The sequence below is a fragment of the Gymnoscopelus braueri genome (assembly GCF_963280865.1).
Source record: "Gymnoscopelus braueri genome assembly, chromosome: 4".
Classification (NCBI taxonomy): Eukaryota; Metazoa; Chordata; class Actinopteri; order Myctophiformes; family Myctophidae; genus Gymnoscopelus; species Gymnoscopelus braueri.
The window spans coordinates 7,457,163-7,529,251 of NC_137605.1; the positions used below are offsets into that span (position 1 = coordinate 7,457,163).

General features: G+C 40.1%; 1 protein-coding gene across 1 annotated transcript; it reads left to right on the forward strand.

Annotated features, from left to right (window-relative positions):
* Positions 1-7,588: 7,588 nt before the first annotated feature.
* Positions 7,589-38,888, forward strand: LOC308084468 (serine/threonine-protein phosphatase 6 regulatory ankyrin repeat subunit A-like; the record flags this gene model as incomplete). The annotated part of the gene is made up of 18 exons (XM_080427133.1): positions 7,589-7,616; positions 11,468-11,576; positions 13,303-13,371; positions 14,794-14,934; positions 19,028-19,139; positions 20,920-20,946; positions 21,310-21,384; positions 24,780-24,981; positions 25,702-25,789; positions 26,806-26,923; positions 28,795-29,014; positions 30,180-30,267; positions 31,667-31,750; positions 32,618-32,763; positions 34,773-34,855; positions 35,633-35,715; positions 37,122-37,213; positions 38,428-38,888. 18 exons carry the CDS (start codon positions 7,589-7,591, stop codon positions 38,736-38,738), a joined length of 2,076 nt encoding a protein of 691 aa, XP_080283259.1. The 3' UTR covers positions 38,739-38,888.
* Between the last annotated feature and the right edge of the window lie 33,201 nt (positions 38,889-72,089).

Sequence of the window (72,089 nt, forward strand, 5' to 3'; positions counted from 1 at the left end):
TGTTCAACTTTGTGTGTGTGCGCGCGTGCACACACACACAAACACACACACACACACACACACACACACACACACACACACACACACACACACACACACACACACACGTGTGTGTTTCCAGCCACCATATTTATCAACACCCATCCATTCTTACGCTGCGTTTGGCTGATACTGTACAGCACAGTTACATTTAAAATACTTTGTCTAAAAGGTCCGTTCATAAAAGTCCTTGCGGTCTTGTTTCCAACGAGGTCCTTGATATTCAATTCATAGACATAACAGTATATTACTACAGTATATATACAAGTAAGACGCGCGAACGCGGGAAGCGAACGCAAACAAATTTAAATAAATATGAAAAAAAATATTTAAAAAAAAGTAACCAATAAAGAAATAAATAAAAAATACAAAAAAAAATCTGCGTTAAAATGAGCATCTTAGAAAAATAGAAATTCACCAAAAAAAAACTTTTAATGTTTTTGAACAATTCAAAAAAGTGTTTGAAGTGCCTGTTTCACCCACTTCCGGGGGGCGGAGCCAAAATCCAAGCCCGAAGTATTTGTTCGTAGACCCCTACTTAGGGGGGGTAGAAAAAGTTTCGGAGCGATTCGGGCACTTTTCATTTAACATGGGGTTTCAATGAAAAGTTTTTAGGAGCCTTCTCCGGGGCGTGGCTTCCGGGGGAAGGGGCGGGCTTAAACGCAACCTTGACAGGTGTGTTCAGTTTTCAAAGACCTTTCATTTGATGTATGGTACGTGTAAATTGGACATTTACTTATCTCAGAGGAGCTGCACGCAGGCAGTGCACACAGAGACACAGACAGAGACACAGTGCACACAGAGCCACAACCCGAGCACGGTTTCATAGTAAGCTCCACTTGCGCGGAGGCGCGCCTTCGGCGCGCCTCCTTCCGCTGCGTTCGCAATTAGTGGTGTCTGGAGAAGAGGGTGAACTCCAATTGTATCCAAACATTTGTATATCATAAAGATGATAACATAAGACGATCAAGATGTTTATTGTCAATGTATTCAAAATACAACTAAATTTCGCTTTAGTGCACCCACTTCAAATCAAATAGCAGCATCAACATAGCAATACAGATACAGCAACATTATGCCATAAACTCTTAGGTCTGTCGTAACTCAAGCCATCATAGTCTGTTGTCAAAAATAAAAACATCCAGATAAAGGACCAAAGACTAGGACTCCAAGCATCCTAGACCCTTCTACCTCCTGCCTCCCAAGCCATGGAATGACCTCTGACCTCCCCGTCAGTCAGGACAGCAGACCGATTCTCCATCTTCTACCACAGTCTGAAAACTCACATCTTTAGAATTGACCTCACCCCCCAAGCACTCCTTATTCATTGTATCACTTTGTTTACCTCACTTATTCCTTTCATCATTTATTGTTGCCTGTTTTTGATAGATGAAGTACAATATGAATATGTATGTTGTCTTTTTGTTCACATGTCAATTTAGATAGAGATACACTGTACATACTTGAACACTAATTCTAAGACTGTTATTTAGATAGCATGTTGTTTAGACACATGCTAGGTTTGATGTTTACCTGCATCCTAGTTACTTTCATTTCATTGTTTTCTATGTACATTTACATGGCACTTTCTGTATATGAGCGTCTTATACAAATGCCTGAATTGTAGGCTAAAATGTAGGTTTAACTTTAACTGACTTTTTTTTTTTGAAATGTATGAAGCCTTGGAATCTCAACAGACTAGGAATGTACAGTTATTTATTCTGGTAGTTTGTGTGTAACTATTTGTGATAAGTATATCTTTACTGGATCCTTGGATCCCTTTTACATTAAAAGTATGTTACATACTGCAAGCATGCAACTCTAAGTAAACATGCATACTTATGTAAAAATACAGAAGTATGCATGATCCATTTGTACTGCAGGAGTCTAAATCTGGTGTAAATACTTTGAAGCTGGACTTCAAGGCTTACCTGCTGCCATTCATCTTGTGTTATCTTTGTTTTCCACAGCAACACCAAGCAAGTGTCCTATTGTCTGAGGACACCTTTTTAGGGTTACAGCTTTGAATACCTCTGCAGAGAGGAAGTGGATGGTTTCAAACTGATGCAGTACTGTTGTTCCTGTAATATGTTTAGACCTAAAATATATGTTAACATATAGACATACATAATTCAAACTTATGCTTTTGCTTAGCTAGCAAAAGTGTGAGCTACAACACGCCACAATGTGACATGTTGTGAGCATCTCTAGAATAAAGAAACAATGCACTGTGCATTTCCTTAGCTGTGGATGAGTCCACTGACACCACTGATAAAGTTCAAGGTTAAAGGTTCAGGTACACTACATACGAGTAAAACCTATTTTGGTTTGGCTTCTTCAGACATAACAGCATAAGTAATAATAGTAATTAAAAATAATCACACCCTGTGTGAAGTGGGCGGTGTCTTGCTAGCTAATCACAATACTGAATGGAGTCAACCAATCATGTACAAAAGATAAATACATTTATTGAAACACTCTTTATGATGGACGAAACCATAACTTTAAAAAAACTTATCTTATATAGGGCTATGCACATGTGTCATGTGACACTGGCCAATCACAGTCCTGAATAGATTGTGATTGGCCAATCACAGCGCAGGATAATTGTACAAATTTCCAAACCTCACTTATAGGGGCGGTTTCACTGCCCAAGATAATTGTACAAATTTCCAAACCTCACTTATAGGGGCGGTTTCACCGCCCAAAAAAGACAGTACTCTAATCAAATGAAGCTGTCTGTCAAAAGAAGTGAAGAATATGCACCTGATATGGTTTCATGTGTCATCAGGATGAAGCACTTCACACCAAGTTCAACAGTGGACACTGCTGTATGCCATCTTAGCCAGTAGATGGCGCCCAGACACAGAAAACAGGTTACAAGACCCCCTTATGTACAGTGGTTCTCAGCCTGTGGGTCGGGACTCAGAACCCCCAGGGGGTCTCCACATGATTGTTTGGGGCGGGGACAATTTAAGGACTTTTAAGACCCTTTCAATACCTAAAAAAGCATCAAAAGTAATCCACAAACTATACTACAAAAACTGGTCAAACATTGGCCAAATTGTCAAATAATATAAGAAAGAGGCAAAACATTTGAAAATAGCAGATCTACAATGCCTCACGTTGCAAGGCGTTGTGAGCTTGTAGATCTGCTATTTTCACAATATTTATCTGGGGGGTCCCCAGTGCAAATATGATTATTTTGGGGGGCACAGCCTGAAAAGGTTGAGAACCACTGATGTACCAAACAGGTTTCTGTAATGAGGCGCCCTCTACTGGCCAAGATGGCAGATAGCAGTGTCCGCTGTTTTCGATTTTCCGGAGGGAGGGGCTTTACCAGGCTACTGTACACTAACATACAAAGATAGAGCTTTATTGATTCCCAAGTTTATGAGTAATTTTTAGCAACCAGGTCACAAAATAATTCAACAATAAAACAGATAAGACACATTGCAGGCCAGGCAGTGGAATTATTGTACTCTTGAGTTTACCTCCTCAACGGTGTGGAAAAAAGATGGTTAATATGTTAAAACAACATGTAGCCTAAACATGCTGCAGATCTCTGCTAAATTAAGAATGTGTGCAAATGTGGATCATGGAAACATTTTGGAATTGTGTTCATGAAAAAGGAGTTAGTTACAGCCGTTATAAATTGTATGTGAAAGTGAAATGTAAATTTCACTTTCAGAAAATATTAACAGTTTGATGTTAAGTTAAAAGGGACAGTTTTTAAGTTGCTTGATTCAGTATTTAGTTATTTGATATTGATTTTATCAGACACGGCTCCTTCCTATACAAGCCCATTGTAATTTGTAACTTCAAACTCCATTTTAACCATGTTACTCATTGAAAACACGTCCTGATGACTTACATTGTCCTTCCGTGTTTTACTTTTTTCATTTAAGTGTCTGATAAAAGTGAATATCAAATATCTAAATACCGAATCAAGCAACTTGAAAACTTGTCTGGGGTGTTCACAAAAGCCTGAGACGTCAAAATGACCCCCAAACATGTTTGAAAGTGAAATATCCCTTCAAGTGCTATGATCATTGTTGTGTCCGGAACATTATTTATATTATGATAGACCACAATCTGGTCTAAATGTATTGTGCTACACTCGAGTATCAACCATGGCAATTCACATTATACTGTCAGAAATCAGTAAAGTAATCTGTAATGCTGAAATTATATAACATTTTTCAATGTTTTTAATAAATCTTCATCAGTTAGATTTGGCAAGTGACTAATACTAGGAGTGTATAAAATGTGTCTGAACACAAGTCTCTTGTTGGGATTCCATTTAGTGATGGCGTTTACCATTAACTTTAAATTAATTTTTAAAGAGCGTATACTACATCTCATAGTGAATTCATAACAAGTTTCACAGCTATATCTCCCTGAAAACAATTGAAATAACTCACCATTAACCAGAGGGTTTCTTTAAACCAAATAAAAACAACAGTCTGGAATGTAAATACCAATCATGGTGCTTTATTTTTAAAAAAGAAAATCCTGTGTCAATTTCTTTTGTCATGATTCTTACAATGAGAAAATAACTGGTAACAAAAGGCTTTAACTCGGCCATATTGAGGGCAAGCTTCCAGTTAAAAACATGTTTTCCATGCCATACATTTTTACTTTATTTCATAGGGTTCATTATGCGGACAAAAAAAAAAGTTAAATCATCCATCCTGATAAAGAGGCGGGTCTCCCTTCTCCATATTTGCCCGTCATTGGCCCCACGGCCTGTCCGTTTTGGCAGTGGAATGTGTTGATGTGATTGGCTGATCACTCCCCTCTCCCCTACACCCTGATCCCACATCACCTCATAAAAAAAGACTGAATAAAATCACTGGCAAACCAAGAAAAAAAACAAAAACAAAACATGACTACAATGATGGTGATTGGTCAATACATCTGTGGTTAACTTCCAGTTGCAGATATGACATTCAGTCTCATCTAAACACATCAGACGACTAAATTCGATTCCCCCGTGTTAAGAGTTGAGAAGAACAAACAAACCGTTCTACGTACAGTCATGCGATGGTGAGCCTTAACCACTTGCACCATATTTTATACATCATCGTGCGGGCGAAAAAAGCCGACGGGCAAGCTCGCAAGAGCTTGCCCGGCTCTATGCACAGCAGCCATTTTGGAGAGAAATGGGCCTCTTCTTACTTCCTTCACAGGTGTTACCAATGATACTAATGAAGGCTCTGTTCCATTCTGGTCAAACAGAGTCAGAGTGCCGATATTGTGCATGTTGGCTCACTGGAAACACTCTGCTACACCAGTGGGTCTTCATTAGTATCAACCAAATGGACCCGTAAGGGTCCATTTGGTTGATACTAAAGGGTCCATTTGTACACTCTCAGAGTTATGAGGAGAAAAGGGAGGGGCAGGGGGTTGGCACAGTCAGCTGACAGGAAGAGAAGAGTGCGGTTTTGGTGGCGTCTCTGAGAGGGAGGCTAGGATGGGGTGAGGATTTAGGACAACTTGTGTGTTTTTGTGGGAAAAGAGAAAGATGATTCAGCTTGGCAAGGGACGTGAACAAAAAACACATTAGTTCTCGTCACCAAAACATGTCTCCTGTGTTCAAAAAAAAAGAAAAGAAAAGAGGTGTGACATTCAGGCTCCTCCAGAGATGTGTGCATACAGAAGAGCACTAGTAGCCCTGTTAACAGGCCAGACGTGGGACATTTAAGGCCAGACAAGACAGGAGGAAGGTAAAGCATGGAATCCTCTTAGAAAAACAACAACAATTGCACGCTCAAAGCAGGAATGTATAGAAAGCAATGGAGAAAAGGTTTGAACTTGGCTAAATCAGGGAATATGGAGATGGACAAGTCCTCTTGTAGAACAGAGGAGAGGAGATAGTGGCCTAGTGCGTAAAAGGAGCTAACATTTTGGCTAGGTATGGCATGGCCAAGAGAGCTCCCTTCACCCAAACAAACAAGGACAGAGGACATACATGGGTGGAGGAGGATAAGGGAGGGTTCTAATGAGGAAAGAAGGAATGCCATGGTGACAGATTGCTACCTCCACCAAAACAAAAACAAAACGACTCAAATGACATCTCATCCCGACCCCCATAAGATCTCAGAGAGAGAGAGAGACTCGGGTGGAGGCGGAGGGTAGGGGGAGAATAAGGGTACATGGATAGAGAGAGGACAGGAGGTGCCGGGGTAGGAGGTGGTGGCAGGAGCAAGCAGCTCAGCAGGAGTTGAGCTCCTCCAGGGTCTGGTTGAGTGTGGCGTTGAGCTTCACGTTGGCTTCCTTGGCCGACTCCAGGGAATCTGCGGAGGACAAGAAACGCCATTTAGTGATTGATGCTACATTCATGCTCCCGTCGTGTGAGGGTGTTGCATGCCGAAAAAAAGGCTCATCTAGAAGCTCACAGCTGTTTTCGGCGAGCGACACAGTCATACGACAAAGCATAAAACCGGGCTGAAAAGTTCCTCGCACGCCGTGTGTGTCTTTTCATGCGATTAAGTCACCCAGAAAGAGAAAATCCACATGGTAATGTCGTCATGAGTACATCCACACAGAACACACAGGGGTTGACACTAACGGTTGCCCAACTGCCCGTGGCAAGTAATTAAACGTTCGGGCAAGTGCAATTTGCTTTCAGGTTACTTTGAAGTTTTCTGAAAAACTTCAAATATTTATTAAAAAATTACAACAAATGCATGTTGCTATATACTGTACAAAGCAACAAGAACCCCAAAAGGGATTCCCGTCCTGAAAGGTATAGTTACAAATCGGGGTTCCCGCCCAAAATGGGTTAAATATTATTGGTTATTCATGAAAGAACAAATAATGCTCACCACCACTCTGCAGTTATTAATTGAATTTCACATTAATTTGATTTACTTTTCGGGCAAGTGGGCATGACCTTGGGGCAAGTAAAACTTGACCTGTACTTGCCCGACAGACAAGTGCCTCTGAGACCTTAGTGTCAACCCCTGCACAGAGATAAAACTTAAGTTTTGGTTTTTTTTTTTGATTTCTTTGGTTTTTGATGTATTTTTTCAACAGGTCAATCTTTCAGCATGAATAAAAGCCTATATGAATGAGTCATCAACTGATATAAATATTTGACAGTCACATTTATCATAGTTTATTTGTCACGCTGCCCGTGTCACTCACAGAGCACTTTTAACCCATTAACTGACAGAGGTATTTTCATATTTTTTTAGCCAGTGCCAGAGTTTTTCATTGAAAAAAAAAAAGTACTCAGGAGCCGAGATACAGAATATTTAAGTTTAAAAAAAAAAATCTCCTTGGTCTTTGGGTCAAATAAAAAAATAAAAATAAAATAAAATAATCAGTTCACGTAGATCTACGCGATTGGCACGTGGCGGCTTTAAATAGGTTCGCGTAGATCTACGTGATTGGCAGTGAATCAGTTAATCACCATATGTTTGGCAGAGAAAAACGCACAAATAAACAACCTCTTCATGCGACACATTAGTCTTAATAAGTCACTGCCTCGTTAATACTTTGTTGTTCGCTGGATGAAACCGAGCGTGCTCCAAGTGTACGCATGTATCCAGTGCAGCCTGAGTGTGCAGGTATGTGAGCTGTGGGAATACGGCGAGGTTGGACTAGAAGAGGACGAGTCTATTTTTAACTGCCGAGCGTCACCTTGGCAGCAGCATCTCCTTGGCCTTGTTTCTTACCTCCAGCAGCGTTCAGGACACTGACTGGAAACAGCCTGACACACGTCTTTGCTCGAACCGTTTGCGTTGTTTACCAGCAGAGTATAGGGACTGTGCTTCTGTCAATTGGAGCATTTCCCAGAACTTGGTATGAATGACAAGCACATTCCGGCAGCGTTATGGGCCGACCCGATAGCCAAATGGCTAGATCCACTGTTACCACAGGGGGCACAAGATGCCCCGATCACCAAGTTCCCAGTTCGATTCCCTGTTACCATTTGCTGCATGTCATTCCCCTTACTCCCACTCCACAATTCCTGTCTCTCTACGGTCTATCAAATGAAGACTTAAAAACTACTACTTATTATAAACAAACACATTGTTAAACAACACACATTTGCCTAAAAAATTACAAACTACTACTTATTATAAATAACAAACACATTATTAAACAACAAACACATTTGCCTCAGGCAACCACCCAAAACTAGCTTCATATTTTTAGGTGTCCTGAATTCACTGGTGTTCCCTTAATTCCTGTCCCAACATTTTAGAGTCAACCCTCCCATTCTATTTTTGTTAGCGGTCCTTCTACCCCTTTAAAGCACTCTGCAGGCCCACCTCGTTGCTGTCTACTCTACCGATAGGCCGTATGATATGTGAATCTAATACAACAATATGACTGACGGGCAGATCTGTCAAAAATATTTAGGGTTTAAGGAGTTAACCTGAAACCCTCTGTGATTGATTGCTGTACTGTACATCAAAATAGCAGATCTATAAGCTCACAACACCACACTGTGACATGTTGTAAGCTTGTAGATCTGTTTTTTTTCCCTGCTCATTTTTGCCTATTTTGGCAGAATATTCTCCCATGACGACATGACCAGAATAGGGACACTGGGGTTCATGTGGTTAATGTACAGCACCTGTATGGTGATGTAGCAAGGCGTAATGAACAACATCTCCTCCTTTCTAAAATCAGAAAATGGACCGATTCCACTACACTGCCGTCCAATAAAAGCTGGGTTAGAAGGCAGAAGTGGCTCACTCACAGTGACATCTCTGACCGCAGTCCATGCAGTGAGAGGTTCAGCTGGGGACATTTAGGGACAGTCTGTCACAAACACAACTCTGGACACAAAAACTCTCCCTTATTCCAGATAAACCAACAGGTTTTATATACCAGTCTGGCCTCTCATGTCAGTAGCACTGACCCCAGCCATTCCAACCAATGGTTGGAATTTGTTCAGCATTTAAAATCACTTAAATAATTATTATTAATTATAAGGCATATTTCTATGGTAGGTGGACTTCAAAATCTGTGTTGGCACTCTTATTTTGAAGTCAACCTATTATCTACAGGAAGTCTTTATTGAAGCCGTTTCGACACGGCGGGGGGAAAAACACAATGCTGGATTGAAAAAAAGATTTTGTATAAACCTTAGCATCGTTTAGAAATACTAGCATTCGGGCAGTATTTCTGCAGTGTGCGCGCACACAGAACTGGGACAGAGAGACAAACACAAGACAGGATGAGACGGAGGGGACAGATGTGTTTAAATGAATCACAACTAGAGAGCAGGATACAGAGACAACAGACAGACAGAGCAAGAGAGAGACCATCTCTCCGCAACCAGTCCTGAACCAGTACTCCCAATGCTGTCCAGTTAAGTTAATCTCAAATACACCAGCGGAACACACCACTTTATGAGCATGACTGCAGTGACGTCATTGGCAAACAGCTCCACATACAGTGTGTGTTAAATCAGTGTGCACGCGCAAGAGAGAGATAGTGTTTGCATCTTGTGCCAACAGTAGGGCTGCTCAATTAAAAGCAAACGTGCAACAAGAGGCTGTAGTCTTTCCGCTGCAGAGAACCACAAATCAATGTTCACATCAGAAAGCTAAGGCCCTTCAACTGGACTCTCTAACTGCCGCCGTGGCCAAGTGCTTGCTCATGGGTGAAATGTCTGGAAAGGTCAATTTATGCTTTGCATGACAAGTATTGAACACCACATGGCACTACTTGTGTCACAACGTTCTGAGTTTGGAGCATTATACCGACAGCGACCCGCAGACAGCATCGACACAAAATGTAAACGATGAAGTGAATGTACTTGTGCGCCGTTGTGGAAACTGAGCTTATATTACATTTGAGGAAGGCTTCTGCCAAGCATCACACGTGAGTTACCCTCTGCCAAGATCCTATGAAACACATTTTTTGTTGTTTCAATGTCAGTTTGGTCAGGTGTCGTTCCACACTTGTGGTGCAGAGCTTAAGAGTACGGTCTTAACCTGTTCTACATGTAAAATGTCATGAGACAACTTATTTGATACTAAATAAATAACACAAGGGACAGAACAGAAACCGGAATAAAAGCGTCGACGTGCTGCCACAGTGTGAATCATTTTTCTTTTTGTTGAATGCCGTTTTTATATCAGTTCATAAAGAGAGTTCAAAAACAAACTAAAATAGTTTAACGGCTCATTAGGGGAAACACCAGTTGACTGAAACTAAAAAAGGAGCAGAACTTAACGCAGCCCTCCGGAGAGTGACTCACACTACATGTCTTCCTATTTCTGATCACCACACACAGACACACACACACACACACACCTACAAGTCAGCACACAGGGGAGTGTGGCGTCTTGCTCAAGGACACTTTAGACAGGACACAATGGGAATTGATACCGAGACCTTTTAGAGGACGAATAGACGGAGACGTTTCTGTGCGTGTGGATTCAAACCCGGGCAGCCCACATGTGGGAACCAAAAATCCACCGCTAACCCAAAGGGGAATCCCCCCCCCCACCCCTCCCCCTGCTTGGCCAGGGGAGGTGTTAAGCTTATGAGCTTCAGGCAGATATACTGGCTGTGCGCGACTCCTCAAGATGTTTTTTTTTTTTTGAGGGGGTGGGGGGGGGGGGGGGGGCTGTTTCCACGGCAACAGACCAACAGCAATTCCACAACAGACTGACTCATCAGAAGGGGAAGCGACGCAGCAAGCTCTGAGAGCTCTTTTCACGCAGGAAAACCCCGCAATGTGAGGATGTTGTGCTGGTCCTCAAGTCAGCTTCGTACATAGCCCCACATTTATGTGCAGGCACGGTGTGCATTTAGAGCAGGGGTGGGCAACTTCGAAGATGGAGAGGGCCACTATACATTTACACACTCACTCCAGAGGGCCACATTGCATACACTGTCGGACAGACACCTCTTATCTCCGTATTTATAGTAAATAAATGCCGTACTTCGCCATTCTATGTCACACAAAAGTAGCAAAAATAGCCGATCTACAAGCTCAAAACGTGTCTGCTATTTTTTTATTGGAATCCTGAAAAGTATCATTTTTTCATTCTAACTTTTATTTCAAATGCATTCAGTTATACTTATGTTAACTTTATGAACTTAAATACAAATACATTGGACATAAAAAAGACAATAGAATTTTAATACTAGTCATTAAGCTACTAATACAGACTGAAGTAATTAAAGCGGGTCATGATTGCATGTTTGGAATTGTAACAGCTGAAATCAATAATATATCAGTATTCCTATATTAACCTGTGGGCCGCATTAATCATACGATGGTATCGCTCGCCGAAAACAGTCAATCTACAAGCTCACAAACACGTCGTGAGCTTGTGGAAAGGCTGGCTATTTTCAGCGAGCGAAGTCGTATAATGCACGTTCCATGCACAGACAGCAAAACATGGTAGTGCTTTACAACCTATAGCGCGCGGTGTGATCTGTACGCGAGGTTGGGGGTCACACGCCACTCATGTCGCTTCTCCTCTCGACGCAGGCTTTGACATCGACACCCCAGATGACTTTGGGAGGACGTGTTTACACGCGGCCGCAGCTGGAGGGTGAGTGAGCGACTCTACTCTCTCTCTACACGTGTGGGGATCGTCTTTCATGGCTCAGAAGCAGTGGTGTAAAGTAACTAAGTAGATTTACTCAAGTACAATTTTGAGGTATTTTTACTTTACTGGAGTATTTCCAATTTTCAGTACTTTTACTTCTACTCCACTACATCTCAGAGGCAAATATTGTACTTTTACTCCACTACAATTATTTGAAAACTTACTAACTTACTAGTTACTTTGCAGATATAAATGATTACATTATAAAACATACATTAACCACTTCAGCCCTATTTTATATACATAGGCTATTTGAAAATAGCCGATCTACAAGCTCACAACGCGTCGCGATGCGACGCGTTGTGAGCTTGTAGATCTGCTATTTTCAAATATTTAGTACTTTTACTTTTGATACTTTAAGTACATTTTGATGCCAATACTTTTGTACTTTTACTCAAGTAAATTTTGAATTCTGGACTTTTACTTGTAACAGAGTATTTTAATATTGCAGTATTGGTACTTTTACTTAAGTAAAGAAGTTGAGTACTTTTTCCACCACTGCTCAGAAGGCCAGCGTGCCACTTAACGCAAATGTTTCCATTTCGTACGCCCACTAATCATACTTGGGGCTCTAATCATACTTGGGGCTGTCACGATTACACATTTAAGTTGATGATTAATTGCCACTCAAATAATTGCGATTTGGCATTGAACATTGGAAGATATGAATACAAAATAAATTTCTGTTTGCCTTTTTAGTCTTCGTAATAAAACATTGCACAGGCCAGATATGACAAATAACTTAAATATACAAAGAAATTATTGACATATTTAAAAAATGTTAGCCATTTGAAAATAGCTGAAATAGCAGATCTACAAGCTTACAACGCGTCACTTTGTGACGCGTTGTAAGCTTGTAGATCTGCTTTTTCTGTGTTTTTTTTTCTTCTAATGTTTGAAAATTTTTCAACATTGAAATTATGACTATTATGCAAAAATAATTGCGACTATCTCAAATAATTACGATTAGACAATTATGTAATAATTGCTAAAGTAACTAAGTACATTTACTCAAGTATTGTAATTATGTCCAATTTTGAGGTATTTTTACTTTACTGGAGTATTTCCAGTTTTCAGTACTTTTACTTCTACTCCACGACATCTCCGAGGCAAATATTGTACTTTTACTCCACTACAATTATTTGAAAACTCCTATATACATTTCGTCCATTTGAAAATAGCCGATCTACAAGCTCACAATGCGTCGCTATATGCGACGCATTGTGAGCTTGTAGATCGGCTATTTTCAAAAGATTTTGTGACGGGCCTAATCATGCTGTATGTTTGTTCAGTTGACATGTATTTGTACATGTATTTTACTAGTGGTTCGTTGTGTATTAGGGTTGTCCTTGACTAAAGGAATTCTTCGATTAATCATCATAGTAATTTGTTGAGTAATCGATTAGTTAATTTAATCAACAAATGTTGTGTGAAATAGTGTTGCGTACAATCGTGAGAAGTGAACATTCTAATGTGGATTTCACAATGACTATTGCAAGGTATAAACAGAAGTCAAATAAGACCAAACCGATTGATTATTTGGCTACTATTTGGCTACTGTAGTCTTTCATAATTTTCCCACACTGTGTACAACAATTATTCAAGTGAAGTGGCATATTCTACACTTAACATTTTTCACGTTTTATTTGATCTTGTGTCACTCTCCCAGGAACCTGGAGTGTCTGAATCTTCTCCTAAACACGGGGGCAGACTTCAACAGAAAGGACAGCTTTGGCAGGTCTGTAAGCATTGGGACCTAATCCGTGTGGTGGTCCATTAACCTATCCTGTCATAGATTTGTCGTCATACAGCGGTCGTTCTCCGAGGACCCCCAGTGGTCCTTGAGGAGGTTCCAGGGGGTCCCAGCAAAATTAGCTCATATAGCGTCCAAATCCGTTTAAAGGGATATTTCACTTTCAAAACAATTTTGGGTCGTTTTATCGTCTACTCAGGCCTTTGTGAGCCCCCCAGACAGTTTTTAAGTTGCTTGATTCAGTATTTAGATATTTGAAATACATTTTATCAGATACGCCCCCTTCCTATACAAACCCATTGTAACTTCAAACTCTATTTTAACTCATTGAGTGCCATTGACGTGTTTCACGTGTCTTACCGCTATGGCGCAACGTGCCAATGATGTGTTTGACGTGTTTTTGAAAAAAAAGAGAAAAAAAAAGTTTTGGAAAAAAAAAATCAGAATCCAAGATATCATTATCTGAAGATTTGCAGCTCCATCCACTCCTTGTTTAACTTATAACTGAAAAAGGCTGGATCTTGCTTCTTAACACATTCCATGCCAGAGTTTAATCTCATAATGTACTCACCAGTGCCAGCGTTTTATTGTTGTTTTTTTGTTTTTTTCATGTCGCCACAGACCTCGCTAAATAAGTTAAAAGTGCGCGTTCATTTGGTTCTAAACACACAGCGGATCTGTGAGAAACGGCCAGCGAAAACAGTTTCCAAATGCGAGCCGCCATCTTGAAGATACAGCCGATCAACGCTAAACAGTGATCAGCGAGGAGAAAAACAACAACCGAGAAAATCGAGTTTTAAACAGGATCCCAGACAGGAAGCGGATACGATCGAAAAAAACGGAACCCGAATAATTCCGTTTCCGACCGGAAACCGGAAACGGAAATGGATCAAAAAAAATCGGAAAGTGCACCTGGGACAATTTCAATGGGAATCGGCGGTTCGCGTAGATCTACGCGACTGGCACGCTGCGGCTTTAAATAGGTTCGCGTAGATCTACGCGACTGGCACGCTGCGGCTTTAAATAGGTTCGCGTAGATCTACGCGACTGGCATTCAATGTGTTAAGCACTTTTTTTTTTACTTTGAAAAAATCTCTGGCACTGGGACAACTCAGTGAGTTAACATGTTAGATTCATCAAAAATACCCGTCCTTGGTTCTGGTGACTCATCCTGCCCTCCTAATACGTGAGAGGGCCGTGTTTGTTAGATAACTTTTTTCATTTGGGGGGTTGGGGGGGGGGGGGGGGGTAATATGGGAGTCCTTGATATGACAACTTTTGAGAAAACCACTGACAACACTGTGGCGCAATTTCAAAACGATCATGGACTTCAGAGGCTTGGGAGTGTGAACGGTGGGTTTCTATGAGAACGGTCAAGGTTGAAGGTGTGTTTGTTTTCCCCCTCAGGACCCCCCTGCACTACGCCGCAGCCAACTGTAATTACCAATGCCTGTTTGCCCTGGTGGGCTCCGGGGCCAGCGTCAACGACCTGGACGAGAGGGGCTGCTCGCCGCTCCACTACGCCGCCGCCTCCGACACGGACGGAAAGTCAGTCACGCCTCTACACAAACTGCTTCGTAGATGTTTCCTTTTTTTCCCCCCCGTTTGCTTTTTTTTTTTCTCCCCTATTTAGTCATTTATGCCGATAGGCTCTATGCACAGCAGCCATATTGGAAAGAAATTGGGCCTCTTCCTTTACTTCCTTCACAGGTTGTTACCAATGATTCTAATGAAGGCTCTGTTCCATATAATGTAGCACAGTGGTTCTCAAACCTTTTTAATTTCAAGGACGCCCATAACTCTGAGAGTTGTACAAACGGAACCAAATGGACCCTTACGGGTCCATTTGGTTCCGTTTGTACACTCTCAGAGTTACACACCCGTAAGGGGCCATCCGGAACCCCCCTTAACACATTTACCGCCGGGCCCGTAGTTCTACGGGCCGTTAAATCCAACGGTTAAGCGCCAATCCCGTAGCCTACGGGCTGTGGTGCTTTTTCCTTTTTTTCGATTTTTTTTTTTTTTTAATTTTCTAGGGGGACCATTTTCAGTGTAACACCACCCGATCTCGACCGGAAGTGCGATCACGTTTTTAGTTTCCCGTCTGCCTCCATTCTAAGTCGTACACAATAACCCCTGTAAAAGCCCCTGTAAACATGTAGTTTTTCATCCTCGCATTTCCCATGTTAACTTAAACGGTCAAAACTCAAACATGGCGGCTCCGTTTGACACGTGGTCTTCACTGGTAGAAGCAGTGAGATCTCCGCGATGTTTACAAACAGTGCACAGCTCAATCTTAAGGATTTTAACAAGATCTGTGGCGACGTGAAAAAAACAAAAAACAACAATAAAACGTTGGCACTGGTGAGTACATTATGAGATTAACCTCTGGCGGTCAATGTGTTAAGGAACCATTGAGGGTCCCTGGACCACACTTTGAGACCCACTGGTGTAGCAGAGTGTTTCCAGTGAGCCGACATGACACAATATCAGCACCCTGACTCTGTTTGACCAGAGTGGAACGGAGCCTTCATTAGTATCATTGGTAACAACCTGTGAAGGTAAGTAAGAAGAGGCCCAATTTCTTTCCAATATGGCTGCTTAGTGCGTCATAGAGCCTGTTCATTCCTCCCCACACACGTTTCTGTGTGTCGCCACCGGCTGTGGTATCGTACTGGCTCACCTGCCAGTGAGGAGCCCCCACCGAGAGGACCTGTAGAGCCCTCCGTCTTACTCCTCCCGCCCAACACTCCCTGCTAACAGGTCCCCCCCCCCCCCCCCCCCCCAGCCCTGTAGGTCTAGGATTACATGTGGTGACAAATATCACCCTCGAACCCCCAGACTCTGTGGTGGTTAGGGCAGCTACTTTACCAGTGCGCAGTGGTGGAAAGTAACTAAGTACATTTACTCAAGTACTGTACTTAAGTAAAAAAAAATTGGTATTTTTGGGCGGTGAAACCGCCCCTATAAGTGAGGTTTGGAAATTTGTACAATTATCTTGGGCAGTGAAACCGCCCCTATAAGTGAGGTTTGGAAATTTGTACAATTATCCTGCGCTGTGATTGGCCAATCACAATCTATTCAGGACTGTGATTGGCCAGTGTCACATGACACATGTGCATAGCCCTATATAAGAAACCATAACTTTAAAAAAAACATAAATTTGTTTTTTTTAAGTTATGGTTTCTTCCATCATAAAGAGTGTTTCAATAAATGTATTTATCTTTTGTACATGATTGGTTGACTCCATTCAGTATTGTGATTAGCTAGCAAGACACCGCCCACTTCACACAGGGTGTGATTTTTTACTGTACTGGAGTATTTCCAGTTTTCAGTACTTTTTACTTCGACTCCATTACATCTCGGAGGTAAATATTGTACTTTTACTCCACTACAATTATTTGAAAACTTACATTAACCACTTCAGTCCTATATACATTTCGGCCATTTGAAAATAGCCGATCTACAAGCTCGACGCCTTGTAGATTGGCTATTTTCAAACGATTTTTTGACATTTTACTCATTTGAAAACTTCTGAAATGGGACATTCTGCGTAATGAGTAATTTCTACTTTTGGTACATTTTGATACCAATACTTTTATACTTTTACTAAAGTACATTTTGAATTCCGAACTTTTACTTGTAACAGAGTACTTCAACATTGCAGTATTGATACTTTTACTTAAGTAAAAAAATGTGAGTACTTTTTCCACCACTGCCAACTGCGCCACCTGAGCGCTTAGATGTTGCTTTTTAAAAATAATTTATAAGCGTGCTTGGGAGGCACAGGGTTAAAGTTCCTGCCCACCACAGGGGAGAGTAAAGCCTTTGAATCCCTCCAGGGTGCCTCCGCCTTGGCTGGACGTTCAAACGAACACAATTGGCCGTGTTTGAGGGCGGGAAGCCGGGCAGGGAAGGATGATCTTTGTTGCTGCACTAGACTAGAGCATTGGTTCTCAAAGTGGGGTCCGGGGACCCCCGGGGGTACTTGAGGGGGTTCCAGGGGGTCCCCAGCTAAATGATGGATAGGAACCAAATGGACCCTTATGGGTGTGTAACTCTGAGAGTGTCCAAACGGGTCCATTTGGTTCCGTTTGGACACTCTCAGAGTTAAATTAACTCATTCTATCACTGCCTCTGACGTAATTGACGTAATTAACCAATACTGCCACTGACGTAAAAAACGTAATTTTAATTTAAAAAAATAATAATAATAATAATTTGACCCTAAGACCAAGGAGATATGATTTTTCGAAGATCTAGACTCCCATCCACTTCCTTGTTAACTTAAAACTTAAAAATTCTGTATCTCGGCTCCTGAGTACTTTTTTTTTTTCAATGAAAAATCTCTGGCAGTGTGCAAACGCGGCCAGCAATAATTCTGGCAGTGAATGAGTTAACATTGATTTTACAATATGAATTGGGGTCCCAGAGAAATAAATGCCATTAAATGGGGGTCCGTAGCCCTAATGCATGTCAAACTGGGGGTCCTTGAAATTAAAATGGTTGAGAAAATCACTGCTAGAGCCGTAAAAATCGTCTCTTATGGGGGGTCCCTGGCATATCTTTTCCCGCGGGCTAATAAGTGTAAATTTTGGGGGTCCTTGACATGAAAAAGTTTGAGAACCACTGGACTAGAGAATCCTGCAGGTTGGTCAGGGTGCCCGGCCGCTCGGTGTTGAAACTCATCACTGTCAGGCGAAAAGGAACAGACTCGATGTGGCATGTATCGCGGGTAGCCTTTGTCTGTGCTCTCCCTAGGACCAACTGTAGGAGTTGGCAGTGACAAGGGACTAGAATACTTTGCAAATCAGGAATTGGCATAACGACTAGAAGAAAAGAAAAAAAGTCAAAAAAGAAAAAAAATGGGACAACAAAGAAAACGTGGGTTAAAGTTCTCAGTCGCTACGACTGATTTCAGTTATTTGGATTACATAGAGGCCTGCATGTCTTCCTCTTGGCTCTTTGGCTTGTAACCTTTTTTTTAAAATATATTTCTTGGGCGCCATTTGTAGTCTTTATTGACAGTGACGGGGGAGAAAGTAGGGAGATAACAGTCATCAAACCGGGGACTCACTGATCAGAGCATTGCGCCCATGTTGTGTTTCACCCTAAACATTCACCTATGGCAGTGGTTCTCCGACCCATTCTTTTTTTTCTTTTTTTTTTGGGGGGGGGGGGGGGGGGTCCAGATGACAGTGAAGTGACAATTTAAGGACTTTTTAAGACCTTTTAAATACCTAAAAAAAAATTGCCATTACAGCATCAAAAGTAATCAGCCAACTATACAATAAAAACTGGACAAACATTGGCCAAATTGTCAAATAATATAAGAGAGAGGCAAAACATTTGAGAATAGCAGATCTACAAGCTCAGATGTGAACTTGTAGATCTGCTATTGTCACAATATTTATCTGGGGGGTCCCCAGTTCAAAGATGATTTTTTTTTCTTTTTGGGGGGGTGGGGGGGAGGGGGTCACGGCCTGAAAAGGTTGAGAACCACTGACCTATGGGGTCTCTTGACTTGTAACTTCAACACTTTAAACTATGATGCTAGATTGATACACACATTCTTAGCTTGCTTTACTTTACTGTAAGTTGCCCTGGATAAAGCTAAATGGCTAAATTGTGTTGTAAGCAGGTGCCTGGAATACTTGCTGCGGAACGATGCTAAACCAGGCATTCGGGACAATCAGGGTTACAACGCCGTGCACTACGCCTCTGCCTACGGACATCGCCTCTGCCTAGAGCTGGTCAGAACCGCACACACACACACACACACACACACACACACACACAGACACACCCCCACACACACACAGACACAGACACAGACACACACACACACACACACACACACACACACACACACACACACACACAGAAACACACACACACAGGATTTGTATTACTATACTTGTGAGGACATTTTAGGATGGCGTTTTTATTAATGGCATTTAAAAAGAAAATATGAGCATTTTTTACCGTAAGCCTAAAAATAGCAGATCTACAAGCTCGAGCTTGTAGATCTGCTATTTTCAATTGCACGACACCAACTGTACGTATAAGACACACACACACACACACACACCCACACCCACACCCACACCCCCACCCACACACACACACACACACACACACACACACACACACAGTACATTCACCGATAGCACAGAGAATGATGTGACTGTCCTTGTTATTTAGGTCAAGTACCGGTTTAACCACTTTCAACCTGGTTTTCCCTATTTTGGGCCATGTCATTATTATAGGCCAACAAAATTAGCAGACCTACAAGCTCACAGCGTGTCTGGTGTGACGTGTTGTGAGCTTGTGGATCGGCTATTTTGGTGCCGCGTGACACCATCGTACGACAAAGTATCAAATAGAAAACACACGGGACGTCTTCACCGATACAGAGAGCCTGATGTGAATGAATGCCCCTGATATTTAGGATGAGTAGTACCAGTGTTAATTTCATTCACTAAAACTATGACGAAAAATGTACGTCGACTGCCTTTTTTCACTGACAAAAAGTAAATAAAAACTAAGTTATTATGACTGAAATTATGACTAAATATATTGTTAATTTCGTCAACAAATAAAAACTAGATGAAAATGTTAGTGAGGGACTAGTGGACAAGAGATCCAGTAGAACTAAGACGAGTCATTTTATGCTTGGTTGCGCACGGGTGTTGCGCTCCGAAAATAGCCGATCTACAAGCGCGTTGTGAGCTTGTAGTTCGGCTATTTTCGGCATGCAGTTAAGTTTAAATTAGTTTTAAAAAAACGACATTGAATTTCATTCAAAAGACTACGACTAACTATATAAAAATGTGCTGTCGCAATCGACCCTGAGTACCAGTTTGAAACCACAGAAGCATCCTCCTCCTATCACAGCTGTGTCATTGAATGAGACCCCCACCTTTGAGCTTCAAAGGGTCCCAGAGTGCTGTCATTGAATTAGCATGGTGCTGAAATTAAATGGATGCTACCCAGGAAACAAGCTATACAACACAAGACATTTTCACGTGTCTATTTCGATGGCTTTTGAAATGTTCCGCACGACACAAGCTCATGTGCTGCTACAGATAGACAATGCCATGTTAGGGATGCGACAGTTCAATCAAACTAATCAATTTATTCAATTGTTAAAATAATTATCGATAATTTTATAAGATAATCAATTAATAATTAGTCCCTATTTTGGGCATATGATTGATATAAGCCAAAAGTACTAAATGTGTTTGAAAAATGTAACATTTTCAACAATAGTGAAAATAGACGATTTACGAACTCACGCATTGATTGAGCTTGTAGATCTTTTTTGCTACTTTTGCATGACACCGTGCATCAAAGGATAAAATAACTAATAATAAGTGGTTAATCAATTTGTTTATATATAATATTATTAAAACAATGTTTTTAAAAAGTTTCTCAATTATTTGATTAATTGAAAAAGTAATCGACAGTCTCTATACCATATTGTGTGATACAATGCTTGAATGTGTTGTACTTTCTATGTTGCTTTTACAGATTGCCAGTGAAACGCCTCTAGATGTGGTGAGTGTCATTTCTGTCATTTGTATTAGTACTTATTATGGTTGCTGTCGGGTGGAAACCTTGTATGTCCAAAACTGTTCCTTTTTGTATTATTATTTTAAAGGAATTTTAAAATAGGGAAAATAGCAGATCTACAAGCTCACAACGCGTCGCGAAGCTTGTAGATCTGCTATTTTCACTACTTTAGTGCGACACTCTTGTATGATGAAGTTAGAGCCTTAATTTACGATAAAACATGGAGATACAAGGTTTCTGCCTGACGGCGACGATATGTAAAATTCACACTTCGATGTACACGTGAGATGCTGAGTGCTTGCTGTCAGGGTTGTCATAGTAACGGTGGTGCAATGCTGCTTCCTTCAGCTAATGGAGACCTCAGGAACGGACCTCCTGAACGACTCTGATGTCAGAGCTCCCATCAGCCCCCTGCACTTAGCTGTGAGTAACACCACTTCCTGTATCAACCCCCTGCACTTAGCTGTGAGTAACACCACTTCCTGTATCAACCCCCTGCACTTAGCTGTGAGTAACATAGACATATAAAGGTAGACGCCTCCTTCGGCTCTGAAGCGTTCGTATCTCGGGCGCGCTTCCTTGTTCCGCAGGGCTAGCCCATATAAGGCTTGGGCTAGCCTTCCACTTCCTTCCGCTTCAGCAGGGCAAGCTGGAAACTTCCGTGTGCGTCACAGAAGGGGGCGTTCGGTAGGCCAATCAGAGGCAGGTGGGGCGGGTCTTTTCTTAAGAGGCAGCCGCGCAGCAACTAGTCAGTTAGACGCGCTGTGATTGGCCAGTAGTTAACGTGATGTGATTGGTCAGTAGTCAAACAGCCCTGCGGAAGAGCCCTGTATTGAGATACCAGTCGTTACAATGAACTGCAGAGGCCAATGAGGTATCTAGGTTTCTATATCTATGGTGAGTAACACCACTTCCTGTATCAACCCCCTGCACTTAGCTGTGAGTAACGCCACTTCCTGTATCAGCCCCCTGCACTTAGCTGTGAGCCAAGACGGAAATAGCGAGACTCACCATCTCCGGTTTACTTCCCGTATCTGCGTGACGTAGGTGGACGCCTTTTTAGGAGACAGGAAGCAGGTTGGAGTCTATTGATTTCAATGGAAGCGTGAACGTGAACACAGCTTCTGAACCATTCTGTAGCTCCATGGTCACTGAACTAAATATTGGACCCGATCGTCACAAGACACACAATATTTGCAAGATTTTCATACTAAAATGGCTTGTTTTAGATAAACAAATCAGGAGAAAATCAACTTTGTTATCGACCTTTCTCTATCCCAGCAACACACTCTCGCGAGATTTGGGAAGATATCTGAAGAGTCCATCTGCATTTCCAAATGAACCATCTTTGTAACTCTCTCTCTGCACTTAGCTGTGAATAACACCACTTCCTGTACACGCTGCTCGTGCACCAAGCGAGGGGAGTTTATATGTAGAGTTATATTTAGTATATAAAAGAGCACCTGTCTGCAATTTCACAACAGGACCTAGATAAGTCTTCTAGCATGTCACCGGAGAGTGTCAAAATAAGTGTCAAAATAACATTAAATGGAAAAAGGAAATACCTCTAAGTTTTACTTAACCACTTACCAGGTGTCCCTATTTTGTACAACACCGTTGGTACGCCAAAGTATAAAAGCCTTAAGTGTTCAAAGTACAGTACTTGGTAAATGCACTTAGTTATACGATCCACCACTGGTAGATTCTCCTATTCGATTATAAAGCTCTTAAAGGGGTTGGCCCCCTCCTACACTGCCGACACTTTTTTTTTATTCAAATTTTCCAAGATGTTTTTATAACATACAACCACTCAGACAATACGTACAACAAAAAACAAGCAAAAAAGCTTAAAGGGCAAGACCACTTTGGTAGAGGTTTGGGTTGTGTAGTTACCTCGCCATGATGTAACTCCAAAGGTGGTCAAGAAATAAAAAAATATTGCTGCATTGATTAGAAATTGATAATTCAAAATATGCTCCTCATTGACTTACATTGTACAGTAAAACAGCTCTCAAAGTCGCTCTTTTAGCATGTAAACTAATGTAAACAAAGTCGATTCAGACAATATAGAACATCACCAAACCCAGTACTGTTTTTTTTTTAAATAAAAATGTTAACTTACTGTTGATTTAGCTATTTTTATTAGAAAGAAAACCTGGACTGGATCGGCGGATCCGGATCCGGATCTTCAAATAGTAAAATAATCAGGAAGTTGACATTTTTATTAAAAAAATAAACAGTACTGGGTTTGGTGATGCTCTATATTGTCTGAATCAACTTTGTTTGTGTTCGTTTATGGTCTAAAAGAGTGACTTTGAGAGCTGTTTTACCGTACAATGTAAGTCAATGGGGAGCATATTTTTAATGATCAATTTCTAATTAATGGAGCAATTATTTTTCATTTCTTGTCCACCTTTGGAGTTACATCATGGCAAGGTAACTACACAAACCAAACCTCTACCAAAGTGGTCTTGCCCTTTAAACGTAAGACAAAACACCATATAACAAAAATAACTTAAAGTAAAATAAAGATAAAAATAGTTATGCATCGTTTAAATAGTATACATATTCACTTTACATCACTGCCACAACAACATCAACATTATGAAGTACAGAGCTTAGAAAAAGAAGGAACTAACAGTATTAGGTCATACAAATAAAGTTTAACGGGAGGAACCGATCAAAATAAGTAAATAAACACTGCTTACATTTTAACCTCACATACTACCTCCAGGTCCCTTACGGGTCCATTTGGTTCCATTTGTACACACTCAGAATTATAGGGGGCCCTGAAATAAATAAATAAAAGCTTGCGAACCACTTCCCTAGACCGTGGAACAGCATTCCCCTCCCTGTCAGATCTGCTCCCTCTAGGGGTGGGACGATATATCGATATATCGATATATCGCGATACTTTCTCCCGCGATAAATAATCGATATCCTCCCGAAAAATATCGATATTAAAACTTTCTCCCGCGATAAATAATCGATATCCTCCCGAAAAATATCGATATTAAAAAAAAAAAAAAAAAAAAAAATGTTTTTGTTTTAGTTTGTGATACGTTGTTTTTCCTACTCTGTATTTGTGTAATGATGATTTTGAACTGTTTGGTGCTATTTTATGTGTTTATGAATTGAATACAAGGACTATCGTGATATCGCAATATATCGATATTTTCAGATATCGTGATATATCGTTGGTGAAATTTCATGCAATATATCGTGATATCGCAATATATCGGCATTTTCAGATATCGTGATATATATTGTTATCGTGGGCCTAATATCGTGATACATATCGTATCGTGAGGTACCCATATCGTCCCACCCCTAGCTCCCTCCATTAAGTCTGTCAGTCCACGCTCAAGACTCTCCTTTTATTCCCAAGCATTTGAATCCCCCTGATATGGTTCATTTAGTTTATTTTGTTTTTAATGATTTAATGGTTTATTAGCATTTAATTACTGATTGTCTATTTGTGCCTCTTGAGTTAATATGTCTCGTTATTGTTCTGTACAGTTCTTTGGCCAAAGGGAGTTGTTTTTAACTCAATCAAACCGGGAAAGCATCTGTGTCATTTTAGATTTTTGCTTTGGCTGATTAAAAAATAGCAGATCTACGAGCTCACTGCGAGCTTGTACATCTGCTATTTTAAAAAAATATTGAAAGTGTGAGAACCACAGATTTTTGAAGACATTTGTAGAATCGGCCTCAGGTCTAAATGGGTCAAATGTGCTTCATAAATAAATAGTGTTTGACTTGGTATCTGCGTTTTACTAAACGTGACCGTATTTGATGTCGATGTCGTCGTTGTTCAGGCGTACCACGGACACCACCACGCCATGGAGGTGCTGGTCCAGTCTCTGCTGGACCTGGACGTGAGGAACAGCCAGGGGCGAACGCCTCTGGACCTGGCTGCCTTCAAGGGCCACGTGGAGTGTGTGGACGTCCTCATCAACCAGGGAGCGTCCATCCTGGTCAAAGACTACACCCTGAAACGCACGCCGATCCACGCTGCAGGTGCCTCTCAATCCAATCCACAGTCGGACCACAGTAAAGTCCTGAGTGTCCATTTCATTCTGAGAGTGTACGAAAGGGCCCTTACACAGGTCCATTTGGTTCCGTTTGTACATTCTCAGAGTTGGGGTCCATTTTTACCAGCTCAGTGGCCTTGTGGTTAGAGCAGGGGTTCGCAACCAAAGTTTTTCCCGGCCGTGAATCTATAACCTTGCGTCGCCAGGATTTTCCAAAGAGCGGAGAAAAAAGTTGAGTCGGTCACATGAAGATACCAAGGATTCATCCATGCTACTTCCTGTTTCATAACAGTAATGTGTCACTCTGCATGTTTAACTAAAGTTTTCCACCTGTCCAAAAATCATATCTGATACAGACATAACCTTTTTTTAATCACCCTATCCTTGTTGATATAACGCCATTTCGGTCAATGATATAACATTATGTAGTGATATAATAATGTATAAATAGCAGCCAGTGATGTGTCGGTGATCCAGACCTAAATCAACACTCATAATGTCAATGCTCTGACTTTGTGTATTGCTCTTGTATTACCTTGCTCATTTAAAGAAAATCTGTAAAGTTTCATGTCCTATCCGGGGTTCAAACCTGGGTCCTCCGCGTGGGAGACCAAACATCTTAATTAATTGTAATGAATTAATGTGTTAAATGACTAAGAAAGTGCTGTTTGAGAATTTTACATTTATTCCCCCCCCCCCCCAACAGCCACAAACGGCCATTCAGAATGTTTACGACTGCTGATCGGAAACGCTGACCTTCAGTGTGCCGTGGACATTCAAGACGGGAATGGACAGTAAGGATACAGTAAAATACTAAGGGCCCTATTTATGCCGGTGCCTTACCCAATATCCACAAACTTCTTTGCCATTTTTTTACTATTTTAAAAAAACATTTTCAAATAGTTCAACTGAAAATGTTTTCAAAAATAGTACAAAATGGCAAAGAAGTTTAGGGATAATGGGTAAGGCACTGGCGAAAACAGGGCCCTAGCTGGACATTTAGAGTGTGTGTGTGTGTGTGTGTGTGTGTGTGCGCGCGCTTGTGGTTCAGAACTCCTCTAATGCTGTGTGTTTGTGTTCAGAACCCCTCTATACTGTGTCTGTTTTGTGTTCAGAACCCCTCTAATACTGTGTGTTTGTGTTCAGAACCCCTCTAATACTGTGTGTTTGTGTTCAGAACCCCTCTAATACTGTGTGTTTGTGTTCAGAACCTCTCTAATGCTGTGTGTTTGTGTTCAGAACCCCTCTAATACTGTGTGTTTGTGTTCAGAACCTCTCTAATGCTGTGTGTTTGTGTTCAGAACCCCTCTAATACTGTGTGTTTGTGTTCAGAACCCCTCTAATACTGTGTGTTTGTGTTCAGAACCCCTCTAATACTGTGTGTTTTGTGTTCAGAACCCCTCTAATACTGTGTGTTTGTGTTCAGAACCCTTCTAATACTGTGTGTTTTGTGTTCAGAACCCCTCTAATACTGTGTGTTTTGTGTTCAGAACCCCTCTAATACTGTGTTTTGTTTGTGTTCAGAACCCCTCTAATTCTGTGTTTTGTTTGTGTTCAGAACCCCTCTAATACTGTGTGTTTGTGTTCAGAACCCCTCTAATGCTGTGTGTTTTGTGTTCAGAACCCCTCTAATGCTGTGTGTTTGTGTTCAGAACCCCTCTAATACTGTGTGTTTGTGTTCAGAACCTCTCTAATGCTGTGTGTTTGTGTTCAGAACCCTTCTAATACTGTGTGTTTGTGTTCAGAACCCCTCTAATACTGTGTGTTTGTGTTCAGAACCCCTCTAATGCTGTGTTTTGTTTGTGTTCAGAACCCCTCTCATGCTGTCGGTGCTGAGTGGACACACAGACTGTGTGTATTCTCTGCTCAACAAGGGAGCCAACGTCGAAGCCAAAGACCGATGGGGAAGGACCGCTCTGCACAGAGGAGTAAGGAGCACCTCTTCATCGTTCTCTCTTAAATCCATTGAATCCGGGAACGCGTCTCTGTCATTTTAGATTTCTCTTGGCTATTCAAAAATAGCAGATATACAAGCTCAACCTTGTAGATCTGCTATTTTTGAAAAATCGTGAACATTTGTGCAAATCTTTGAATATATATTATTTTAACATTTGTAAAATCTATTTGTTCCAGGGACCCCCAGAAGCAAAGATTTGAGTTACAAACGTTCTCTTAAAAAAATGTTTATTCAAAGATTTGCACACATTTTCACGATTTTTTCTAAAATGGCAGATCTACAAGCTCATAGTATATCTGCTATTTTTGAAGAGCCAAAGAAATCTAAAAGGACAGAGACATGCGTTTCCGGTTTGAATGGGTTAACATTGACTCTGATGATTTTACTGTGTGAAATTCATCATGCGTGTGTGTTTGTATTACTATACTTAACACATTGATTGCCAGAATTATTTCAGATTTTTTGCATTTTCATGCCAGGGTTTTTACATTGAAAAAAAAAAAGTACTCAGGAGCTGAGATACAAAATGTTTAAGTTTTAAGTTAACAAGGAAGTGGATAGGAGTCTAGATCTTCAACAAATCATATCTCCTTGGTCTTTGGGTCAAATAAAAAAAAAAAAAACGAGTGAACTCGATCTTGGCAATCAAGTGATGGATTTTTAAAACGAGTAAAAACAAGTTAACTCGTTCTTGGCAATCAATGTGTTAAAGGGCCAGTTCACCCAAAAGAAAAATATTTTTTTCTATCGATAAGTCACCCCATGGATTTGTTTTTGGTTTTTTGTCGCATTCCTGAGCCAATAATTTGATAATATGCTTCCGGTAGGAGATACAAAGGAGACCCTTTGTGTCTCCTACCGGTGCCGCTGCCGGTCATCAAATTATTGGCTTAGGAATGAGACAAAAACTAAATAATATCCATGAATTCAAGTCTCCATGAGGTGCCTAATTGATAGGAAAAAAATATATTTGGGGGTGAACTATCCCTTTTAATATAAGGACCAAATATCCCCACAAATATAGTAGAATAGGAGAACTAGACATTGTGAGGGATTTTTTATGGTTGGAAAATAGATTTTTAGAGATACATTTTACAAAGATTAAAGGTTGGGGTTGGGATTTAGAGTAAAACATGATTTATATACATAGTTGCGTGCCAGTGTCATGTACCGGAGAATGGCCGATCTACAAGCGAGTGAGCTTGTAGATCTGCAATTTTTCGGCTCTAGGCTTACAGTCAAAACACCCCAAAAAAATGCAAAAATGCCATTAACTCTTACCCTGCCAGAGTTTTTTCAGAACAGTCTGTAGCCTCTGCCAGGGTTTTGACCAATTTTGGTACCTTTTCGCATAGCCACAAAATACTTTTCTCAAGTATGATTGATCCCCAGAAAATTTCTAATCACAGATGAGATTCAGGTGTGGTTTCACAAATGTCAACGAGGTCAATTTGACCTTGTTGTCATGTGATGTTTGAAAATAGCTCAAAACCAGTGGTTTCAAACCAAAAAACATTGTGAATTGTTTGTCCGTTTCAATTTTAACACTGAAGTGGATGGAGCAGCAAATCTTTGGAAATTGTTATCTCCTTATTCGTTTGGAATATCGAAAAGGTGTCAATACTAAATAATTAGAGAATCTTTTTAGAATGTTTTTTTTTTTTAAATTTTTTTTTTTTTTGAATTTTTTTTCAGGACGTTTATAAACGTCTTTGGCAGGCAACAGCTAATTTCTCAAAGACGTTTATAAACGTCTTTGGCAGTTATAGAGTTAATAAACTCTGCGTCCTAAAATGCTAAAGTGTGTGTGTGTGTGTGCGTGTGTGTGTGTGTGTGTGTCAGTCGGTGACGGGCCACGAGGAGTGCGTGGACGCCCTGCTGCAGCACAGCGCCAGCTTCCTGGTCCGGGACTGTAAAGGCAGGACTCCGGTCCACCTGGCGGCGGCGTGCGGTCACATCGGGGTGCTGGGGGGCCTGCTGCACGCCGCCCAGTCTGTGGACACGCTGCCCGTGCTGACGGACAACCACGGCTACACCCCCCTGCACTGGGCCTGCTACAACGGTAACACACGCACACACACACACACACACACACACACACAGCAACGCATTGACATACTGTACACAGTAGAGATGCGCGGATCGCGGTTCTAGCCGCGGTTGCCGCAGTTAACCGCAGTTTGGGTGGATTTGGGTCAATCAAATATAATTATGAATTAATATTGGATAAACCGCGGGTGAAATGATGCAGGAATTAAATTAATGATATCAATCTATAGGCCTGTAATAGCTTTTAAAAAGCACGAAATTTCACCGTGTGTGCGTTTGTAGTATTTTAATATTACGTCATTTTACACCAGGCACAAATTAGCCGCTCACTACATGTTGCTGTGCAGGCAGCCAGTGTTGCCAGGTTGCGAGAGAAATAAGTAGCCAGGTCTATGAAAACAAGCCCAAAACAAGTGCCAAACAACAAGCCCAAAAGTCGCTTGTAAAAAGCTTATAAAAAGCCGACATGGCAACAAAGTGGTCGAAAGCGAAAGTAACTTAATGAAGACGTGCGCTTGTTGTTACCATGGTTGTGGATTGTATACAGTCACTGCATCGCGACGGTGGTGAGTAACATTGTTTATAAGAAAACTAACGTCAGGAAATTAACAATTATTTGGTGCGGTTGGTGCGGATCTATAAATAGGATGATATAATTACCGCGGGTGGATGGCGGATGGATAATGAACTTGTGAACGCGGATTTGGGTGACAAAAAAACCCATCCGCGCATCTCTAGTACACAGCTTAGAGCAGCTATTCCCCCGACCCCGTGAGGATATTATCGCACGTGGGCCCCCAAATAATTGGCAAAACACTAAGATTTTAATTATAATAACATTAATATTAAGTGAGAAAAAAATGTCATCGTGACCTCCAGTTCTCTTGTTTTACCCAGTTGAAAATAGCATGTTTTGCCAAAAGTACATAGTAAAACACAGGAACCGAGATACAGAATATTTCCCAAATACTTTAACCAGGAAGTGAATGGCGCAGTAAATCTTTAGATTGCGTTATCTCCTGGTTCTGTGTGAAAAACGGGAAGACATTTTTTTTTTTACAGAGATTTCCGTCAATGGCGGTAAACGGGTGGATTTTAAATGACGGAGATCTCCGTCAATGGCAGTGAAATGCGTTAACACCATGGCTCTCTATGATGTACTGCTCTCTGTCTTCCAGGTCATGATACGTGTGTGGAGGTCCTGCTGGAACAGGAAGTCTTTCACAAGAGCGAGGGGAACGCCTTCAGCCCGCTGCACTGTGCCGTGTAAGAGCCCCACACTGTTATACCGCAATAATCACGTCTTGATGCAGAATTCACACCAGCCAGCTGTGTTTCATTGCCATAAAAAAAAAGCACAGCGTCAGAGTTGCGAAAAGTTCAACTTTGCCGCTGCTGCTGCTGTGGCGAGACAGAGCGCCAGCTAACCAGAAGCGTGCTGTGCTCTGCAGTAGGCGTGGACTTAGACGTATATATGTTACAGGGTGAATGGAGAACCAGGGTGATTGAAGAAGGCTCGCTCGTTTTTACCCACCCAGCAATTCTGTAGAAGAAACACTAGAGGGAGCCACAAGCCAGGCTTGTGCACAAGCACATATGGCCGCGACCACCCACACACACACAGTCACACACACACACACATGCGCGCGCACGCACACGCGCTCATGCTTTCAATGGACTGTTAAGATACTTTTATTGTGTTCTGCTGGCTTTTGTTTTAGTTTCTCCCTGACACACACACACACACACACACACACACACACACGCACACAGTGATCCATGAAAAGAACTATTCTGTCCCTATCGGTTTACAACTCGAACGGCGCTGTGTCGACTAGTAGAGCATCGGCCGGTCAGCGCGGGCCCTCGCGCCTGGAGGCGCGAGTGCGCGCCTCCTCGGCCTCAAGCTCTACTAAGGCGGCGCGCCTCCGTCATGGACAAGCGTGTGCGTGTGCGTGTGAACGTGTGTTCAGCGCTCCCCTAGCGTAGCTTCCTGGTTGCTATGTGGGGGGGAACAACAAAAGACAGGTCCGCGTCGCATCAAAGCCCCGCCTCTTGGCGCCGCGTTCTCCTTCTCCTCCTCCGAGGAGGAGAAGGAGAAGGAGGAGGAGGAGCTCCTCCTCCTCGCGAGCCTCGCATAATAAACCCCCGCCTCGCAGCGCCCTGGATCACCCTGGATCTCCATTCACCCTGTGACATATACACTTGACACCACTTGAGATGGACAGAAACTGACTACTGCATGGAAGTACCGAATATTGATAACAACATTCAGCAGTTATGAAATGTATCAAGATTGAGCCACTACGTGGCCTATTTCATACCAAAAATGAATAGGCTGTTTACAAGCGAGCTGCTCGAGACGAGCATTGAGTGCCCGTACCTCTCCTCCCTATACGCAGGGAGGTTCGAACCGGTCGGACCAGCGGAGCTCTCTCGCTGGACCACAAATCACGTATTTAGCAGGGTGTCGCTCGTACCTTTTTGCAATAAGACGGAGCGATACAATGTTTTTGCAATAAGACGGAGTGATAGAAATCGCTGCCAATGGCAGTCCACACCACACCACATCTATCACCATGACCGCGGTGAAAAGCATATTTAGGATTATATTTAAAGTTGTAATTACTATATACTGTAAATGTAATGTTGTGTGTTGCTGTAGAATCCATGACAATGAAGGTGCTGCAGAGATGCTGATCGACACGCTGGGACCAGCTATCGTCAACACCACAGATAGTAAAAACAGGTCAGTAACGTTACACATTACAAAACCAAGCACTACAGCATGCATGACACCAGACATGTTGCTCACACGATGGCTCATGTCTGTGATCTACAGTACGTAAAGAAACCTTATACATCTAACTTTCAAAAAAAGCAAACTTCAGTAAACGCAGCGTATATTGAAAGCAGCGTTTCCGGTGGCTCTGTGACTATTAACAGGAGGTGGTCTGAGCTTGTATAAATCTGCTATTTTTTGAATAGCCAAAGTATCAAATATGGTTAGTGGTTAAAATGATTGTGACGCCATATTAACACGTTTTGCTGGGGACCCCCATGTACTCCCCCAAGAACCCCTGAGGGTCCCCCAAGGACCCCACTTTCAAAAATAGCAGATCTACAAGCCAGGGGTCGCGCTAGGAGAGAGAGAGAGAGAGAGAAGCAGAGGATTTGAAATGTGCTTGATTTGCGGTGATAATTAATGAACTGCCGTGTCATTATCAACCGGTCAGGATGTCCGGAGAGATTTATGTCTCCGTCTTTGTCATGGAAAATTGGTCAAAAACGGCAATAATCGGACTAACGTGACCTCTGCTGCAAGGTCGCAGCGCGTCACTTTGTGCCATGCCGCGAGCTTGTACATCTGCTATTTATGATTAAAAAAAATTAAATATCAAAAATGTTTGGAGACTTTTTAATAATTTTGCTTTTTTTTAACAAAAATCTTCTCTTCTGGGGGTGGGGGAAGGGGTCCCTAGCACAACATTTATATTTGGGGGGGTCCGCAGCCAAATACATATCAATTTGAGGGTCCTGGGCACGAAAGCGTTTTGAGAGCTACTGCCCTACAGTGCCATAAAATGAGTGTTTTATCTGATTGTGTCCCTTGCAGGACGCCGCTGCACGCGGCCGCCTTCACCGACCACGTGGAATGTCTGCAGCTGCTGCTCGGTCACAACGCCCAGGTCAACAGCGTGGACGCCACGGGGAAAACCCCTCTGATGATGGCAGCCGAGAACGGACAGACCAACGCCGTCGGTGAGAACCAAGAAACTATTTTCTACCACATGTTTTGACTCGTGAAAATTATATTGATGGCATTGAGGATGAGGGCACATCAACTTAACCCATTCAATCCGGGAACGCATCTGTGTTTTTTTTTTAGACGTCTTTGGCTAGTCAAAAATAGCAGATATACAAGCTCCGCGCTATGAGCTTGTAGATCTGCTATTTTTGAAAAAGCATGAAAATGTGTGCAAATCCTTGAATATGTATATTTTTTTAAGCGAACATTTGTAACTCAAATCTTTGCTTCTGGGGGATTCTACAAATGTCTTCTAAATGCTAACAGTTTTATTTTAATGCTAGTTTAAAAAAAATCGCTTTAAAAATATATATAGTATATTCAAAGATTTGCACCAATTTTCACGATAATTCTTTTTTTGCAGATCTACAAGCTCATAGCGCGGCACTCGGTGCCACGCTATGAGCTTGTATATCTGCTATTTTTGAAAAGCCAAAGAAATCTAACATTTTTCCCGGTTTTAATGGGTTAAATACTCCACACACCACCCCGATTGACCGTTTATGTGCTGTCAATGTATAGCTCTGCCATGATCAAGCACAGAATGAAGTTTTAGGTTTTTAATGAGTATTATTTCAATACATATTGAACAAGGTTTCTTTTTTCCTCTTGGCCCTCATGGCTTTCCATATATCGTTTCTGTCGGGCAGAAACCAGCTAACTCCATTTTGACCCATAAATCAGTGCTATGGAACACCCTTTACGTCTGTGTGTTGGTTAAAAAAAATCTTTGAACCAATGAAAAGTATTAAAATGCGCTTCTGACAAAACAAGCTAACTTCCATTGGATGCTCAAACTTTCTGCTAAAACAGCCAACTCCACCAAAGGGGGGTGAAGTTAGCTGGTTTAGCTGACTCCAGGCTCCACCCCCTTTTGAGCTCCAACCTCATTGTGAGCTTGGAGCTCCATTCAGCTGTTCTTATCAATGATGAACAAAACCTCCTAACTCCACCTTTTTGTTTTGTTTTTGTCATTTCCTGAAAAACATTTAGGAGTTGGCAGGTTTCTGCCCGACAGCAGAGATATATGATCTGGTTAATGTTTGCATATACTGTAGTTTCCTCAATTCTTTCAAACATTACCAAAAAACCTTCACCCGACCTTGGCCGGCGGGTGGCAGATGTTGATTTCAGACCCTGCAGCCAATCAGCACTTAGACTACACAATGTTACACATCAACCTGTAGTCAGGGGATATTAGCAGAAAGATTTCCAATCTTGGAATAAATTCCTTACCAAAAAAAAATCTTCACCAATGTGTTTGTAAAGGTGTCTAGTAACACATCTCACAAAGACTGAAATTCAGTTTCCCTAGGAGAATTTTTGACAGCTGCTGAAAGTTGGGGTACCCACCATTTCCCTGCATTTCCATGCAGGGCAAAAAAATACAAATTTTAATTCTGTTTTAAGTAGCATGTGAGGGGTCAAACTAGGGTGTTTTTATGATTTTGAATCCATTGCAAGCATTTGTTTTGCACCAAAACCACTCCTTGGGCTAAAAACGGCCATAGCCATCCTTGTCCAGGTATACTTTTTGTGTAAAAAGCCCATTGAGATTGGGCTGTTTTTAGCCCAAGGAGTGGTTTTGGTGCAAAACAAATGCTTGCAATGGATTCAAAATCATAAAAACACCCTAGTTTGACCCCTCACATGCTACTTAAAACGGAATTAAAATTAGATTTTTTTTGCCCTGCATGGAAATGCAGGGAAATGGTGGGTACCCCAACTTTCAGCAGCTGTCAAAAATTCTCCTAGGGAAACTGCATTTCAGTCTTTGTGAGATGTGTTACTAGACACCTTTACAAACACATTGGTGAAGATTTTTTTTGGTAAGGAATTTATTCCAATCTTTCTGCTAATATCCCCTGACTACTGGTTGATTCTCTGGCAGAGCCTGTGGCTCTTGTGTTTTTGGTATGTTGGTAAATGAATCACCATCTCTGTCTGTCTGTCTGTGTCTCAGAGCTGTTGGTCAGCAGTGCAAAAGCAGATCTCACACTGCAGGATGCAGCCAAGAACACTGCACTTCACCTGGCCTGCAGTAAGGTATGGATTTACATTATGGTGGCGCTGTTTGCTCTGTCTACACACTCTACAGCACTGTCTCCCAAACAGTGGGTTTGGGACCCAGTAAATATCCTTTTTTATTATCTTTTACGACAATTTTTTTTTTATTTCAAAACATTTAAAACCAATAATAATGCTAATATAATATATTAAAATATTTTTTCCAAAATAAGAAACATCTAACATGTTCAGAAATTAAATAGACATTTCTCTGGAAAAGTTTTCCAGAGAAAATAGCAGATCTACAAGCTCACAACGCGTGGGGAACCACTGCTCTACAGCATCTGATATTTCCACCTGTATCCATCGGGTGATACAGTATGGGTCTACAGTATGATTTTAGGACAGGGTTGAGCGGGATTTTTTTAATTGAAACTTAAAAACTATGAACATGAATTCGGTAGACATGGAGGAATGCTTTACAATAGGCTGTTTGCCAGGGTCCTTGCGTAACAACACGGAGGTTTTCTGTTACAATACGTCGACTCATTTGCAGTTGTACTTGCAAGGTTACAGTCCATGGCAAATATTACAGTAATTACCATTAATTGGAATGAAGTTAAATTAATTTACCTCGTAATCCAGTAACATAATACTGCATTTGATTTAGCTTTATTCTTTGGGCGGGGGGGGGGGGGGGGGGGGGTTGTTTTCTGCTGTCTGATTTATGATGTAATGCATTAACCTGTTTGGTAGGTCTACAGTCTACAGTATGTGCTGCTGACTGTTTTCTTTTGTTTTTGTTTTTGTTCACAGGGACATGAAACCAGTGCCTTGTTGATCTTAGAGAAGATCACAGACAGGAACCTCATCAACGCTACTAACGCAGCCTTACAAACGTACGTATGGACCACGTCAACGCTGGGTTTCCTGTTTCATCAGTGGTTTTTATTTGATTTCAAGGACCCCCATGGCTCTGAGAGTGTACAAATGGAACCAAATGGACCCGTGAGGGTCCATTTGGTTCCATTTGTACACTCTCAGAGTTAGTCCTCTAAGGGTCCATTTGGGAACCCCCTCAAGGGAACCCTGAGGGTCCCTGGACCTCACTTTGAGAACCAATGGTTTACCGTTATTGACGGGACCCACTACACAATTAACCACTTAACTCATGCACTGCCAGAGTTAAAACATCGCCTACCGTCCCCTTGCCAGCGAAAACGTCATAGATTTTACTGATACCTTTCAAAAAATCGTGGTTAATTCTCCGTGACCGCCGTCCTCACGGAGATCGGCTCATTACACGCACGGGGGTCCGGCAGAATGGGGGGGGGGGAATGGCCGTTTGAATGTGGCTTGTTTTTTGAAAAACACTTAGAAAACAACAGAAATCAGAGAAAATTTGACTTTTATAAATCCTTTAACACATTGACCGCCAGAGGTTAATCTCATAATGTACTCACCAGTGCCAACGTTTTATTGTTGTTTTTTGTTTTTTTCACGTCGCCATAGACCTCGTTAAAATCCTTAGGATTGAGCTGTGCACTGTTTGTAAACATCGCGGAGATCTCCCTGCGTGTACCAGTCCAAACCACGTGTCAAACGGAGCCGCCATGTTGTAGTTAGAACGGTTTAGGTTAAACAGTGATCAGCGAAGGAGAAAAACTACAATCGAAGAAAATGGCGTTTCAGTGTGCGCTTTAGAATGGAGGCCTACGGGATCTGCAAAACGTGATCCGGAATAATTCCATTTCCGGTGGTGTTACGATGAAATGTGCCGTACTAGAAAATTGAAAAACGTTTTTTTTTTTTCGAAAAAAAGGAAAAAGCACCACAGCCCGTAGGCTACGGGATCGGCGCTGTACAGTTGGATTTATCGGCCCGTAGGCTACGGGCCCGGCGGTGAGAGTGTTAACATGGAAGATGCCTAGATTTTTTTTGTTGTGATCAAGACATGATCTCTGATTGTACTCTTCTTCGGTGGTGCTTGGATCATTCACAGCGCCCCCCCCCACCCCCCAAAACATCTAAAAGTTGTCATACGTCGACCTTGGCAGCGTGGGCGTTTGGACGACGTCTCGTCAGAAGTCGTTCTTGGCAGTGAACGAGTTAAGCCCATACATACGTACTTCAAATGGTGACAATATAGTCGATCTACAAGTTCACACGACACGTTGCACTGCGGCAGGTTGTGAGCTTGTATAAAGAGCAGCACAACCTCTCTAGGGCCTGCTAGTAAGTAACAGGCACAGAGGAATGTAGGACGTCCTGTGAGACATAATGGTGTTTGTTCTCTTCCCTCCAGGCCTCTCCATGTTGCTGCCAGAAATGGCCTCACTGTGGTTGTACAAGAACTGCTGGCAAAGGGAGCCAGTGTATTAGCTGTTGATGAGAACGGTGAGGTTAACCACATAACCACACCTTTCTGTTCAATTGTTTGGAAATTAGCCGATCTACCAGCCCACAACATGTTGCAGTGCGACGTGTTGTGAGCTTGTAGAGCACAACTAGCGGCAACTAAGTGTAACTCCGGCTTTTTATTATAGTTAAAGGACGACTTTGCCCATTTTCAACCTATGTTCATATATATGGTACCGTTTTTTTCTACTCTGTGTCTCAGAGGAGGGCTGTGGACCGTTCAGAAACCCACCTACCAGTGACATCACTGATGGGGAATCTAAGCTAATAGAATAGAATAATAGCCCAACAATGACGTCATTGGTAGGCGGGTTTCTGAACTGTCCACAGCCTTCCTCTGAGACACAGACCGAGTAGATGGATAGATTGAAAATGGGTGAAGTCGTCCTTTAACTAAAACTAGTAAAAATAACAAGAAGTAGAATTAAACTTAAAGGAGACATCCGGACATTTTAAGTGTTATCTTTGATGTGTCGCTAATCACTCACCAACATTGAAAGGGTCGTTGAGTTATTCCCAGAGAGTCCCCTTCGTCCCGTCTAACGACCCCCTCCGTTGGCATAATGGGAGCCCGTGGAAAGCTGAAATTCGCCTATTTTAACAAATGCAAAGTCTGTTTTTTTTCTCCTAGTACTCATTGTGGAGTCTCATGATACCCTAACAGGCACTGAAAGTCCCCGACGAGCTAACGCTAATGCAGAACGAGCTAACGCTGGTTGCTTGTTTCTCTCCCTGGCAACACCGAGTTGCCAGGTTCTGCGACACATCAAAGATAACACTTAAAATGTCCGGATGTCTCCTTTAAAGGGATAATTCACCAAAAAAATATATATGTTTTTGTCGCATTCCTAAGCCAATTGACCTTTGACCTCCTTTGTGTCGCGGACCGATAGGCGACACAAAGGAGACTCTTTGTGTCTCCTACCGGAACCGCTGCCGGTCATCAAATTATTGTCTTAGGAATGAGACAAAAACAAAAAAATGAATTCAAGTCTCCATGGGGTGACTAATCGATAGAAAAAAAGTCATTTTGGGGGTGAACTGTCCCTTTAAATTATAATATTTTGTATGGTATTTCTGACCTTTTGAGTCTCACCTGACTAAAACCTCCATATAAAAAAAAAAGGGAAACTATTACAAAAGTCAAAACAAAATACTAACCTTGCATTACGGCCACCACTGTCCCCTCTCAGGCTACACACCGGCATTGGCGTGCGCGCCCAACAAGGACGTGGCCGACTGCCTGGCCCTCATCCTGGCCACCATGATGCCCGTGTCCCCCTGTCCCCCCTCCTCCTTCAGTGCCATCAACCACTACACCACCAACACCACCACCAGCACCACCACCACCACCACCAGCAGCAGCGGCAGCAGCCCCTCCAAGGGCCTGCCCGCCCTGCGCAGCCACCACACCTCCTACTGCAGCTTCAACAACATCAGCCACCAGCACCACACCTACTACAAGGACGAGGAGCTCAACGACTCCGACTCAGAGACCTACTGAGGAGGGACCCCCGGGGGGCCCTCCACACACACACACACACACACACACACACACACACACACATGCGCGCGCACGTGTTTGTATTACTACACTTGTGGGGACATGCACATTTGTAACCCTAACCTCAAAGCCTGAACAGGCTCTGTGCACTAAGCAGCCATATTGGAAAGAAATTAAGCCTCTTCTTACCTCCTTCACAGGTTGTTACCAATGATACTAATGAAGGCTCTGTTCCATTCTGGTCTAAACAGAAGTCATGGTGCTGATATTGTGTCATGTTGGCTCACTGGAAACACTCTGCTACACCAGTGGGTCTCAAAGTGTGGACCAGGGACCCCTCATGGTTCCTTGAGGAGGTTCCAAATGGCACCTTAAAAGGTGTGTAACTCTTGAGAGTGGACAAATGGAATCAAATGGACCCTTACGGTTCCATTTGTACACTCTCAGAGTTATGGGCGTCCTTGAAAATGAAAGGGTTTGAGAACCACTGTGCATGAAATGGAACAAAGCCTTCATTGGTAACACCTGTGAAGGCTATAAGGAAGAGGCCCAATTTCTTTCCAATATGGCTGCTGTGCATAGAGCCTATTAACAGTTACAACTGTCCTTGGACCACTTTTTTTGTCCGTCTACGCCAAATCTCATTGCCAAAAACAGCAGATCTACAAGCTCAAAATGTGTCGCAACGCAACACGTTTTGAGCTTGTAGATCTGCATTTTTTTGGGGGCGAACGTTCCCCCCCAGAATAGGCATGTTGGAGTTCAAGTGGTTGAGGGCCGTTCACAACAAGCACTCTTAACTATAAAGATGTAGTTTAAAAAACCGTTCTAACTCTGTGAATGGCCACACCACAACTATAACAAAAACAGTGGTGACGTTATTTTCATTATAGTTATAGTGCTTGAAGTGAACCTCCCTTATTACACAAAGTATAAATGGGGCATAACTCTACCTAACCCCTAAATGTCTAGTCCTAACCCTAACCCAATCTGAATCTTTTCCTAATTGTAAACCTAACTGTAAAAATGTTGTTTTTTTCCTTGTGAGGACCGGGAACATTTAGCACATTCTACTACATTAGTGGAGACATTTGGCCCTCAGAAGTATAGCAATACAAGTACACACGCACACACACACACACACACACACACACACACACACACACACACACACACGCACAGTGTCTTAAAAATCACCGCCGCCAGCTTGGGAAGGGGGCAGGATAGGAGACGAGCCCACAAAAGGAGCCTTAAAGAATCCCCCCCCCCCCCACAAACAACTTGAGACGTAGGAGAGTCGAGGAGAACCTCATCATCACCATGTTGTCCTTCTTCCAGCAGCTACTGGACCCCCCCTGGGCCCCCCGCCACCCGCTGCTGCTGCATCACCCCTACCCAACCCAGAGGTCCTCTGGCTACGGTAGAAACCCTACCGGTGCATCATCCCTACCGAGCAGTGTTGATTTCATCGACTACAGCTATGACGAAAAATGTTCGTCGACTACCTTTTTTCACTGACGAAAACTAAATAAAAACTAAGCTATGATGACTAAAACTAAAACTAAATATATTGACAATTTCGTCAACAAATAAAAACTAGACAAAAATGTTATGGAGGGACGAGTGGAGAAGAGATCCAGTAGAACTAAAAGACGATTCATTTTATGTTTGGTTGCGCTCGGGTGTTGCGCTCTGAAAATAGCCGATCTACAAGCTCACAACGCGTTGCGCTGCGACGCGTTGTGAGCTTGTAGATTAGCTATTTTCAGCATGCAACCAAGTGTAAAATCAGCCATTACGACGCCATCAAGGCACCGCCAACATACATTTTAGTCGACTAAATCAACTGTAGATTTAGTCGACTATAATCTTGTGATATTCAGTCGACTAAAACTAGACAAAAACTAAAACATTTCAAATGACTCAAATAAATGGAATTTTATCCAAAAGACTGTGACTAAAACTAAATAAGAATTTGCTGTCAAAATCAACACTGCTACCGAGCCCAGCGGTCCTCTGGCTGCGGTAGAAACTGTACCGGGCAGTCGGGGATCCCGTTCCTTTCTTTTACGGCAATAAAACACGATCGGCGAGGGAGTAGCACTTCACTCAGAGCAAAGCAGACAGGGACCAAAACGAAGGAGGCCGAGACATTTTCAGCCTGTTTTAAAACTGTAGAAGTGGATTGAATTTAGCTCTTTCTTTTACCTTTTTTTTTTTTAACGGAGGTGTAATTGATTGTTAATTGATTTGCGGAGTGGAGCAATTGTGTCATAATGGGTGCGTTCGGAAATACGCTCTGAGGATCTGCTCTGATTTCAGAGGGCTCTGGTGTTGACGTCATAGAGCGCTCCGATATCGGTCAATTTACAAACGGTCAGAGTAGATACTCATTAACTAACGTTGCCAGTTTCATCTTTTAAAACTCATCCCATTTTTATGATTGTGATTATTACCTGTTTTGGTACACGGCCGCGTGTTGAGTACTGTCTAGAGCAGTGGTTCTCCAAGTGTGGTTCAAGGACCCTGAGGGTTTTTTTGAGGAGGTTCCAAATGGACCCTTACAGGTCAGTAACTCTGAGAGTGTGCAAATGGAACCAAATGGACCCGGAACTCAGAGTTATGGGGTCCTTGACGTTAAAACGGTTTGAGAAGTATCAGAAATCTAGAGCACCAAACAAGCTGCAAACATTGCATTTTGCAATTACTTCCTCCTCCAATGTTCAGGCACTTGGGACAAACCCGGCTTTTCCCACTCTGACTGCTCCCAGAGAGCAACACTTTGAGTTTTCTAAACGGCAGTGGTGGAAAAAGTACTCAAATTTTTTACTCAAGTAAAAGTATCAATACTGCAATGTAGTATATATATAATACAATACTCTGTTACAAGTAAAAGTCTGGTAATCAAAATGTACTTGAGTAAAAGTGCAAAAGTGTCGGTATCAAAGAACAAAAGTAGAAAGTTCTCATTTTCCAGAATGACCCATTTCACAAGTTTAGAAATGTATGAAAGTCCTTTGAAAATAGCAGATCTACAAGCTCACAATGAGCTTGTAGATCGGCTATTTTCAAATGGCCCAAATGTATTTAGCGCTGAAGGGGTTAATATGTTTTGTAATAATAATCAAATCTACAAAGTAACTAGTAACTAAAGTTTTCAAATAATTGTAGTGGAGTAAAAGTACAATATTTGCCTCGATGAGATGTTGTGGTGTAGAAGTAAAAGTACTGAAAATGTGAAATACTCCAGTAAAGTAAAAGTTCCTCAAAATTGCACTTAAGGACAGTACTTGAGTAAATGTACTTACTTTACACCACTGCGAAGCGGCAACACTCCGGCCGCTCAGAATTTCCGAACAAACCGAGAGCACCCGGGGTGCGCACTGGTGCTCTCAGAGCCTATATATCCGAACGCACCTCAAGTCTCAAGTGGAGTCCGGCTGATAATCGCACACTACACACACAACGGTCAGAAACGCACTTACGCACGATTTATGCTTCGTTTTACGGCGGTGTCGCGTGCCAGAAATGGCCGATTTACAAGCGCTGCGGCGGCAATGTGTCGTGCGCCTGCAGATCAGCTATTTCCGCCGTGCCACACCACCGTAAGACGAAGCATAAATTAGGCATTATCCTCCCAAGTCTGTAATCCATATGGGAGGCAGGGAGGGGAAATCATTTATTTTTTATGATCCGGAAATTTTAATATGCTCATAATGTCTTAAACGCCTCATCCTTTTAGTGGGGGGAAAAAAATCAAATCACAGTAATTGCTGACCTGAATGATTTAAGAAAAAAAAAACTATTTGTTATCTGCAGATTTTATTTTTAAGCCGATCAACTTGGAACTATCCTTTTGAGGTTTAGGCTTTCATAAATAAATTGTACTTGTTTTCGGTTCTATTTCTGTCATCGTTTGGTGCCTTCATTTGTTACTGAGGAGAGACGAGGGCATACAGGAGGGCACTTAACATAACGGTAAAAAAAACAAATGGTTTTATGGTAAGCACTGAAATGGAAGTGAGGCTTCATGCTTCATGAGGAGAAACACTGTAAGACCAATAGGGCAGCATTTGATTTCCTTATGTTTGAAACATGTTCTCGTTCCTTTATTTTGCTCATATTAATCAATATATGATGACAGGTTTTGCTTGCTTTAGCTTTTACATGAATGGACATGAAAACCACTTGATCCTATATGTCTGAACATTGCCTCTTCAGAACTCCCCTGGTTTGTCTCTTTTGACACGTTTTAACTGGAAAATATATGTAACGTTACAATACGTTTGCTAGAATGGAGGGGGAGACTTTTTGTTTTTCTCCTTTTCTTTTAAGAGGGATGAAACTAGCATGTACATAAGAAATTGACTGTGAATTCATTGCTCCCTGAATTCTTTCAGTACATGAGATTGCTGTATATTTTATGAGTAATAAATAAATGAGTTATGTTATTTAATAATGATGTGAGTCTTCTTTATGGAATATGTTATGTAACCTACCTGTATGTACTCTAATGACCGATGGGTTTTAGTTATAACTAACTAAATGATAAGCACAATAACCGACACATACCGTAGAAGGCACCACCTTCGATATGTACTGCTATTTTTCAGTATTGTATAGCATTTTAGAATGTTAATTACAGGATGTTAATTACAGTAAATAGGACTGTAGTCCTATTTACAGACAGGTGACATTATCAGACTTAATTTTATCCTTAAACTTCTTGTTTATGCCCCAAAATGACTGGATAATGTGGATATAAAGGTTTTGTAGCTATTGTAATTGTCGAATGCACGTTCTAATCATGTATACTTCACTGCAACATTTTCCAAAATGTTTTATTTCTAACATTTTGGAAAAAATAGCCAATTTAACACTGAGGTGCCCACCTATCCTGTTACCGACAGGGCTATTTATATACAAAGCTATGTGCGTATTATATAGACTATTTTGGTTTATTCCTTTTTCCCATAACTATTATTTTGCCTTTACTATCTTATACTATGTGTATTATTTATCCACTCTGAGGAAGTACAATATAAGTACAATAACTTCTCTGTCTATAATGTTAAAGCAGCATAGGAAGTCACACTCTGTAGGGTTTTGTTTGATAGTCTGGCGACACCGTGTGGTGACTGGTGGTCAAGTGCTAGTAGCCAGTGGTGGAAAAAGTACTCAAACACAAGTACACAAAAAAAAGTAAAAGTATCAATACTGCAATGTAGATTTTTTTTAGTAAAAGTACAAAAGTATTAGTATAAAAATGTACTTAACATACCAAAAGTAGACAGTACTCATTATGCAGATAGTTTTCAAATGTATAAAAATAGCAGATCGTACTTAAGTACAGTACTTCAGTAAATTTACTTAGTTACTTTCCACCACAAGTAGCATAATATACTTTAGAGCTCATCTTCTTTCTCTCTATCACTGGGTTAAATTCACAATAAAACTCTCATGTGGTTTGGATCAATAGATAACTCAGAAAGATGACATTTAAACCATATTGGTTTGTATTATGTGTGTCATTAGCTTTAGATGAGCTCTTAACAGTGTTGTCTGTGGTTCTCAAACTTTTTCATGTCAAGGACCCCCAACTTCACACTTATTAGCCCGCAGACCCCCATTTGAAAAGATATGCCAGGGGTCCCCCATAAGAGAAGATTTTGTACTGCTCTAGCAGTGATTCCCAACCATTTTAATTGAAGGACCCCCAGTTTGACATGCATTAGGCTACGGACCCCCATTTAATGGCATTTCTATCTCTGGGACCCCAATTTATATTGTGAAATCAATGTTAATGTAACGCTGAGAGTGTACCCATGAGTTGTACACTCTCAGAGTAACAGACCTTTTTTTTTTGGTTCCCTAACTATCTATCATTTAGCTGCCTGGGGACTACCCTGGGACTCCCTTCAGGACCCCTGGGGGTCCCGGACCCTAGCCTGGTAACCCCCCCCCCCCCCCCATGTTCTATGAGACTACTTTCAGTGTTGCCATGTCCGCTTATTATAAGCGAATCTGCGTTTGTTGGGGGGCGCTTGTTTGGCCTTGCTTCACATTTTTTCAAGGATTTTAACCAGTGGGCCTCAAATATTTTCATGGTGTCATGGACCCCCAAATTAACATGTATTTGTCCCTATAACCCCCCAACTGAAAATGTTTCCTGCCAGGGAACCCCGTACTAGATTTGTGTTGTTATAATGTTAAAAGAAAAATGTTCCAAATATTCCACATTTTATTTCAAGATTTTTTTGAAAGTAGCAGATCTACAAGCTCACAATGCTTCGCATCGCAACGCGCTGTGAGCTTGTAGGTCGGCTATTTTCAATGGTTTAAAGTGCTCATAATGGCCTAGTGCCCTAGCAGTTTCTTCTTTTGGTCTTGTTTTCATAGTCCTGGTTGCTTATTTCTCTCGCAGAATCTGGCAATTCTGACTACTTTGCATATCGGCGGGGAATTTAAACCACGACTCTCTCAAGCTGCATGTAGACTAGAGATTAGAATAGAGATCAGTGATCTCTATTCTAGATCAGTGGCAACAACACGTTTATATTTGAAACTGTGTTAATGTATCAAGTATATACCAATGTTTCGTGAATATAGAATCGTCGAGAGTGTGACTTGAAAGTAGATTCTTCTGATCTGGTGCCGAGTTTACCTTTCAAAGGAGAAAGTAATTCAACAATCTGGTCAAAGAGATCTCTTTGATCTGGTAAACAACTGGATCCGCCATTTTACTTTAACCAGTAGTCCAGTACATCAATCTTTACGACGAGGATCACTGATCACAGTAAGTTCATTCATTCATTCATTCATTCATTCATTCATTCATTCATTATCAGTTTGAAGTCAAGTTGATGCCAATATACAGTTGCGTCTATTTCAGGATCAAGTTCTGCAATGAAAAAAAAGTTTCATTCAAAAACATCCGATCAGAACAGGGGTTTTTCAAAAATTAAAATGCCTTTTATTTTACATGGATGGCAATCAGTGTGTCTTTAAAGTGACCAACGCCTTGGGGTCACGTTGTTGCACTAAATACGTTTGAGTTGGAGGATGGTTAAATGTTAGCCTTGGATCAAGACTATCGTGGATGTAATTGATCGAGTTTGACTTTTAGTTAGATTTTGATTTGATTTATTTGATAAATTCATGATACAATTCACAGAGGTGCATAGTACAGTAGAGTTATCAGGATGGCACAAAAAGTGTGGTCCCAAAATAAATAATAGCAACATAGTATCTAACTGATAACACACGTGTTATTCTATTATAACTAAAACAAATCATTGTAATAATAGCGTTCAACAACACAGACAGTCATAAAACCAGTGCACAAGAGACAGATACATAAATAGAACATTACATTTAAAGCGCCCATTAACAGCCATTGATACCAACAAGGTCCAATGCAAACCAATCAGGGCGCCCCTGACTCTATTCTAATTGTTCAACAGCTTTTTAAAACAGTTCAATGACTGGGCAAATTTAATTTCATGTGGGATTTTGTCCCGCTCCTCCCCCCCTGTGTATTGGAATGAGCTTCTACCTACCATGTTTTTTAGGTTTGGTGGTTTAAGATCGGCTACACTAGCCCTTGTGTTCACGCTGTGGTAGTCACTAACATTCTGGAAATAACCAGTATTTGGGGCATTGGTCTTTTAAAATGTTATAGACCATAACAAGTCTCAGTTGTTGTATACCTTCCACGGGGAGCCACTTTAGTTCTTTAAAACGGTTATGGCCAATGTGGCTTCTTGGGGAGAGGTAAAGGACTACCCTCATTAGTTTATTTTGGGCCGTCTGTAGTTTATCTTTTTGTTGTTTTAGATGCCACTATGCCAAGTGTAGTCAAAATGGCATTGAACTAATGCTGAGGCCAGTGTCCTCATGGTTTTATCTAGGCATTTGGCTATCCTAGCTAGGAACTTTGTCCTTGCATGGATCTTACCAATAACTGAGAGAGACATCGACTCATACTCTGATCTATGCAGCCTAGATAAGTAACTGAAGTTTTCTCCTAGAGTTGACTCGCTAGTTCAATGTCAATGTGCAAGTCTACTGGTCAAAATAATAGAGTGTGTGTGTGTGTGTGTGTGTGTGTGTGTGTGTGTGTGTGTGTGTGTGTGTGTGTGTGTGTGTGTGTGTGTGTGTGTGTGTGTGTGTGTGTGTGTGTAGTGTGTGTAATGTGTCTAATGTTAACAAGTACAACATCACCATGTAATAGTTAATAAAACACAATTTTATTTTCATAAAGGACAAAAATCTAAATGCACACACTAGTACCTACCCCTCCATTGGGCTGGGATCTCATTGATAATACTAACATGCTTATTAACAATACAGTTCTCAATTCATCAGTAATGCATATAATAGACAGTACTACAGTATGATGTGGTCAGAGGATTCTACTGTCAAGGTGTTCAAGGAATTCCTTTAGGTTAGTTTTGAGTCTGGACAGGGATTCTTTTGAGCTGAATTTTGGGGGAACAAGGTCAGTTGATCTCCTTCTGGTGTTATGTAATGCCAGAAAGAGATCAATTCTCTTTGCTGGTTGCAGAAACGGTCTTGAGTCAGTGGATACAGACATGGTCTGTGTGCGTATGTACAGTATGTATGTATTCAAATGACTGGGTACAGTAGGTGGGCTCTAGACTGGGCATGAGCACCCCTCCCTCCGGAAAACTCATTTTCATTTAAATGAAAATGAGTTAAAATGAAAATGAGTTTTCCGGAGGGAGGGGTTTACCCAGGCTAGTAAATAGGAGGATCCCCTCTTTTTACTCTCGTACAGTAGGTACTACAGTATAGTCCAGTGGTTCTCAAACATATTGATATGTATTTGGCCACGGACTCTAGGGCCGTCACGATTACAAATTTAAGTTGACGATGAATTGTCACTCAAATAATTGCGATTAATCATTTAATTGTGTGTGTGGGGCATTGAACATTGGAACATATGAATAACAATTTAATTTCTGTTTGCCTTTTAGGCTTCGTAATCACACATTGCACAGGGCAGATATGAACATATCTGCCCTGTGCACATACAAAGAAATTATTGACATATTTAATAATTCTATACATGTAAAAATAGCAGAAATAGCTACAGCAGATATAGCAGATCTACAAGCTTGTAGATCTGCTATTTCCGCTTTTTTTTACATTCAACATGGAAACGATTATGACGATTATGAAAAAATAATTGCGATTATCTCAAATAATTGCGACCATTTTGTAATAATTGTGACAGGCCTAGCAAAATATTCTAGATTTTTAAAAAATATCTCAAAACAAGCACATCTACAAGCGGGTTGTGAGCTTGTAGATCGGCTATTTTTGAATAGCCAAAGTATAAAATACGGTTGAAGTCGTTTAACTGTTCCTCATTTTGCCGGGGACCCCCTGGAACCCCTTCAAGGACCCATGGGGGTCACCGGACCCCACTTTGAGAACCACTGGTATAGTGCATGTTTGAGCCTATTCCCCAAGGGAATGGAGCAATGCAGTAAATGTAATGTTTTCAACCAACAGTCATGGTGGTTGACTGATGAACCTTACTTTCAGAATACGTTTCTCATTTTTCTGCCTAGTGCCTCATTATTTTTACTCTCCGTTCCTCTCTTCAGGTTCAGCATGGAAGATAAAGAAGCACTTCTAGCACTCAAGCGTAATAAAACCCTCCTACTGGACATTCTGGGTTCAGACCCCAACTTAATCTTCAACAAAGTTCTTGAGAAGGGTCTCATAACCATGCGAGAGTACAGAATTCTGACGGACATCAACAACAAGGAGAATGTGGAGGGTCGCCTTAGCAGTCTTCAGGACACGATTTACAATAAAGGAGGAAAATACTGTAACGCCTTCATCAAGCTACTACAAACTGACTCTGACATCACCGATACTTTCCCTAGACTGGAGGATATACAGTGGAACGACAAGTGTTCTTCAAGGAAACGTGCCCTAAATGATCTCAGTCTAGGTAGGCTGCATTGATAAAATCACTTAATGCAGTAAGTTGTACATCTCTGTTCTCTGGAGTGTGCAGTCCCTTCCTTAGCCTATGGAAGGTCCATCCCTTTTTTACAGTTCATATGCCTGCTGACTAGACTTGACTAAATATTATATATATATATATATATATATATATATATATATATATATATATATATATATATATATATATATATATATATATATATATATATATATATATATATATATATACATATATATATATATATACATATATATATATATATATATATATATATATATATATATATATATATATATATATATATATATATATATATATATATATATATAATGGGCAACTGGCGGCCCGGGGGCCACATGCGGAATACTGATATATTATTGATTTCAGCTGTTACAATTCCAAAGATGCAATCATGATCCACTTTCATTAATTCAGTCTATTAGTTTTTACTTTTTTTATGTCCAATGTATTTGTATTTAAGTTCATAAAGTTAACTTAAGTATAACTAAATGCATTTGAAATTAAATAAAAAACAACCCAAAAAATGATTCAGGACTCCAATGGACCCTTCGCTAAGCCCCACCCACTCCACTCTGTGACTGGTGGTGCGAAGTTAGTCACACCCAGGCCTGGCAGTGCCTGGCAAGCTTTGCTTCTCACCCATTGACTTGCATGTTAAATGATGGCTTTTCCCATTAAAAATAATCGATCATTTCAGGAGCAAGAGCTTCAAAATCTCTTCTAAATCTAGTCAACAAGGCCTGCAGTAGGCTATGCACTGGACAAATGTGCATGACATTATTTCAATAAACTAAAAACATGGGAAATGTTAGAGGGAGTAATAGCCATGGATACACGACGGTCGACTGTCACGACGTCATGGATGAACTTCAACCTGGTGTTTGCACTTTCTCCATTTATGGCCCGTACATCTACATAAACGTTCATATTTCAAATATAAAGTGCTTATCCCATGGCCACGGATGTTACATTTATGTACGGGCTCTCAGAAGTACCCGTATCATCCGTATTGTTCAATAAAAAGCATTTTAATCTGATCGGTGGCCATTTTCTCCATGCGCTTTCAACTCAGCGACCCTATCGGTTTGTAGGTGTATTGCACTCTGAGAAAATGGCCACTGTTCGGATTAAAATGCTTTTTTATTGAACAATACAGAATATACGGGTACTTTTGAGAGTCCCGTTCATAATTTTAACATCCATGGCCATGGGGTAAGCACTTTATATTTGAAATCTGAACGTTTATATAGATGTACGGACCGTAAATGGAGAAAGTGCAAACACCAGGTTAAAGTTGATCCATGACTGTAACAGGAGTTTTCATGTACCGCAGGGTAAGACTGCAGTAGCAGTTAATAAATAGACGAACAAATGAATTAATATACTTTAACGTGCGGAATCCGAAACAGGCAGCGCTGTGATTCTGAATTTTGTTACGATTACGGTGATTAGTAGCCTATTATTGACACCACCTGGGCGAGTGAGTCGTGTCGTGTAACTTTCCTGACGTTAAGCTGTGTATGTGTTCAACAACACAGCCATTCAGCCTTGCAGTTTAAGTGCAGATTTCTTGGGAAAAGCAGCCTCCAACGGGTTTGGGTACGTGGTTCATAGTCACCATCGCGTTATCGTGGTATTCCTATTCTTGCTATTATGTTGCAAATGATTGTGTGTGTGCGGGCGAAATAACATTGACAGCTATGGCAGGTGACGAAAGCTTGCCAGACCTATGCCAGGCTAACAACGGTTGCTAAGCTGGCATTGGACAATCGCTTTTGGGGTGGGGTTTAGCGAAGGGTCCATTCCTAAATAGCAAAAATAGCAGATCTACAAGCTCAAAACACGTTGATAAGAGGTTTCTGCCCGACAGCAACAATATGCAATGTGGCCCCCTAGAGTGAGCGTGGAAATATAGTGTCCCTCTCCATCATCAAAGTTGCATCACCCCTGCTAGACCCTCGGCAATGCTAGTGCACAGTGTAAGACAGATAACGGTACAAGAGAACACACAGAAGCATACAGAACTGGACTGCTTGCTATCCAGCTAATTAGTCCTGATGCAAATTCTTGGTCACAAAGTTTACACGTCTAGACCTTTTATACAAAATGACATCAAAACCCTTTTTCATTTGTTTTATCAAATGTAATTTTGTCTATTTTGTATTTTTCATCCAGATGGTCCTGTCAACAGCAAAAGTAAGAAGGAGGACCTGACAGATACTACTGACATAGTAAGTAGTAGATACTCTGCTAGTAGTTAGTAGTATATTTCTGCTGTTGGGCAGAAACCAGCTATGTCCAAAATATTAACTTTTCAGGAAGAAAAAAAAAGTTTTAGAACAACACAACACTGCCTCATTAAAGTCGGTATGGTGACTTCATATATTGTCAGATACTTGATTGTGTCCTTATATTATCATCACATTACCCAATTACAGCTCAGGTGGAGTTAGGAGGTTTTTCACCATTAATGCTAGATGTATTTATGGTGGAAAAAACAATCTCCAAAGTTGGAGTTAGGTGGTTTGAACGACAGTTTTAACAATGGAGTTAAAACGTTTAGTTAGAAGTACTTTTCAATAAAAGTAAATAAAGTAATTATACTCTACTAGTAGTAAATAGTAGATACTCTACTAGTAGTAAGTAGTAGATACTGATAGTCTATTAGTAGTAAAGATTGAAGCATCCACACAAATATTTCGAGAAGTGAAAATGCTATTTTAAAACTCTCCTCGCATACAGAAAGTAGATATTACTTATTTAGCTTCTATCCCTGCTCTGTGCTCATAGTAATACTGTATTACACTGCAAATATCATCGTAGAGTACCATTGTGTTCTAAAACCTGTATCTTCTGTTTTTTAGGATGACCAGTACCAGTTGACCAGCACACCTGTAGGCCTCTGTTTGATCATAAACAACAAGAACTTTGAGAAACTCTTGCGTAGAAATGGAACAGAGAACGATGCAGGTATAAATGTCTTGGCACTCACCCTCTTAAATCGTAAATTGTCACATAAGTAGAGTGCAGAGAGAACAGTGTAGGGCGGGTGCCTCTAAACAACATGATATTTAAATCACATTAACATTTGTGGTCATGAAAAAAGATATAAGTGACAAAAATATAAGAACAAGTAACCAAGATGCATATATCAGCATAGTAAACTAGCATCTATTGAAAAAAGGTGACATGAATGGATACAAGGAGAGAGGAGTGCTAGGGAGTGAGGTGGAGTCTGAAGAGGTGAGTTTTCAGAATATGATGGAAAATAGGGAGTGAGTGAGTCTGCAGTTCTGACTGCAATGGGGAGTTTGTTCCACAGTTTGGGAGCCAGGAGGGAGAGTCTGGGACGTGTGGAGCGTTGTCCAGGGTGTTTTTTGGGAAGGCTCGACAGCTTTCCTGTGTTAGCTGATCTGAGTGAGTGGGAGGGGTTGTGTTTTGCACTGGGTGTGGGCAGTGGACGGAAAATGCGGGAGACGTGGACATTGGACACTTAGGGAGGTTGAACACCAGGCGTGTTTTGTAATGTTTATCTACAAACCATTCTAGCACTTGTGATAAGTGGATCTCGATTTCTAAGATGTAGACATGAAATGTAAAGGTAATCGTAGTGTTTCTTTGGTGATGAAGCTCAAAGATTCAAGGCCTGCTTGTTTTCCTCCCCTGCAGGTGAGCTGGCGCGAACCTTCACCCGGCTGGGCTTCAGGGTGTTGATGTGTGAAGACCAAAAGAAGGACCAAATGGAGAAGACACTGAAAAGCTTCTCTTCTTTGAAGAGCCTCACCGAGGCGAAGGAATCCAATGTTAAGGAGTGGTCTGACCCTGGCCAGGAGTTCACTGACCTTAACGACCTTCCACATCACGGAGGTGCCTTCGTTTGCTGCATTCTGACTCACGGAAAATCCGAGGGTGTTTGTGGAACTGACGGCGAGACCATTCCCACCAGGGACATCATCAGTCCATTCAGCAGCAGCAACTGTCCTGCTCTCCATACCAAGCCCAAGCTGTTCTTCATTCAAGCCTGTCGGGGGGGTGGGGTTCAGCAAGCTGTGCCTGTCAACACCGATGGAGATGGGGAGGATTTAGACGACCAAACCTCTTATCTTCCAGAATACGCTGATTTCCTCATTGCCTTTTCCACCATCGACCAGTATGCCTCGGCCAGGGAGAAGGATGGGACCTGGTACATGCAGATACTCAGCAGACAACTGGAATATGGATGCGACCGGTAAAGCCTCAATACATTTGTTATAACAAAATACTGTTGCGATATCTACTGAACATCAAGTCAGATAATGTTGTCGTTTATGGGTTAACATATGAGGTAAAGATTCTGTGACATAATTATGCCTAGAGTATGGACATAATATGCTGGGGTTTTACGCACTGCCGTTAAAATGTTTATTGATGAGTCTTATTAATGAGATTGGGGAGTTCTTGTTAATGATCTGTTCTTGTCTTGTGAGCACGTTCTTGAGCCGTTTTCCTCAACCCCATTGACATTTACTCTGTGTTTTGTGTTTTGCTTCCAGGGGGTACGACATCCTCAGAATCCTCACCCGTGTCACTGATGAAGTGTGCAAAAAAGAAGGAAAGCTGGGAGGGGGAAGGCAGTTCAAACAGTCTCCAGACTCCATGAACACTCTGAGACGGCTGCTTACCTTCCGTCATATTGAGACACAACCTACTCCATAGGTCTTATGAGTTGAGCTGAGTTATATTTTTTTCTTTTTCTATTTTAATACTTTTGTAATCTTTTTTTTACATTTCAATAGAAAAATCTATTTTCTACTTATACATTTTCAATACAGACTCATTGCAATTCATTGGGGGAAAAGAGTTGATGCAGAGATTTCTTTTCCTGCATCAGTCAGCTTCCTTCCAGGCAGGTGACCAAATTCTGGTAATTAATGTAAACCCTAACAGATATAACTACAGAACAGAAGGGCAGTTGTATATGATATAGTAATTGCACATTTCTACCTTTCACCCATGATTGGATACCTACATCCAAACATTGGGTGGAGAAATCTTTTGGGTCTCGAGCTGAACGGTTTGGAAACCCCTGTCTTAAGCGACAAAGTGAACCTGGCTGTGCAATGATGTTCTGTAGAAGCTGGCTAGAACAAAGTTGCACAGAGGAGATTTGGGTAAAAGAGTGTTGTCTCAGGTAAATCATATTTTGTATCTAGATTGAATTTTCATCACTGAATAGACTTCAAACCAGTGTTGATTTTGACAACAAATTCTTATTTAGTTTTAGTCACAGTCTTTTGAATAAAATCCCATTTGTTTTTGTCATATTTTAGTCATCTGAAATGTTTTAGTTTTTGTCTAGTTTTAGTCAACTAAATATCATAAGGTTATAGTCTACTAAATCTACAGTTGATTTAGTCAACTAAAATGTATTTTGGCTGTGCCTTGATGGCGTTGTAATGGCTGATTTTACACTTGGTTGCATGCTGAAAATAGCCGATCTACAAGCTCGTTGTGAGCTTGTGAAGCTTAGCTCTTTAGAGCTTGTAGATCGGCTATTTTCAGATCGCAACACCCGAGCGCAACCAGACATAAAATGAATTGTCTTTTAGTTCTACTGGATCTCTTCTCCACTAGTCCCTCCCAAAGTTTTTATTTGTAAGTCTAGTTTTTATTTGTTGACGAAATTGTCAATATATTTAGTCTTAGTCATCATAGCTTAGTTTTTATTTTGTTTTCGTCAGTGAAAAAAGGTAGTCGATAAACATTTTTCGTCATAGTTTTAGTCGACGAAATCAACACATGATTTGAGGTGCAGACACCAACCATTTTTAGAGGGTTACATTTACTTTTACCATACTTAATTATGAGTAAATACATTGCTGATACAGCTCAGGATGCAGTCGATCAGGTCTGTTTTAATGTTATGGCGCATATATTAGGCAGGTATGTTGTATGATCCAGAAGTTTATATGCTCATATTCATGTCCTGCCTCATCCTTTTAGTGGGGGGAAATCTAATCACAGTATTTGCTGATCTGAATGATTTAATAATAATAAAAAATGTTGGCATGTGCAGATTTCATTTTTAAGCCGATCAACTTGAAACTATCCTTTAATTGGAGCCTTTTATAAATAAATTGTACTTGTTTTCGGTTCTATTTCTGTCATCATTTGGTGCCTTTATTTGTTACTGAGGAGAAACGAGGGCATACAGGAGGGCACTTAACATAACGGTAAATAATGGTAAGCACCGATATGGAAGTGAGGCATCATGCTTCATGAGGAGAAACACTAAGACCATATTAGGGCAGTATTTAATATCCTTATGTTTAAAACATGTTCTCTTTCCTTTATTTTGCTCATATTAATCAATATATGATGACAGGTTTTGCTTGCTTTAACTTTTACATGAATGGACATGAAAACCACTTGATCCTAAATGTCTGAACATTGCCTCTTCAGAACTCCCCTGGTTTGTCTCTTTTGAGGTGTTTTAACTGGAAAATATATGTAACGTTACACTACGTTTGCTAGAATGGAGGGGGAGACTTTAGTTTTTCTCCTTTTCTTTTAAGAGGGATGAAACTAGCATGTATATAAGAAATTGACTGAATTAATTGCTCCCCTGAATTCTTTCAGTACATGAGATTGCTGTATATTTGATGAGTAATAAATAAGCGAGTTATGTTATTTCATATTGATGGTTGTGTGACAGACAAACAAGTAAATGAACATCCAAATTACCACACGGGTGGTAATCTAAATGAAAAATACCTTTGGAGCTTGATCCTGTGCTTGGTCCTGTGTTCCAGACACAGGCTGGGGAGTCCCAGGCTGGGGAGTCCCCCTCAACCACTACCAGCTTAGGGTGATGTAGATCACTGTTTCCCAAACAGTGGGTCGGGACCCAATAGTGGGTCGTAGACACATTTTTATGGGTCACAAGTAAATAAATATCCCTTTATTTTGTTGTTTCCTACATTTTTTCCCCCCAATTATTTCAAAACATAAAAAAAGCAACATTTTCCATGAAGAAACAAATTCAATGATTCTTCAAAAGGATTTAAATAAAACAAATAAAAATCAAAGAAATTTCATAAAGTACAAAACAAAATGTTTAAGAAGTAGTGAAAATAGCCAATCTACAAGCTAACAACGCGTTGCATCGCGAGCTTGTAGATCTGCCATTTTCACTAGTTTATCTTTTAGGTTTTGAACTAAAAAGTTTGGGAACCCCTGATATACATAGATTGAACCTTATGTTCATTTTTCATACATGAATCTTATGGGTTGTCCACACCACAGCAGCAACATTTGTTAAAATAGTATCAAAATCAGTTTACATTAGCTTGTAGATCTGCTATTTTCAAAACATCTAGAAAAAACATTGAAAAATAGGCTATTAGAATATTTTTTTTAAATATTTTAACAACACAAACCTTACAAAATATCTTCAGATGGGGGTTATTGGCCATGGAAAAAGGTGCGTGTGTGTGCGTGCATATATATATATATATATATATATATATATATATATATACTGTATATATATACTGTGTATATATATATATATATATATATATATATATATATATACTGTATATATATATATTGCTGTATATTTGATGAGTAATAAATAAGCGAGTTATATATATATATATATATATATATATATATATATATATATATATATATATATATATATATGCACGCACACACACGCACACACGCAAACAGTGTATTGTGAGACAAATAAGTATCAAATAATTATTCAATTACTCAAGTTAATTAAGGACATTGTTATTTTTGCATACTGCTATCTGTCTAGCTCAGGTTTACCAACAGCCAGATGTAATCAACTGAAAAGCCTTTGATCAGGCTGCATTGTCAAAGGACTGTGAATCAGACCTTTGTGCTCTATGAAAGAGAGGGTATTGTTGTCATGTCACCAGTGGTGGAAAAAGTACTCAAGTATTTTACTTAAGTAAAAGTACCAATACTGCAATGTAGAAATACTCTGTTACAAGTAAACGTTCAGAAGACAAAATTTACTTCAGTAAAAGTACAAAAGTATTGGTATCAAAATGTACTTAAAGTATCAAAAGTAAAAGTACTCGTTTCGCAGAAAGTCCCATTTCAACAGTTTTCAAATAAATAATAATAATAATATTCATAGAAATCCTTTGAAAATAGCAGCTCAAAATGCGTCGCAACGCATTGTGAGCTTGTAGATCGTCTATTTTCAAATGGCCGAAATGTATAGGGCTAATGTATGCTTTGTAATAATAATCCAAATCTAAAAAGTAAGTAACTAAAGTTTTGAAATAATTGTAGTGGAGTAAAAGTGCAATATTTGCCTTTGAGATGTAGTAGAGTAGAAGTAAAAGTATTGAAAATTGTAAATACTCAAGTAAAGTAAAAAATAACTCAAAATTTGAGTCTATATCTATCTATCTAGATCTATCTATCAATCCATCATTTGTCCGTCCGTCCGTCCGTCCGTATATATACACACACACGGACGGACGGACAAATGATGGATTGATAGATAGATGGACAGACAGACAGACAGACAGACAGACAGACAGACAGACAGACAGACAGACGGACAGATACAGTAGATAGCAATTCAAATAAAAAAAATAGCCAATGTGCCAGCACTGTCACCCTGTGTATCATTTAATCTTCTGTTCTGGGGGTCCCTGCCACAAACTCTTTTCAGATTTTAAGGGAACAAGTACCATAAAGCAGTGGTTCTCAAACACAGACCCCGTATTTAAAAATATTTTGTGCCAGGGACCCCCATAAGATTTTTGGTGAGAACTACAAACCATGCGTGTGCGTGTGCGTGTGCGTGTGCGTGTGCGTGTGCGTGTTGCGTGTGCGTGTGCGTGTGCGTGTGTGCGTGTGCATGTGCGTGTGTGTGGCAGGACTGCATTGATATAGTTCACTGAACTTGATTGGTATTGCCTATTGGAAGCGTGCACAAAAGGTTTGGCACTGGTTGGTCTAATGATTGGTCTAATTAGGAATTACACACTAACGTGGGCAAAAAACTGACCTCTGGCCAGGGCCCTATTCCACGAAAGGTGAATTAGAGCTAAAGTCTGGCTTTAACACCTATCGTGGCTTAATTTAGCCAGGATTAGGGATGAATCGGTTCCATGAAAGCTGAATTATCTTGAAGATTAGTTTAGCCAGTTCACCCTGGCTAAGTTTAGCCATGACTCGATTCCACGAAAGAGAATTGAAGCAAGCCTACCTTAGTTACCATGGCAATTTAGCTGTGAAGTTAGCCTGGTCAGGAGCAGGCTAACAGCCACGCTTACTTAATCCAGTGCCTTGTTCTTCAAGTTTTTCCACTGTTAATTCAACACATGTGTTTGTATATGGACTCATTTTAATGACCCTGCATTCAAATAAAATGAAATAAATACAATAAGATATAATCAAATTAATTATATTACTGAAATAGTGTGTGACCATGAATCATAATTGTTTCACAATGACTCATGTGATATGTCATTGTCACTCTGTTAACACTATAGTTCATATTGTTGTTAGATGTTTGATAATATATTACAGATTTTTTTTAATATTATAAAAAATGGCTGACACACACATATATATATATATATATATATATATATATATATATATATATATATATATATATATATATATATATATATATATATATATATATATATATATATATATATACAAATGATTAGTTACGGGTTTAAAATAGCCTCTTCACTGAATGTAAGTCAATGAGGAGCATATTTTAAATTATCAATTTCTAGTCAATGGAGAAATCATTTTTTATTTCTTGTCCGCCTTTGGAGTTACATCATGATGGCAAGGTAACTACACAACCCAAACCTCTACCAAAGTGGTCTTGCAAATGTGGGGTTATTGCGCGTCAACTCCGCCCCCTCTCCGTGCGTCCCGTCGCCAGTCCCGTCGCGGCCCCCGTCGCCCACACACACACACACACACACACACACACACACACACACACACACACTCTGTGTGTGCTTGCAATACTTTGCCACGCTTTCTCCCTGGATCTATTTATTGCGGTCGCGTTTCCTTTCTTGCTAATTATACATTTTACTTCCTTGTATGATTTCATGAGCTGCTGCAGTGCTGCTGTTCAGCCACAGAGAAGAACCCCGCTCTGGTTTTGGACTCCATGATTGGTCAAGTTCAAGGATTCTGCTATCGACTTTCATGGTCTTTTACAGGAATACGCGAAGCCTGGCTTCATTATCCTGGCTCGACACAGCCTGGCTTGACAAGGCCTAGCTCGACAAAGTCGCTCCTTTTCAGCCTGGCTTGGCGTTCATGGAACGGAATAAACCAGGCTATACGGACCCGACTTTGTCAAGCCTGGATTTAACTTAAGGCCAGGCTTATTTAATTCACCTTTCGTGGAATAGGGCCCTGGTCGGAATAAATATACATCACATACAGTCTACAATACATATACAGTATAGTATGTGGCCACTGTGGACTGTAGCAGAGCTGCTCTTAAGTGATGTGTGTGCTTTAAGCATGCAATTAAAATCAATGTTTGGCTGAGATCTAAATAACATTATGAAGTCATTTGGTGAATATTATAAAGGAACATTTTAAAGATGTAAAATAAGGTGATATTTGTAGGTTAAAAAAAAGTTTGTTAAAAGGTTTAAACTATATTCTGTTAAAAAGTAAAACATCTATATTCTGATAATCATTGATATAGAGTGTCTGTTCAGAATTGTTATCCTCAACTAAACAGTATTTTCTGTTTAGCTGGAGATACCCCGTACTGAACAAACAATGATTACTATGGGAATATAGCTTTTAAAAAGAAAAGAAAAAATATCACTTTACTGTGTCTTATTATGTTGGTGTACAATTTTATAGTCCTAGGCAAAAAGGGCCAGCTCAGTTTGTAACTTGAAAGCATTATTTATTTCAAAATATGAATGGTAATTCATGTTTAGAAGTAGAAACAAATAATATTCTAGTCCTGCCAACTGAATATGACTGCAACAACCAGAATCACATTTCAACGTCACATGTGCATGAGAGAGAGAAAGAGAGAGACCAAATTATAAGACAAAATGTGAAAGCTGAATTAATAATAAATAGCTTAAATAAAAACGTATTGTATTGTGTGTGCATTTGAGGTGACGGAACGCCTTCTAGCGGTACCGGAGCGCAGGAGGTCAGCTCCGGCATGAATTAACCCATTAAGACCTGAGAAGATTCTAGAAATGTCTTCTAAATCCTAACAATTTTTTGAAAGAAAAACCCCCCAAAAAAATCCTCGTTTTTTCAAAAATAGCAGATCTACAAGTTCATAGCGCGGCACTCGGTGCCGCGCTATGAGCTTGTATATCTGCTATTTTTGAATAGCCAAAGACATCTAAAGTGACACAGATGCGTTCCAGGTATTAATGGGTTAAGCACTGACCGACCCAAAACAAAGACAAGCTTTGACTATGTACCGAAAAGGGGGTAGACATACAAACGATCGAGGTAGACACAGAGCTACACTTCCTAACCACTTGCCCGCTGTACCAAGATGTGACAGACAAATACTTTCCACAGATTACAATTACCAAAGGAGAGTTTGAAAACATGATTGATGACAACAAAAAAAACTCCCATATCAGCTGGGTGAAGTACAACAATGTGCAAGCACTAATGGAATGTATTTCTGCCCTGTCTGCACCAAGTGATCTCGGTATATAGAAATACTGTAAATACAAACAGAGCAACTACTGTTTTACATTATGAAAACCTTGCTGCGATTGGTCCCAAAGGTTTTGTACAAAGAGCAGTGAATGCAAAACATTGAAATATTGATTTGTTTCAAAAAAATGACATTTGTTTCAAAAGTTTTTCCAAAGCTAACTGGATGTAAAACTTTTTTCTGACAGCACATGCACAATTTGTATGATTTTGTAAGTTAATTTTCTATAAGATGCAATGTAACACAGCTCTGTTTACACATTTCTTTATTCCCTTTTAGAGAGAGAGAGAACCCTTTGATCAAGCTGATTGTCAGGGAACTGACAATGACAGTATCAGCTGAAAAGGTTTTTGATCAGGCTGTATATCAAAGAAACTGTGAAGGATTGAATCAGAGAGAAAGAGAGGGCAGCACATACTGTATAAATGGCACATCATGAACCTCAGTTCAGACATTGAGGCTTGAGGACTTGACCGAACGGGTGGGCTGTTATAATTACTACAAAACTTACTTTTGAGAAGCTGTTAGTTTCTTCTACCCAGCTGTTGTTGGATATCCTACTCAAGATAAGTCAAGTAAGTAAGAAGAATTGTCCTGGGTTTTTCCTTTTGAGTGAATTGTTTATATATATATATATATATATATATATATATATATATATATATATATATATATATATATATATATATATATATATATACATATATAATACACCTTGTGTTACAATGTAGTAAATGATGAATGGCAATGGTATGCTAGTTAAACCGCTCTGTCAACTTTTCCTTAACTCGTTATCCTACTGATAAAGGCTGCATGCTCAGTTAACTTGTATTTATTTCAGTAGTTATTTAATGTAAGTAAATGTAAAAATTCACTGTAGGCTTTGCTTCAGATTGTTTTCTATGAAATACGAACTAAACATTGTTGCTACAATAGACGGGTCTCTTGTTTCATGCCTTTGGCAATATTGTACTTTTTTACTCCACTCCACTTATTCGAAAACTTTCATTAAAAGTAACTTTTTAGATTGAGATTTATTATTACAGATCTTCAAGCTCACAATGATGCCACAATGACGCCTTGTGATGTGACACATTGTGAGCTTGTAGATCTGCAACTTTTGAGAAAGTTTGACCAATAGTGAAAACTACAAAATTATTTTACTTTTCGTACTTTAAGTACATTTTGATGCCAATACTTTTTTACTTTTACCCAGTATTTAATATTTCTACATTGTGGTATTGCTACATCGTGGTATTGCTACTTTTTTAGTAGCAATACCATTATGGTAACCAAACGCCTTTTTTTAAAGAGCCAAATGCTATGAAAAGATACAAACTTAAAATTCCTGCTAGGCTCGTATATTGTTTATGTTTACTTCTGTAAAAGTAGCAATACCACAATGTTGAAATAAAAGTAGCAATACCACAATGTAGAAATACTCTGTTAGGTCTGTATTAAAAATTATACTCCCGTAAAAGTAACAAAGTATTGGCATCAAAATATACTTATACCAAACGTTTAAAAAAGTGCACACACACACACGCACGCACGCACGCACGCACGCACGCACGCACGCACGCACGCACGCACGCACGCACGCACGCACGCACGCACACACACACACACACACACACACACACACACACACACACACACACACACACACACACACACACACACACACACACACACATCAATCATTTTACAATGACAATGACACAACTCATGATCCAAGGATCCAATCACTGGATTTGATTGGCTTTGCTGCCATGCTGAGACTTGCAAGTGCTATAAAGCACACTGAAAATGCATACTGAACACATACACACACTCACAGACTGTGGGAGGAGCTTCATTAGTTTGTTTGTATCTCTCTAACAATGTATCTCTGCCCAGCAGGTAATAGAAACACATTTTAGTATCAAGCCTGATACTGTGTGACTGACTGCAACTACAAGACATTCAACGTTGCAATTACATTTACACTTCTACAGACATCAGGACTTGTAGCAGGTAAGGACTGTAGACACGATCACATTGAATTGAATGGAATTGAATTAGCAGGAAACCAAACAAGCATTGTATTGTGTTCAATGTTGCCAGATAGGAAATGTTAAATAATCTGACTGAAGCGTTACAATTATCCTATTTTAAAGAAAACGATCACGTAGTTAAAAAAAAAAGAAGAATGAAGAAGAAATAAGAAAGAAAGATAAATCACAATATGTAATTTCACAAATATTGCTTGTTTGAGACATCACACATTTCTGGACCTCACTCTAATACAAGGCCTTCAAGTATAGATCTAGGGTCAGATTATGTTTTTTTCCCCAATCCGTATTGTGTAAAGGGAAATCAGCAGACAGGGAATTTGGTAAATTTGTGCACCTTTTTTGAGAAATGGTGAAATTATCGAACTGGATGTTTTTAGCATTATTGATCATACAGAGGGTACATTTATCGTACAAATACAATAATTATAATTATATTAAATATTAGCAATACTGCAATCTAATGTGATGCTAAAAGCAAAAGTCCTGCAGTAAATGTTTTACTTGAGTAAACGTACAAAAGTATTGGAATCAAAATATACTTACAGTAGAAAAGTCATAGTTTTGACATGAGGTTTCCATCCAACAGTGAGAATATACGTGTTTTAATTTCCATTATGCAATGTATTGTTTTACCAAGCGTGTTTTGTATGGGGCAATTAATGAATTTATAATTCATTAAATACATAATTAATTAATTAATTAACATACTGTATTCTAATGACACTTATAGACACACCTTAATCTGATGATTCAATCAGTTTACAATGACATAATCATACAGTGACCCAGTCATCAATCAGTTTACAATGACATTGTAAACACACACACACACACACACACACACACACACACACACACACACACACACATATATATATATATATATATATATATATATATATATATATATATATATATATATATATATATATATACCCATTCTTGAGAATTCGGACAAATCTAGTCCTACCAAAGCATTTTAAATTATTATTTATTAACACACTAATTATTTTAAATTTAAATACCAAAACCAAAACATTATACAATGTTTTGGTCTGGTATCCACATTTTGTCAACTCTGTCAGATGTCAACTCCGTCAGATATGCCATCTTTTGGAGTTTGACATCTAAAAAAAACCTAACTCTGGGATGTCGGCCCAATAAATGGTTCAATACTTTGATCTTTTAAAATATATTTTCCCAGGAAAATTGAAGAATATATATTAAAAAAAATGTGTGTGTGTTACATGAATGAGCTGCCATTACAATCCTCTCTCCTTCTCTTCAGTGAAAAATGAAGCGGTCCAGCTCCATTGCAGTCAATCTAGAAGAGATTGAGGGGAACATGGATCCGAGCTGGGAGCCGATTGGTGCAGGTGCATTTGGTCAAGTCTACAAGGTCAGGCATCATCAGTGGGGACGAGACGTGGCCATTAAACTATTATTTCCCACTAACCGGTAAGTGGAAAAGCGGTGAGAGTTGCCGGTCAAATTTGTACTCATGTTAAAGTACTGGAGTACTATCTTTAAAAAAAATACTTTCAAACATGGGGTCATTTTAACCTCCCAGGCTTTTGTGAACACCCCAGACAGTTTTTAAGTAGCTTGATTCAGTATTTAGATATTTGTTAGAATTCATTTTATTAGAAACACGCTCTTCCTATTGGACATTCAAACTCCATATTGACCTTGATAGATTAATTGAAAACACCCGTACTTGTCCTGGTGACTGACATTGTCCTTCTAATGTGTGAGTGGCCCGTGTTTTTTCAATTACTTTTTCATTTATTTTAATGTAATCTTATTTTTTTATTTTCTAAAGAAATTATAAAAAATGTATTGAAAAAAGGAATTGAAAAAGCACGGCCCCCTCACACATTAGAATGACAATATCAGTCACCAGTAGCAAGGACGGGTGTTTTCAATGGATCTAACCTGGTTAGAATGGAGTTTGGAGTTACAATGGGTTATGTATAAGAAGGGGGCGTATCTGATGAAATTAATATAAAATATCAACTGTCTTGGGTGCACACAAAAGCCTGAGTAGATGTTAAACTTTATATTTTTACATTTTGCAAAACAATTCAAAGATTAAAACAAATAAACATAAACATGAGTGAAAGTAGCAGATCTACAAGCTCACAACACAAGTCTAGAGGGTTTAAGTAGTTAACAACCTGTCATTGATTGATTCCCAAAAGATGCCAACAAGGTGTGTTCCTTATCATATAAGGGACACGTCTTTTAGTTTCCAAATAAGGGACCATTCTGTATTTCAAGGGACGGTTGGCAACCCTAAAGTGACATATGTCATGTGTCATCTTCAGATCGAGGGAAGAGGAGGATGCGGTTCGTGAGGCTGAGCTGATGCGACTTGCAGAGAGCCCCTATGTCAATAAGGTCCTGGGGGTCTTCAAGGGCTCTAGACCCCCTTCAACCTTCATACAACATGGTCTGGTCACGGAATTGATGGAGAGAGGATCCCTCGCCGATTTGCAGGTCAGCTTTCTTCCCTCTTTACAGATGCATTGGGTTATATAATAATACAATAAGGGTAATAATAATAATAATAATAATAATAATAATAATAATAATAATAAGTACTATTATTATTAATACAATTATCATTATTATTATTATTAATATTATTATTATTATTATTAGTAGTAGTAGTAGTAGTAGTAGTAGTAGTAGTAGTAGTAGTAGTAGTAGTAGTAGTAGTACTAGTAGTAGTATTAGTATTATTTCAAATTGGGTTTTAGGGTGTTTTAAATTATATAGTTAGGTACCAGACAGTGAAGGGCTTTAAAGTTAATTGTCAAATCTGAAAATCCATCTCTACCTCTTAAGGTACCGTAAAGTTCAGTTTCTGTATATAAAGCGCTCAATAAAACATCCCTCCTCTGTGGCACAGAGTGAGTAGACAGAAATGGTGGCATCTTGTAATGAGTATTAGAGAGGACCGATCATATGAAGATAAGGTTGAAAATGTGTGAAGTGCTCCTTGAAGGATTATAGCTTTAAATCAGCCTTTATTTTAATAGTAATTAAAGGTTTCTGTTTGACCCCAACCCTCACCAGAAAAAACACCTGCTACCCTGGCCTCTGGTCGTTCGACTGGCTCACCAAGTGGCTCTGGGCATGAACTACCTTCACAGTCTCACACCTGCTCTCATCCACAAGGACCTGAACCCTGCCATCATACTGCTGGACAGAGGCCTAAATGTCAAGGTGAGTCCCTTTTTGGTGGGGATTACCACCAATGATGAGTCAAGCATGTCCCTCTTCTGGCCCTGTTCATGCTAATCTCATTCTGTTATTGTATGAAGCAGTTATTGTTATTGTATGCCCGTCAGTTGGGCCATACGCCCTAAAATGATGATGTGCTCCGCGGCTTGGGCTGGGGGCAAAAACACATTACCACAATATACAGCACAGTTATGTGATGCATAACATGGGTTCATTGCAAGGATTGTATCATTATTATTATTATAATTATTATTATTATTATTATTATTATTATTATTATTAGTAGTAGTAGTAGTAGTATTAGTAGTAGTAGTAGTAGTAGTAGTAGTAGTAGTAGTAGTAGGAGGAGGAGGAGGAGGAGGAGGAGGAGGAGGAGGAGGAGGAGTAGTAGTAGTGGTAAATAGTTTCTCTCCGGTTCACTGCGTCCAATGAATGAACTGTTTGGTGGGAGATACTAAGTCGAGTCATCATAGGGTTAAATTGATATAGATAGGGGAGTATTAACACGTATGATAAACGAAAAAACTAAACTTTTTTAAAATTCAACAAATTAAAGTTGTATGACCCCCCTAAAGCCAAAATAAAAGAGACGTGCTACCCCCCCCCCGCCCCAGTGCTAAAGAATCCGCTAAAATAAATAACGATCCTTCCCTAACACCATTTTTATATACTAGATTTTCAGACTCATTTATAATCTATGTCAGGTGTAGAAAACATGTGCAAGGTAAATCTGCATGAGGACATATAAGTGTAATTCACTGGTTAACCGGCATAGGAAAACTAGACTGACATATTCCGGTGTGACAGGCCAACCTGGTGACTGGCCAGCTTGGTGACAGCAGTAATATTGCAACATCATCTCTCTCTCTCTCTCTCTCTCTCTCTCTCTCTCTCTCTCTCTCTCTCTCTCTCTCTCTCTCTCTCTCTGTTCTCTCCATTCTCCTCTCTTATTCATCCAGATCACTGCCTTTGGCCTCTCCAAGTTTGTCAACACTGAGACAAGCCCTCATCTCATTGGGTTTGGCACTTTCCACTTCACACCTCCAGAGGCCTTTTCAAACCATGACAGTGAAACCTGTGCCTATGATGTCTACAGGTATTCATCATTCCCTGTGCAATTTTCTGTGTGACTGGAATCTAACAAGTCAGCTGTGTGTCACTGCAAAGCCCTGTGAATATCCAACATAATGCATTGATGGCTTCTTAGCTGTAGTGGATAGATTCCATACCAGCAAGTAGAACATTCAATAGTCATGCATATCTTTCTGTTTCATTAGATGTTTTACAGGAAGTAGATAAACTAAACACATTTCACATGTGCAGATGTACATTGATAAATACCCCCAAAACAACAACATGAAGTATACATTCATCCAGCTTTAGGCATAGGTTTTTATCCTGTTGCCATTTCGCAAAAAAAAAAAAACTACAACGCTGATGCTGAGAATGAGTTGCTAATGCTGTTTGTCCCATGTGTGATATGTGGATATCTAAACTAATTGCTGATCAATGTCTCTTTTTATTTTAGTTACGCAATACTGGTGTGGACCATTTTAAGTGAGTAATTCTCTCTCTCTCCCTTTTTCATTTTTGTCTTGCTTTCTCCTTTGTTGTCTTCATTTTCTGTTCTCTCTCCCGTGTCCACCAAGACATTTTCCTTTTCCCGGCTGAAAACGCCAAGGTGCTTGCCTAAAAACACCTCCAGGCCCCGCATTGATAAAATAATAAAACATATCTGAGCAAAATAAATGCTCAGCGCCTCATCATGCTGCTGGAGTTCTCCCATTGTAAATAATTAAAAACATACATGGAAATAATAATAATAATAATCTTGGTGGACACAGTCCCTTAATCACTCATTGCCTCAGCTTCACAGATTCCATTATTTGACTTAATGTTAGTTCAACAATAAGAATAATTAGAAACACAAGTTGACAAGTATCCATTCTGTGTATTACTAAAGTTTCTCTTCTCTACTTCCCAACCCATGCAATCATGTATCTTCCTCTCCACTCTCTCAGACCCTGGTCACAGCTTTGGAGACTTTGATGTGTCCAAGGGAGAAAGGCCATCCCTAGAGTATGTTAATAGAATGAATGTCCCAGGTCTGGAGGAGCTGGTAGACCTCATGGTGAGGTGCTGGAACCAAAATCCCGACCGAAGACCAAATTCTGGAGGTGAGAAGACTGTCCTGCAACGAGCATCACTTGGAAAGTTGAATGGTTTTATACCTCCCACCTAGATAGGCCTACTGGTGAAATGCTCAATGACGGGAGAAATATGAAATGGGACTGAACAGAATAGAATGTAAGAGGAAATAATAGAGTATTAAAGTTTGGAGAACAGGATAAAAGTAGAAATAAACATTTATTGGAGAAACTGTGTGGGCTCGTTGAAGGCAAATATAAAGAAAATATGCTCAGTATGAATAGCATTTGTGTTCAAATGTACAAAGACTAGATATAGAATCAGCAATTTGTAAAATATTGATTTAAAATAGTAAATTAGCAGAGACGATTGCTAGGATGTTGATAGGGTAAAACAGGTATGTGCCATTTTGTAGTACGTGATTGCTAGGGTAACCTCATTGAGGGACAATGACTGTACAGTGAGTCCATGAGGTAATCCACAAACTGGTTCAAAACATATAATCTACCAGAAATTATTTAATACCTTTGTACGACCAGCAGTTCAATAAAGGTATGTCAAAAGAGAGGAACAATCATACAATATAAAGTTACACCAATGAAGGACAACTCAAAGTGGTGTTTAAAAATATATTTCTAAAAGCATAAACAATGTCAAAAAGTTCAATGGATGAAATCTAATTCTCAGATAGCTGAACAAGTTTAAATGGAGTCTGTCAGTTTAAGCATGAAGTAGTAGGAGTTTTAAAAGGTGTAGGTAGGAAGAAATATGTTTTAAATATTCTTTATTTCCATAGACTTTGTAGTGGCTATTTGTCAACAACAATAACACTCCAAAAGGCCACTGAGGCACCAGGTATAGCGAATCTTATGCAGATCAGGAATGAGTCCATTGTCCAGTCATACAGTGAATTTTACTGCCATTTATTCAGCTCTCCAGATGGACAATACAAGCAAAAAGATGGTAAAACATGTCTGCTCGAATCTGACCCTGAAGCTGGTAAAAACTTGGGTTAGGGTCAATCTGAAATCTGACTCTGTGTCTGACTGATGACAGTTAAGTAAATTCACCTGTGCACCCCAATTGCCCAATACCTTCAAAATAAAAGCATTTTAGCTGGAACACAACATTTACTGAAATAATACTGTTGTAATCAAACTAATTCTACAAAACAAATCAAATAATTAAATACAATAAATAAATGTGAAAATACTGAATAGCTTCCACAGACCTTATATTGCAAAGTTAAGGTTTAAAACAAATAATGAAACAATTTCAATAAGTTGTATAGAAGCCCACGATTCCCAATGAAGTGGAACATTTTTAAGTTTGAATGATGTTTCTAGATAAAAGTAAGAATGAGTTGAAAGGTTCCATGGTTTTGAGGAGTAATGCTAATAAAGATTGAAACTGCAGAGCAGAACAGAGAGGAGAATAGAAGATAATGGTGGAATTAGGGATGCATTTATTTATTTTCAAAAATTAAGAATCAACTTTATTGTCACATCACAGGTTAACAAGTGTAAAGAAGTGGGTGAATTCTGTTTTTGCACAAGCTCAATCATTTAGTTGTTGGGCGACAATGAGAGGCAGAGCAAAGATTGTATTTATATTTTTACATAATCAAAGATATGTACATATAGCCACGCAAAACACGTAGCAAAAAAACAGCAGATACAGTGTGTACACACGGTGCAAAACAAAAAAGTATCAAGTGTAGCCATGGGTTTAGGAAAGGACTGCAAGGAATTACATACACACCTTCCGTATTTGACCAAGAAGGTTTTGTTCACAGAGCAGGCCTACTGCGTCGTTTGTTTCCAAGCTGGATGCACACTAGGGTTTCAGGCTAAGAATGCACAGTAGTACTAATCTTGCAATGGCAGATTTGGACACTAGTTCAGCTTAAAATAATCCACCGCAGCCCCAGGGGCTTGGTCTGAGCAGCTGAATCAACTTTGTGTCTGTGTTGTTCCCAGAATGCATCGCTGTGACAGAAGGCCTGTATGAGAAGAACAGACATGGGATTAATGACGCCGTCTGCCAAGTGCTAAACGAGCTGGTAAAGAACACATGATTCATTCTAAACTCATTCACTCACTTTAAAAAACAGTTATGTTACCATTTTCTATGTGCTGAAACTCTTTCATGAGAAAGATGTTTCACGACACAGTATTGCAATCGTGTCTGTATGTCTGTCTGTCTGTCTGTCTGTCTGTTTTCTTCATTGCTTTCTTTCTCTTATCTCCATCCCTGAATGATTCCTGGATGATGTTGGCTTCTTGAAGGATCAACAAAGAGGTGAGCATTTATTGTCCTTGTGCAGTTCAATGCTTGAGGAGGTATTATTATTATTACTATTAGGGGGCCAAGCACGTAATGCGTAGGACCTCTATTGTTTCTGTTAGTTTTATTATTAGGGGGTCAGGTGCACGTCGTGACAAACAACTTTGCCACTTTGACCTATGACCTCTGACCCTTACATCTTCCGCCATTTAGAATTATATGAAAACAGTTAAATTCTATCTCACCAATATAATATATAGAAAAAAATCTAATTGTGTATATACCACAGTCCTCAGATGTGTTAATCTTAACTTCCGTATCAATGTAATTTGTATACCCCCCCCCCCCCCATGGAACTGAATATGTTCAAACCCCCCAGCCTGACAGCATTGCTTTCCCCTCTCCTTCCCGGTACGGCATTGAATCTTTTAACGGAACGCCCTACCGGCCCGTTCTGACCCACTTTCACCCCTGAAGTACAGGTGATGGCCCATGTAGACAAAGCCAAACATTTGCATTTCTATGTGCGAGGGTCGCTTCACTGAATGGACCACGGATCTATTGTTGTCGAAGGGGGGGGGGGTTAGCAATTAGCAAATAACGTTCTACACAAAATAAATTCCAGCACCCGGCACCCCCGACATACACTGTCGGAATATGAAGCCGACTAACCACATATTGTCGCTATGGAGACATAGTTTATGAGTCTGATTTGAATACTTAATGTGTTGTCTAGAAAGATGAAATAAAATAAATTGCAAACTTTTGTCATGATAACAGAATTCGTGACACGAGTTTGAAATCTGCATTATAAGCAACACAATACAGAGATAAATTACAATATCCACAATCCTTCAGCCGTCAGACTTCATCATTCTAATCAATGGGGGACAAACCACCTAACTCCACAAGTTGGAGTTTGAGGATCCAATTGAGTTAGGAGGTTTAATCAGAAGCTCTTCTTTTTAAATACTTTTCTTTGGTTCAATATTTGTTGACATAAAGGGTGTTCATTAGCAGTATTAGCAGTACACTAAAATATGTATCTGAAAACATTGTAGTTTAGGAATAAGCACCCCAGTAACATAAACATGCTTCACACTGCTCCTCTCTTTCTCCCTCAGCCAATGCTGTTGAGCAGGCCCAGGTCCTCTATGTACAGAGGATGAAGTCAGTACGCTTCCCCACCAACACCCTGGAGGAGCTGTCTGCCATCCATGCATCCAGTGAGAGAGAGGCCCTGGAACTGTTCCTGAAACAGAAACATTCATTCGAATTCAGAGATTACAACCAAGAATATCAGAAGAAACTTGTGGTATGTGTTGGAAATCATCATCCATTGTTTTCAAATTGTGTGTTTCGTCACCTTATGCAACACCTTTAAAACACCTCTGCTTAGTCAAATTATTGTCCTGTTGAGTCCCTTGCTTAATACTTTTTCTCTTGAGTTGTTGTTTAACTGCTGCTTTCTGTCTCTTGTCTTTCACTGTGAGAGGCCCTCCCACATGTATTTGTTACACTGCTGGCCAAATCATAATAATTAATGGGCTAACTGCATTAAATATAGAATCTGTAATACCATCAAACCGCAACCTCCAGGCAAAAACACTTCTTATTTCACATTATTTACCTTTCTTTTCCTTTTTATTTTTTACAATTAATTATTTACAATTCAGTAATAGCCCCTCAATAATCAATCATCTACTGGATGAGTAAAGGACAATAACTTAGAAAGACTGAGCAATAAACTGTTGTAGCACACTACAGATTAACCCATTTGGGAATACTGTATACATTTTCATTTTGACCACTATGTTTTTAGAGTGTACTTCAGGGGGAATACAATCAGATCTGTG